Consider the following 72,089-nt stretch of genomic DNA (forward strand, 5'->3'; position numbering starts at 1 on the left):
TAATAAATTTGAAATGTTTGATGATTGATTGTGTTTGAGAGTTATTATGATTTTTTTAAAAAAAGTTATGTTGATTATTTTGATAATATAATTTTAAAATGATTATGCATGATTTTTTATGTGATATGTGATTAGTCATTTATGAATGGTTATGTATGGTTTTATATCTCTTGTGTGATTCTTGTATAATTTTTAAATATGACATGTGAATTACTTGCTTAAGGTTCATTCATAAAGTTTTTTTTCAAAATCCATTATGTTATATTTATTTATTTTTATATATAAGAATTTTCATATATAAAGTATCTTTTTGATTATGAAAAATGTATTATCAAGCATGAGCATGATAAAGATATTGAGCATGTAAGTTTTAGAGAAAATAATGATTACATGATTGATTGAGTTCTTTGAACTTTCTAAGTTTTTAAATTATCTTTAACAAATCTGAATGTTTGATAATGCCTGTGATCTATATCCTTTAATCCTTGTATGATTCTTGTTTGATATGTTTGAATTACTTGATTGATTGTTCAAAATATTTTTTATGCTTTTCAAAATTATTATATTGTATTTCAAATAAAATTATTTTGATATGATAGAACCTTCTATGTTAATAAAAACTCATCTTGGTAAGTGTTGGTAGTCAATTAGCACTTAGTCTTAAAAAAGTAACTGTATTTAAAAAAAAATTGTAGATACTAAAAATCAACTTGCAGACATCTTCACAAAACCACTAACCAAAGACTCTTTCTAACTTAGACAAATGATTTGTGTTTTGATGACTTATGACTTATTTGTTATTTATGCACATATGCTTCTATTATAATATGAGGATAATTTATTATCATGTTTGATTTCTATAAGCTTCTCTTTTCTTGTTTAATGATTATATTTTGTTTCTAATCCTTGTATTTGGGTATGTTTTTATGACATTTAAATACTTAGTATTTCTTTTATTATTTGATTAGTATGACTGAACATGATGATTATATTTACTTGCTCTTGGTTGTTTATGGTTATGAGTTTTAAACTCAATTATTTTGATGATATATGACTAGTGGTATGTACTTTTATTTGGTTATTATGAATGACTTTCTTGATTATATGACATTCTATGAAGTATTATATTTTTAGTGTGATGAATGGTTATGATATCTTGTTTGATTGTTTTCTATTCTCATGTATTTTGGCTATATTATGATGGTATTTGAACAATTTACTATTTCCTTATTTGCATGGTATGGTTGAACAAGTTTGTTATTTGACTATGTGGATTTCATAGTTAATCTATTTATGATTGTTGCTTCATAGTTCTTACTTCGTGATTTGATTGATGTTTTTTCATGAATGTTGTATGAATGTTTAGTTATATTTGCATACTTAAATTTTAATACGCACTTTGGCTTTTTGTTGATGCCAAAGGGGGAGAGAAATGGGATTAAATCAAGAACTCACATGAGTAATCAATTTAATTTTAAGATAAGCATAAATTCAAAAACAAAGGGGGAGAATTTATGTGAGTGATCGACTACAAAAAAGTGTGTGTGTTTCTTGATTTCAGAAGTTGTCATCATCAAAAAGGGGGAGATTGTAGAAGCAAAGCTTCATGGTGAATCAAAGGTGATTCAAAGGTGTTTTGATGATAACAATGATGATAACAAAAGATGATGACAAAGGTGATGACAAAAAGCTCAAAGATCAATCAAGAACAATTCAAGAGTTCAAGATAAGAATCAAGAAGAATTCAAGACTCAATAAGAAAGTCTAGAGACAAGAATCAAGATTCAAGGTTCAAGATCTCAAGAATCAAGAACAAGATTCAAGACTCAAGATTCAAGAATGAAGAGAAGACTCAATCAAGATAAGTATTAAAAAGTTTTTCAAAACTTTGAATAGCACATGAGTTTTTGACAAAAACTTTTACCAGAGTTTTTACTCTCTGGTAATCGATTACCATATAGTTGTAATCGATTACCAGTAGCAAAATGAATTTGAAAAAGTTTTCAAACTGAATTTACAACATTCCAATTATTTTCAAAAGGCTGTAATCGATTACAATGTTTTGGTAATCGATTACCAGTGCCCTTGAACGTTGAAATTCAAATTCAAATGTGAAGAGTCACATCCTTTCACTTAAAAGCCTTGTGTAATCGATTACACTAATTTGGTAATCGATTACCAGTGACTGTTTCTGATAAATCAAAAGATGTAACTCTTCAAAAAGGTTTTTGACTTTTTCAAATTGGTTTTAAGTTTCTCTAAAAGTTATAACTCTTCTAAATGATCTTCTTAACCAGACACGAAGAGTCTATAAAAGCAAGGTTTTGTTTTGCATTTTTCAATCAATTCATTAATTCTATCAATCAATCTTTTCCAATTCATTCTTTACACAAGCAAGTTTTCCACATTGATTTATGAGTCTCTTTGAACTTCTTCTTCTTCTTCCTTTTGCTAAAAGCTTTCCAAAGTTTTCTGGTTTTTCTAAACCTTGAAAACTTGTGCTATTCATCTTTTCATTCTCTTCTCCCTTTGCTAAAAAGAATTCACCAAGGACTAACCGCCTGAATTCTTTTTGTGTCTCTCTTCTCCCTTTTCCAAAAGAATGAAGGACTAACCGCCTGAATTCTTTTGTGTCTCCCTTCTCCCTTGTCAAAGAATTCAAAATGACACAGTCTGAGAATTCTTTTGATTCTTCCATTTCCCTAATACAAAAGTGTTCAAAGGACTAACCGCCTGAGAATTCTTTTGTATCCCCATTCACAAAGTATCAAAGGTTTAACAGCCTGAGATCTTTGTCTTAACACATTGAAGGGTACATCCTTTGTGGTACAAGTAAAGGGTACATCTACTTGGGTTTGACTGAGAACAAGAGAGGGTACATCTCCTGTGGATCAGTTCTAGTGGAGGGTACATCCACTAGGTTCAAAGAGAACAAGGGAGGGTATATCCCTTGTGGATCTTTGCTTGTAAATGGATTTTTACAAGGTTGAAAGAAATCTCAAGGACCGCAGGTCGCTTGGGGACTGGATGTAGGCACGGGTTGTTGCCGAACCAGTATAAAAACTCTTGTGTGTTTGTTTCCTTCTTCCCTACTCTTTTACTTTCTGTTGTGCATTTAATTTTCGCTTTTACTTTTTGTTAAGTTTCTCTTCTACTCCTCATTCTCTTAACAATTTATTAAAAGCCTTAAAAGAGTAATTTTTAATTAGTAAAGGTTTAGGAATAATTAATTCAACCCCCCTTCTTAATTATTCTGAGGCCACTCGATCCAACAGGAGTGACTAATTTCTCTTTTAAGTTTGGATTCGGGAATGGAACCTGCACACACATGTGATTGTTGAAAAAAATATACAAAAAGAAAGAAAAACCCTTGAGGTTTGCACTTGCACATTTGAGAAGAAAACTCATTTGACCAAGAGCTCGTGGAAGATGCCCAAACATCTGATGTTAGTCTCTTATGCAAACTCTTTGGGATTTCTTTTGAATCCAAGGGTAGCTTCGTTATATAATTTCTTTCATAATCAGCCCATGTCATCAAGTTTTAGTGGGATCAGCAGACCCATGGCATCACTCTATGACCTTAAATCAAGAAAGTTTCACTTGGTCACATACCAAAGTGTGACAATCCATTGTCATCCTTCAATGGGGTGCATAATTGATCCTGAAGCCTTACGCTCTCTTGTTGTGCAGAATAATCGATGTTTTTAAACAAAAAAAAGGGGACGAACCCTAAGATCAATATTTCAATTGATTGGTTAAATATCAAATGGCTCCATTGTCGTCACTCCAAAATTGTCAAGTGACTAAATCAAACAAAACATACACTCTGAGGGAGTTCCCGAAGAGATTTGCAAAAGATAGGATGAGGTTGCATGAGTTATCACATCTTTCAAAAAAGAGACAGTCAATTTGTGTTTTCCATAAAAGAAGCAAAAAAATCAAATCAAAATCAGAATAGGAAAGAAGGTCATGAGCATTACACAATTTTCATGGTTTAAAACCATTTTGCATTACTAGCATTTCAAGATGAAGGTTGCATGCATCTGCATCCCAAAAATCATGTTCATAAGTGCATAGACTTTTTTGTATATACCTATTTCCCAAATCTAATCTTAGGATGAGAGGCCCTCTCAAAGATTCAACCTCTTGCTTTCTCATAAGGTTAAGCCTTTTGGTACTAGTACCTATTGGCATGTTTTGTAGGACTCAAAATCTTCACTTTTGTCATTCATAGGACTCAAAGTCCTCTCCTCTATCTTTCATAGGACTCGAAGTCCTCATCTTTTATCTTTCAGGGGACTCAAAATCCTTACAATTATCTTTTCAAAGACTATCACAGTCTTCTTTGCCTCCGAGACTATCAAGTCCATTGGCTTGCAGAGACAATCAAGGTCATCTGCCTTTCTTTGAAGACTTCAATGTCTTTTGACCAAGACTATCAAAATCTTCTTTGCCTCCGAGACTATCAAGTTCATTGGCTTGCGGAGACAATCATGGTCATCTCCTTTCTTTACATTTTCAAGACTATCCAAGTCTGTCGTCATGCGAAGACAATCATGACCATCTACTTTCTTTACATTTTCAAGACTACCAAAGTTTGTCATCATACAGAGACAATCAGGGTCATCCGCCTTTACTTTTCAAAGACTATCATAGTCTTTTGTCATGCGGAGACAATCAGGGTCATCCGCCTTTACTTTTCAAAGACTATCATAGTCTTTTGTCTTGCAAAGACAATCAAGGTCATCTGCTCCTTTACATTTTGAAGATGACAATGTCTTCAAAAGGAGACAATGCCTTCATTTACATTCCGAAGATGACAATGTCTTCAGTCATTTATGCTTTCAAAAGGTGACAATGCCTTCATTTACATTTCGAGGACGACAATGTCTTCAGTCATTTATGCTTTTAAAAGGCGACAATGCCTTCATTTACATTTCGAATACGATAATATCTTCAGTCATTTATGCTTTCAAAAGGCAACAATGCCTTCATTTACATTTCGAAGACGACAATGTCTTCAGTCATTTGTGCTTTCAAAAGGCGACAATGTCTTCATTTAAGCTAGATAATTGAGCTTTTAGCTAATGCACTCACATTATAAATATTTTACTACAATAATACAAAGATATTTTAAATTATTAGTTTAGAATTTTCTTATTTATCAAGTGCTATGTATATTTTTTTGCAAGTATAGTGGTGAACTACGGATAACAAAACCTTCATTGGTGAACTTCTTTGGCCAAGGGTTATGATTATTCTTGTGTTTGGGTTAAGGTTGGTTGGTCGTGGGTTCTATTTGGTTAGTGTTTACGGGTTGGGCATAGGCTTTAGGTTGGATGGATGATGAGGGTTGGACAAAATAGTGGATTGGGTGATAGGTTGTGTGGAAATGACGAGAGGTTGGACAAGGGATCCTATTGTTAACTTTTGGATGTTGGAATTGTCCTCAAAATCAGGTTCCTTAGAAGCATTCTTTTTCTCAACAAGTACTTTTATTCTTATTAGATTCCTTGTAATTTGAGCGAAGAGAGCCTTAACTTCATCACCTTCAACAATGTCTTCGTCCAATCTACTCTTCTTAGGGGTTTCCTCCTAAGTCTCCTTGCTCTTAGAATCACTGTGCAATTTTAACTTTCTTCTTGGCATAGTAGGAAGCTTTGTTCCTTTCTTGGTACATTTAGATGAAAAGTTGTGGCATGGGGTGTTGACCACTTTATCAAGTACCTAAGGTTCATTGCGACATCCCTTTTTGACTTCATGGAGACACTAGAGTTCATGGAGTACTTTATAATGTGGATGCAGCCTATAGTGCCCTACTATTGCCTTTTCGTTCCTGTGGAGATCATGGAGATCTCCTCTTTGTCATCTTCATCTTCTTTTTCATCTTCTTTAGATGCATCGAACTACATGCTAGGGCCAACCTAATGTTGACGAGGATTCTGAGCATGAAGTGTCCACCCCGCTCACTCGAGCACTTATTGAGGAGGACGACAAGATCGTGGAGGACCGCTAGAGGTGGCAAATGAGCCTCTTGATCTTATTAGGGTGGATGACGCAACGGCTATCGGTGGGGAACTTCCCCAGAGAAGAGCAAGGTGGCTAGTGGAGCAAATAAGTGAGGAGGATCCCAATGAGGATAGGTGGGATGTTTCCTCTATGGAGTCCTGCTGTTAGGGACCTCTTAACTGTTGACTCTTAACTCACCATTTTTGCATACAATTTCTCTCTTAGGATTGGGTTAGTGATGACTACTATAGGAATGGGTTAGCGATGACTACTCTAGGATTGGGTGTGTTCCTTTGTTTTGCATATGTATGGGTAGACTTAGGTTCCAGATATTTTGTATGTATTTGCGGTCATTAGCTTTTATCTTATGTATTTTGGGACATATCCGCACTCTGATGTATCATCCATTTCAAACTTAGTAATTATTGTAATTAATCGCTCTTTATTATATGTTTCGACAACTTAAGTTTATAACATTTCTCTTTCTCTTCATTAAAAAAAAAAACATGTATGGTTTACATTCGAAATGCATTTGTTTGCACCGAATGATTTATATTTTCGTCACGATTTGATTGCATAAAGGACAAAAAATAAAAAATAAAAAATACTCACGTTTTCTTAAGGTAAAATGTTTTTGCAAGTAGATTGGTGAACATCATTACATTAAAAACGAGTTTATTTTAAATGCAAAATGCATCTTTATTCATAATAGATTTTAGGGTGTCATAGCCTTCAAGGGAAAAATGAAGAGCTTGGTAGAGGAAGAACCCAATTTGGCTAAGGGGCCTAACAACAAGGTAAGAGCTAAGAAAGCAAAAGAGATGTTTGAAAAATTGATCAACACCTACAAGCTCAAACCAAAAGTGAAAAAGAAGAGTCCAAGATACATTTGATCCAAGTGGAATAACAATGTGCCAACTATGGGCTTGCAATATGATTTATTTTTAATTTTATTTAAGCATTTTGAATTGTTAATTTTAATTTTAATAAATAGGTTGTTATGACACTAAAGTCCAATTTCAAACATTAGAATAAGTTTCTTTTGAATTTAGTTTAAGATGTAATTTGGGCCCTAAGCTTACTTAGGTCTTTGTTTTTGCTTCTTTAAAGTTAGGTTTAGCCATCAGCCTTATTAAGTGGGGGCACTAATTATTGCCTATAAATAGCCTTGTACTTTATTGCATTTGGGCATATTTGAATAAGATTAGAATTTCACTCCTTTTGTAAGTTTAAAAGTTGTGCCTCTTGTGGGTTCTTAGATGAAGCTTTCTTGGTTCTTATCAAAGGTTTCCATAGCTTTGTGCCAAATCTTCATTGGACTTATCACTCTCTTTAAAGTTTGGGGTCTCTGCCATTTTTTTTTCATTTTTTGTTCTTATTTCTTTACTTCCATATTTTCTAATTCTTGTGCCATTGCTATATAAAATCTTTATCTTTGAGCTAACTTCCATGTGCTTTTATTTCTTTCTTTAATTCCTTTAATATGATAACCAACTCAAAGATGACCCGTAAAAAAATTATAACTCCTATGTAGGATCATATCAAATAGGTCAAGCCAAGCTTTTTAAAAGGCTAGGTCAAGCCTAAAAAAACCTATGATAGATAATAGGCCACACTTAGGCCTTAGTTTTATAAATAGGCCAGACCTATTTATTCAAAGCCTAGCTTGACCTGGCCAATTCTCATCCCTAGTTAAAAGGGATACATTGCAACAAATCAAATAGGATGAATACGTGGATTGCAGTGATGTGATCCTTTGACCTAACCTTATGTAGAATCACCTTGTTTAGGATCTATTGGTACACCTTAGCCTCTTTGGTCAAGTTAACATAAGTTAACCCCAAATCAACTTTGTCTCCCAACAACACCTTATCTACTATGATATCCTCAGCACAGGGAACTTCTCAGTCTTTCTTCAAATAGTTTGAAATTCTATTATAGTCAGTTGTAGTAGCAATTGTTCCTATGTTGATTTTCACAGCCTTCCTAAGAACTTGTCAAGCAGTTTCTCCTTTGCTAGAGAATTTGGTGTTCCTCGAGAAAGTTCTTATCAACTCTGGTAAATCACTTTTATCATGTTAAAGTAGCTTAGGATTCCACGATCTGAGATGTTCTTCTTGATCTCCAACCTATGTATGTGAAGATAATCAATGTCGAAGATGCATTCCAAATTGATGGTTGCATTGTTAGCATTAATGGGGGTTCAAATATGGGATCGAACTGTTAGAACCTAACACATTAGACAATGCTAGGTCCTTCAAAATGTATGGTTTTTTATGATAACAAATGTTTAAATTTTATATGAACTAATGGATTTATCTTAATGTTACAGGAATATGTCCATCATATGAGTGGTAATCTCTTAAGCCTATACAATACATTCTCAAAGTGTCCACAAATGCAACTTGTTTTATCAATGTTAACATACATCGTCCAATATGTCGTGTAGAAACAAACGTCCAAATACATTGTGACAAGTACCAAAGTCTGAGAAGCTTTATGTGTCCAAAATGACATAACTAACTCACATAAATGCTTTATACTAAGTTAGTTAATGTCCATATGATTTCACAATACACATGGAAGCATTTTGAGGATGATTCATGTTCTAGAAACTCTTATCATTTGAATTTTCATCCGGTGATTGATTTCAAATTCACTAATATTTGAATTTCAAGTTTGTGTGCTCTTATAGATAGAAAGGAAGAACATTCCTACAAGAGCCCACAATCATACAAGTAGTGGAGCAGAGGATGCATTGCAACGAAAAACAATTGTACTATTTGTCCCCCTTCTCTCTTCCTTACACTACCACGCAACAAGCTTGAAAGCTTAGAGACAATGATCTTTTCAAGGAAGACTTAATCTCATAATAGATACTTTCACTGAAGTCTATAAAAGGAGTCTCAAGGCTCAGTAGAACACACGTCACAACACTCAATTTTTTGAAGTGTTGAAACTTTGTCAAAATGTGAACGATCCTATACTTGTACCTAGAGAGTTTATTCTTTGCATCGAAAAGCTATTTGTTTGTATTTGGCCTACATTGTATATACTTTCTTTAAAAGTTTTGAATCTTATACTTATTTCAAATCGTTGTTTGGAAATCTAGGAGTGACTTAGTGTTAAAAAACTTGGTTGTTTCTTAATCTCAGTGGGAGATTAAGGGTATGCCAAGAGTGGTCAAGTGAACTGATGCAAGCTCCATTGGAGCTTGTAGGCCTAGGATCTTCTTCATCAATGGATTCCTTTGCTTCTTGGAAGATAAATGGCAGCGGAATGGAGAAGGAAGAGAGAGAGGAGACGCCACTTCAAGGAGAAGATGAGTCTAGAAGAAGCTCACCACCATAGGAGGCCATGGATAAGAGCTTGGAGGAAGAAGGAGATGAATGAAGGGAGAGGGAGAGAAGAGCACGAAATTTTGTGCTCAAAAGGAGCTCTGAAATCTGAAGTTAATATTCAAATGATCAAAGTTGAAAAAAATACACTCACATGACCTCTATTTATAGCCTAAGTGTCACACAAAATTGGAGGGAAATTCAAATTTCACTTGAATTTGAAATTGAATTTGTGGAGCCAAACTTTGGAGCCAAAATTTCACTAATTATGATTAGTGAATTTTAGTTATGGTTCAGCCCACTAATCCAAGATCAATTACAAGATTCTCCACTAAGTGTGCTTAGGTGTCATGAGGCATGAAAAGCATGAAGGACATGCACAAAGTGTGACTATATGATGTGGCAATGGGGTGTAGTAAGCAAATGCTCACCTCCCCCTCTAAAATTTAATTGGATTGGGCTTCTACCAATTCAATTAAATTTATTTCCAACCACACACATCAAATATCCACTTAGTGCATGTGAAATTACAAAACTACCCCTAATACAAAAACTAGTCTAGGTGCCCAAAAAATACAAGGGCTGAAAAATCCTATATTTCTAGGGTACCCTACCTACAATATGGAGCCCTATATACAAGGACCAAATATAATGACATCCTAGTCTAATATGTACAAAGATAATTGGACCCAACCTTGGCCCATGGGCTCAGAAATCTACCCTAAGGTTCATGAGAACCCTAGGGCCTTCTTCAGCAGCTCTAGCCCAATCTTCTTGGAGCCTCTTGCTCATGGTTCTAGTGATTGGTCCCTTCCTAGGGAGGATTGCATCATCCCCTTCCCCTTGAAGAGGATTTGACCTCAAATCTGTTAGTTCCTCCTCCTCAATATCAGCTCCACCTGCAAAAGGAGTTAAATCAGAAATGTTAAAAGTGGTGCTGACTCCATACTCTTCTGGGAGGTCCAACCTATAGGCATTGTTATTGATCCTCTCCAAAACCTGAAAAGGTCCATCCCCTCTAGGGCTAAGCTTGGATTTCCTTTTAGTAGGGAATCTATCCTTCCTAAGATGGAGCCAAACCCAGTCACCCTCATTAAGAACTAGCTCTTTTCTTCCTCTATTGCCTTTAGTTGAATACACCTTTGCTTGGTTCTCTATTTGGTTCTTAACCCTCTCATGCATCTTCTTTACAAATTCTGACCTAGATTCCCCTTCTTTATGTATAAAAGAAGTGTCCAGTGGGAGGGGAATGAGGTCTAACGGTGTTAGGGGATTGAACCCATAGACAACCTCAAAAGGGGACTCCTTGGTGGTTCTATGAACCCCCCTGTTGTAGGCAAATTCTACATGAGGAAGATACTCATCCCAAGACTTATGGTTGCCTTTCAGAAGAGCCCTTAAAAGGGTGGATAAAGACCTATTCACTACCTCTGTTTGCCCATCAGTTTGTGGATGACAAGTGGTAGAGAAAAGAAGTTTAGTTCCTAACTTAGCCCATAAGGTTTTCCAGAAGTGGCTAAGGAACTTAGCATCTCTATCTGACACAATGGTCCTAGGCAAACCATGGAGTCTCACAACTTCCCTGAAAAAGAGTTTTGAGATGTGGTAAGCATCATCCACCTTGTGGCATGGTATAAAGTGTGCCATCTTGCTAAACCTATCCACCACCACAAAGATAGAGTCTACACCTCTTTGGGTTCTAGGAAGCCCAAGGACAAAGTCCATACTAATGTCTACCCAAGGTGCAGATGGGATAGGTAAGGGTGTGTATAGCCCATGAGGCATCACCCTAGACTTGGCTTGTAAACAAGCCACACACCTAGTGCAATGCTTATGGACATCTTTCTTCATATGGGGCCAATAAAACTTTTCTTTGAGTAAGACAAGGGTCTGGTCTATCCCAAAGTGGCCCATGAGCCCACCCTCATGGCTCTCTTTCACAAGTAATTTCCTAATGGATCCTTGGGGTATGCAAAGCTTTCCCTCTTTGAACAAATACCCCTCAGCCAAATAGAATCCATCTTGGGCCTTTTTCCCACAACTCTCGTAAATGGGAGAGAAATGTTCATCTAAAGCATACAAGTCCCTAATATTATCAAATCCTAAAATTTGAGCTCCTAGGGAGCAAAACAATGTGTGTCTCCTAGAGAGGGCATCAGCTACCACATTTGTTTTTCCCTTTTTGTATTTGATAACATATGGAAATTGCTCTAGGTACTCTACCCATTTTGCATGCCTCTTGTTTAACTTGCTTTGCCCTCTAATGTACTTAAGTGATTGATGATCACTATGAATGACAAATTCCTTGGAAACAAGGTAATGTTCCCAAGTTTGGAGGGCTCTTATTAAGGCATAAAGCTCTTTATCATAGGTGGGGTAGTTGAGGGTGGCACTATGAAGTTTTTCACTAAAATAAGCAATAGGGTGCCCACCTTGTAACAATACAGCTCCAACTCCCACTCCAGAGGCATCACATTCTAGCTCAAAAGTTTTAGAAAAGTCAGGAAGAGCTAGAACAGGTGCCTTAGTAAGCTTTTCTTTGAGCAAAGCAAAGGCTTGCTCTTGTTTTTCACCCCAGGTAAATGCCACATTCTTCTTCACCAGCTCATTGAGAGGTGATGCAATTGTAGAGAAATTAGGAACGAACCTTCTATAGAAGCTTGCTAACCCATGGAAGCTCCTAATATCTCCCACACTTTTTGGGGTGGGCCATTCTTGGATGGCCTTGATTTTCTCAGGGTCCACTTGGACCCCATTTCTACCAACTACAAAACCTAAGAAAACTATATTATCTACACAAAAGGTACACTTCTCTATATTTGCATAGAGGGTGTTTTTCCTAAGGACTGAAAGAACTTGTCTGAGATGTCCTAAGTGATCATCTAGGCTCCTACTATACACTAAAATATCATCAAAATAAACAACTACAATTCTACCTATGAAATCCCTTAAGACATGATGCATAAGCCTCATAAAGGTGCTTGGTGCATTAGTGAGCCCAAAAGGCATCACTAGCCATTCATACAAACCAAACTTGGTCTTGAAAGCAGTTTTCCACTCATCACCCTTTTTCATCCTGATTTGGTGATAACCACTTTTAAGATCAATTTTTGAAAAGATATTGGCACCATGCAACTCATCAAGCAGATCATCAAGTCTAGGAATGGGGTGCCTATACTTTACAGTGATGTTGTTGATGGCCCTGCAATCTGTACACATTCTCCACGTACCATCCTTTTTGGGCACCAACAACACTGGCACAGCACATGGGCTTAGGCTCTCTTGGACCCAGCCCTTCTCCAACAATTCTTTAACCTGAGACTCTATCTCCTTAGTCTCCTGAGGGTTAGTCCTATAGGCTGGCCTATTAGGAAGGCTTGCTCCTGGGACTAAATCTATTTGGTGTTCTATTCCCCTTAAAGGAGGTAGCCCAGGGGGTATCTCTTTGGGAAATATATCACCAAATTCATGTAAGAGTTCTTGGACCTTTGGGGGTAAGGTCTCAAATGTAGGAATTGTGGCAGTGCTAAGGGATGTTTCCCTTGATAGGAGAAGGTAGAAAGATTGTTTAAGAAGGAGTGCTCTTTTAATATCACCTTTTGTTGCAAAATGATTTTCCTTCTTAACAATCTTCTTGGAGGAATCCTTTCCCTCTTTTTCCTTCCCCCTGGCCTTTGAAGACAAGACCTTACTATCCTTCTTTTTCTTTTGTTTTTCTAATTTTTCTTCCTCATCCCTCTTATCTTTCATAGTTAGTTGATCTTTGGCCACCTGTGAAGGTGTTTGAGGATGCAACACAAATTTAGTGCCAAGATGGGTGAGGCTAATCTCATTAGTTAGGCCATTATAAATGATCTTCCTATCAAATTGCCACGGCCTTCCTAACAGAATATGTCCTGCCTCCATGGGAACTATATCACAATTAACTTCATCCTTATATGTCCCAATGGAGAAAGGTACCTTCACTTGTTGGTTAACTATCATTTCCCCTTGCTCATTGAGCCATTGAAGTTTATAAGGTTTTGGGTGGGGAATGATAGTGAGGTTCAACTTGGAAACTAATCTTGTGCTACAACAATTGCAACAAGATCCACTATCCACAATGAGAGAACAAGTTTTATCTAAAATTTTGCATCTTGTATGAAAGATGTTCTCTCTTTGGGATTGAGATAGATCACAAGATTGACCTCCAAGGAGCCTTCTAACCATTAAGAGGTCACCTTCTTCATGAGGGTAGACTTCCTCACTAGACTCTTCACCCCTTACTTCATCTTCACTTCCACTAGAGGAAGGGCAAGAAGTAGTCTCCTCTTGACTACTATAAATGTCTTGACCCCTCATGATCATGGTTTTCTTTGTGGGGCATTGAGAGGCAATGTGACCTCTCCCAAGACATTTGAAGCATTTAATGTTGCTAGTCCTTTCTTGGGAACTAGTCTTAGGGGTGTATTTCTCTATGGTCTTACCCTTATCTTCCTTGGGTTTTGAAGGTGCAGCCCCTAAAATTCCATGGGCTTGGTCCTTCCTTGGATAAGAGTGAGAGCCATAAGATTTTGAAGAAGGCTTTCTTTTAAGTTGTTGCTCCACTCTTATACAAAGTTGGACTAGCTCATCTAGGTCCCTATATGGAAGGAGTTCAACCTTGTCCCTCACTTCCATATTGAGCCCACTAAGGAACCTAGCTATGCTTGTTCTTTCCTCCTCCCTAAGTCCAGCTCTTAAAAGGAGTAGTTCCATTTGTTGTCTATATTCTTCAACACTCATACTCCCTTGTCTAAGCCTTTGGAGCTTGTCCATAAGCTCCCTTTCATAGTAGGAGGGAATGTGCCTCTTCCTAAGGGCACTCTTAAGATCATTCCAATACTCTACTGGAGGATCCTCATGAATCCTTCGTTCTTTAACAAGGGAAGTCCACCAATAGAGGGCATACCCTTGAAAGCTAAGGGTAGCCAATGGAACTTTTCTCTCTTCGCTAATATGATGGCAAGCAAAGAGTTGTTCAACCTTCATTTCCCAATCTAAGTAGGCCTCAACATTATCTTTTCCGTGGAAATGTGGGAGGCTAATGTTAACCTCTTGAGGCCTTCTATCCTTTTCTCTTCTTTGGGAGTGATGTTTAGTATGTGAACTATGACGCCCTCTATAATAGTCGCTAAGTTCTTCACTTAAACTCTTGCAAGAGTCATGACTACTATAGGAGGCATGTTTTTCTCTTTTCATTTCTTTCATTATTTTTCTTCTTTCTTCCTCTCTTATTTTCTCTCTTTCATCTTGACTTATTTCTTCCACTCTTTTTTTACCTTTTTCTTTTCTCTCTTGTTTTTCTTTCCACAACTTAAGGGATCTCAACTCATCTAATATCTTATACAAGGGGTCCTTAGGAGTAGAACCCTCACCATTAACACTAGATGAAGAATGAAGACTCATGTTGGTTCCTAAGTTATGGTTCTTTCTTGTTGGGGGTTTGAAAAAAAGGTAAAAGAAACTATGGTTGAAACTAGCCAAAATAAACACTAAAAAAGGTGTGAAAGATAAGGTAAAAACTAATTGGTAAAAGGAAAGCTATCTAGGCGGTTTGACAATGGAGGGTAAAGGAAATAAGCTATGAAAGTAAGCAAGAAATTAAAGTGCAAGAAATGCAAACTAGGCGGATCCTAAGAGTGTTTGGATGACCTCATTTAAGGTTCCCAACAAAACACTCACTATCCTAAGGGAAAATTGCCTAAAATTATTACACACAAATGGAAGTAGGGTGACCTAGCGGAGGCTCCCAACTTACTTCCAATGAAAGGCCTTTTTGTTACAAAATTTGAAAGCAAAGCAAATTGCCAATTACAAAATTACAAAGAAAAAAAGTCCTCAATTGTGGTGGCTATTCTCTCTTTAGTGTTTCACTCAATTTGGAGTGCTTCTTAGTCCAATAGCTCTTAAGGTGGTTGGCCCCTTGCTTCTTGACTCAAATTCTTCAAGATATGGCACCAATCCTCCTTTCCAATTCCCTATATGGCAACTCACAAGCAAGGAAACAAAGAGACAAGCAATAACCAAAGACAAAAAAATGAAATGAAAGCTAAACCAATAGAGTTTTAACAAGACAAATTTCCAAGGATTATTCAACAATTAAAGCAATGGAAAGCACAAAAAAGCAAGCTAGGACTCAAAGAGAAACCTAGAATGGCTCTAGAGTAGAGTAGAAAAACTAAAAAAAAAAAAACGACTCAAGAAACCTCTAGTTTTGGCACTTGTTTTCACAATAATTTTCAATTGAAATTTCAGAACTAGGATTGGTATAAAATAGGCACCAATTATAGAACAAATTTTGAGCCAAAACAACAAGCACACTTTCCTTTCACTTTTTTTTTTCCTGGACACTGATTTTTCTGCCAACTTGTGAGATTTTTCTTTATTTTTCCTTTAATCCAAATCGCTTGGTTCTTTTTTTATAATTTTGGTCCAGATGTCTAAAAAATTCAGTAAAAGTTTCAGCTCAAAAAACGTAGTGACCAATTCCCAGTAATTTATACACTTTTGTATGTTCAAGCTGCCTGCACCAGCGATTTCAACCTAGAAATCAAGAGTAGTGTTTATGTTGCTTAAGGCTTGGATAGTTACAATTTGTGTTTGCTTATGCTCAATTATCTTGAATAACACAATTCAAGAGAGCTTAAGACTTATTTGATTCACAAATCCAGCCACAACTCAACACCACATCTCAACTTCATCATAGGCATCATGTAGGAATCTTAGAAAACAAAAAAGAGTTCAACAACAAGACTACTTCTAGGAATTGATTTAGAACATGTTATGAACTAAATAACATGCATGAATTAGACTCAAAATTCAAAATATAGGCTAAGAATGACAAGAATACATGAAAAAAATGTATCTAGAATTCAAAAAACAAAATAAAAATTCAACACAAACTTAGAGCATAATGTGACAATTACTATGACTAAACATGACTCTAAGACAACATGGATTAAGTGATTTACACTTAGATTTTTGTGTTTTTTTTTTCTAATCAATATTTTGGAACAAAATTTAGATCTAAAGGTTCAGCACAAGAATATTATGAATGAAAATTGATAGAACCTAAAATCAACACAAAAACAAGATTCAAGAGTAGATCTACAAAATTTGAACCATAGAAATGCAAGAACAAGTGTAGATCTAAGATTTAATCGGTTTATTTTTTTTTTGAATCTACTCTAAACAGCACCAAACCACAAGACAATGGAGGATATACATGGAGAATAAGATGAAGAACAAGGAATTAAAGAGAATTCACCGAACAAAAAGATAGAGGAAGCAAAAGAACATCACCTAGATGAAGATGCTCTTGATACCACATGATGCAAGCTCCATTGGAGCTTGTAGGCCTAGGATCTTCTTCGTCAATGGATTCCTTTGCTTCTTGGAAGATAAATGGCAGCGGAATGGAGAAGGAAGAGAGAGAGGAGACGCCACTTCAAGGAGAAGATGAGTCTAGAAGAAGCTCACCACCATAGGAGGCCATGGATAAGAGCTTGGAGGAAGAAGGAGATGAATGAAGGGAGAGGGAGAGAAGAGCACGAAATTTTGTGCTCAAAAGGAGCTCTGAAATCTGAAGTTAATATTCAAATGATCAAAGTTGAAAAAAATACACTCACATGACCTCTATTTATAGCCTAAGTGTCACACAAAATTGGAGGGAAATTCAAATTTCACTTGAATTTGAAATTGAATTTGTGGAGCCAAACTTTGGAGCCAAAATTTCACTAATTATGATTAGTGAATTTTAGTTATGGTTCAGCCCACTAATCCAAGATCAATTACAAGATTCTCCACTAAGTGTGCTTAGGTGTCATGAGGCATGAAAAGCATGAAGGACATGCACAAAGTGTGACTATATGATGTGGCAATGGGGTGTAGTAAGCAAATGCTCACCTCCCCCTCTAAAATTTAATTGGATTGGGCTTCTACCAATTCAATTAAATTTATTTCCAACCACACACATCAAATATCCACTTAGTGCATGTGAAATTACAAAACTACCCCTAATACAAAAACTAGTCTAGGTGCCCAAAAAATACAAGGGCTGAAAAATCCTATATTTCTAGGGTACCCTACCTACAATATGGAGCCCTATATACAAGGACCAAATATAATGACATCCTAGTCTAATATGTACAAAGATAATTGGACCCAACCTTGGCCCATGGGCTCAGAAATCTACCCTAAGGTTCATGAGAACCCTAGGGCCTTCTTCAGCAGCTCTAGCCCAATCTTCTTGGAGCCTCTTGCTCATGGTTCTAGTGATTGGTCCCTTCCTAGGGAGGATTGCATCATGAACACTTGTTGTAGCCAGAAGTGGTAGAGTGTAATGCTTGTTTCTAATCAGTTTTGTGATTAGAGGAATCTTCAAGGATTTGAAAGAGAACTGCACATAGCTCACGAGTTTGAGTGAACCAATATAAACTCTATTTTTAACTCTAACTTTTGATATAACTTGTTTTTATCATAAGTTACTCCATTCCCGCCTTGAACACAAAAGCTTTGTGAAAACTTGTTATATTTGTTTGACGTTTTCTGCTAAAGTATCTTTTGAGAAACTCTATTTTAAGTTGTTGGACACTCTCTTGAAGAGCATCATATTTCAAACATTTACTGGATTTGCACTTATGAAAATATCCATTTTGTGAAAAAGGTTTTAAGTTTTTCTAATACACTATTCAACCCCCCTTCTAGTGTGTTCCTTGTATTTCACGAGCCATGCTAGCATACTTGTTGATGGAGGCTATTTCTTAGTTTGAGTTAGGGTTTGAGAAAAGAAGGGTTCTTGTTTTAGGGTTTAGGAGAGAGAAAAGAACAAAAACTTAGAACCCAGAGGCATAAATAGTGTGAGAATGAGGGATCTGAGTGTCTAGGTTTAGGTTAAGTGTTTGAGGAAGGAAAAACATTTTTGGTGATATTTTGAAAAAGGAAAGAGAGAAAAGGTTAACTACTTTGCTTTTGTTGCACCACGATGAGACGTTCAAAAGGCAGTTTGGGTAACTATGGTGACTCATTAGGGAGTTTGTCATTTCTTTCAAATCATTTTCAATTAATACACCAAAAATAAATGTCATTTTGCACACAAATGCATATAAGCACAAAACATATGAAACACCATGTGTTGGACACAATATACGGATGGATGCATAAACATGCATTGGACGCTACCATTTTAGACAATAAGTCTTGGACCCAAACATATTCAAATTAATTGTTCCTTTATATTCAAATTAATTAGCAAGTTGATTTTCAGTGGTTACAAATTGTAAAATCCATTATCCTTTATGAGCATGATCTCTTATATATAAAGTGATATTTAATTTTAATATGTTTGGCTCAAGAATGCAATATGGGATTCCTAGACAAGTTAAAAGTAGTAGTGTTATCACAAAGAATAGGAGTTTTACTCTCATAGATATTGTAATCCCCAAGTTGATGTTTAAATTGATAACAACAACTTGCAACTGACATGTACACTGCTTCAATTGTGGATAATGCTATTGTTCCTTGTCTTTTGCTTGCTAAGAGACCAAGTTCCCACCAAAGGAGAGTGAAATTAACAACATCACGAGAGAAATGTATTTAAATGAGAAGGGGCGTGAAGGAGAGTAAGGAGTAGAGCACACACACAAACATACTTGAAAGCCACATATGTTTGTCCCTAGCGTATTCACCCTTTTGTTTCCAACTTTGCTTGATAATATATATATATATATATATATATATATATATATATATATATGTTGTGTTGTTTGCTTTTACTTTGGGGGACATGCAAACTATTTGGTCTTAGTAGGGCCTCTGATGTAAGCTCCATTGGAGCTTGTAGGCCTAGGATCTTCTTCATCAATGGATTCCTTTGCTTCTTGGAAGATGAATGGCAGCAGAATGGAGAAGGAAGAGAGAGAGGAGATGCCACTTCAAGGAGAAGATGAGTCTAGAAGAAGCTCACCACCATAGGAGGCCATGGATAAGAGCTTGGAGGAAGAAGGAGATGAATGAAGGGAGAGGGAGAGAAGAGCATGAAATTTTGTGCTCTAAGAGAGCTCTGAACTTTGAAGTTTAATTTTCAAATGATCAAAGTTAAAAAAATGTACACACATGACCTCTATTTATAGTCTAAGTGTCACACAAAATTGGAGGGAAATTTGAATTTCAATTCAAATTTCACTTGAATTTGAAATTGAATTTGTGGAGCCAAACTTTGGAGCCAAAATTTCACTAATTATGATTACAGAATTTTAGTTATGGTTCAGCCCACTAATCCAAGATTCTCCACTAAGTGTGCTTAGGTGTCATGAAGCATGTAAAGCATGAAGGACATGCACAAAGTGTGACTATATGATGTGGCAATGGGGTGTGGTAAGCAAATGCTCACCTCCCCCTCTAAAATTTAATTGGATTGGGCTTCTACCAATTCAATTAAATTTATTTCCAACCACACACATCAAATATTCACTTATTACATGTGAAATTACAAAACTACCCCTAATACAAAAACTAGTCTAGGTGCCCTAAAATACAAGGGCTGAAAAATCCTATATTTCTAGGGTACCCTGCCTACATTATGGAGCCCTAAATACAAAGACCAAAATTAATGAAACCTTAATCTAATATGTACAAAGATAAGTGGGCTCATACTTAGCCCATGGGTCCGAAATCTACCCTAAGGCTCATGAGAACCCTAGGGCCTTCTCTTGCGTCTTTGGCCCAATCTTCTTGTAGTTTTCTATCCAATGCCTTTGGGGGGGTAAGATTGCATCAGCCTCTGTAAAAGGTACTTCGTTGAGTCACAACAAGGACATGTCAAGTAGCACATGGACGAAGAGACTCAAGATCGAACATTATTTGGCTATGCTTGTGTACTCAAAGATACACATAAATAAGGAAAGATAGAATATCTACTTCAACAAATACCCGTAGGAACTACTAAATGACACTCAGTGCAAGGTATTTGTTCTTATCAAAATCCGAAACTGTGACACATCAGGGTGGACGTGGTTGAGTGGTGTCCCGAACTTCGCACGTCAACTTGGAGAGGTTCCAATGACAAGAGGGGGGACCTGCAAAATAGAGGACTCCGACACTCAAGTAAGAATATGAGTGAGGAAAGTAAAGCAAGTATATGCTTAAACAAAGCTCGTATGAGCGAGAGAGAGAGAGGGGGGCACATGCTTGTTGTCGTGCGTTGAGTGTGTGAGCAAGTCATGTAGAGGGGTTCGATGGAACCTGTATTTATATTAGTTGAGTGAGGGTGTTGGTCCTTGTTTGTAGGGGTTGTTGTAGCCTTATAGATAATTCCTGGCTTGTAGATAATAGTCGAGAGCTTATAGATAATGTTAGAGATAAACATTTGCTTATAGATAAAAGGTAGAAGATAATCGTACCTTGTAGATAATGTGTGGTGTTATACATAATTAATTACCTGTCAATGGATATAATATTCAAATACATTTGAAAAATAGTTAGGTTAGACATGTTTTTGGTGTCAAGTGGAGGGCAGGCGTGGAGGGTTGATGCGTGTCTCTAAGTGTCAAGTAGGATTCCATGTGTATTTTATGGGTCTTGGACACTACATAAGCCCCCCAACCTTTGATCCATCTTGCGGCCGAAAGAGATTGTCTGGTGCTAAAGGAGATTATCTCGTGTTAAGGGAGTTTGTCTTGTGTTGAGGGAGTTTGTCTGATGTCCAAGAGAGGGTGTCCAGTTTGTCGAGCCCCTAAGTATGGACGAGTGTTGTCCGATGTCGAGAGTGGTAACCCCGACGAGTGTGCAAGTTGTAGGTTTGTGAGGCTTGTCAAGCCCCTGAGCCTAGACAGCTGTTGTCATGACTGCTCCTATCAAGTTGTCTGGGGTGGACATGTTTTTGGTTTTACAGGCGAGGTATGACATGTTAGTTGAGGAAATTTTGATGAACCTTTGAAAGATTGATCAGTGACGTGTCCGTCTTGGATTTTGGCGAGACTCACCAAAGGTGGACCCTAGGTTTTGCAAGCTGTTGAAGAAATGAGACTTACCAAGGGTGGGCCTTGGATTTGTCAAGTCTAGTGTATCACACATGTCGTGCTCTTGCATATGTGTCAATTTGTGGAGTGACATGTACTAAAGACGTGGTGCCATGCTCTTGTGTAGGTGTCACCCGTCGAGGGGCACGTATTAAAGATGTAATGTCATGCTCTTTCATACATGTCACGTGTGAAGTAACACATACTGGAGACGTAATGGAGCTCTTGTTGGATCAAGTGGCCTCGGAATAATTAAGAAGGGGGGGGGGTTGAATTAATTATTAATGAACCTTTACTAATTAAAAATCTATCCTTCTTAATGTTACTAAATTCAATTAGGCTTTTACTATAATGTTAAGAAAGTAAAGAACAAAAATAGAAACTTAACCAAAAGTAAAAGCGATAATTAAAGTGCACAGCGGAAATTAAAGAGTGTAGGGAAGAAGAAGACAAACACAAGAGTTTTATACTGGTTCGGCAACAACCCATGCCTACATCCAGTCCCCAAGCGACCTGCGGTCCTTGAGATTTCTTTTCAATCTTATAAAAACCTTTACAAGCAAAGATCCACAAGGGATGTACCCTCCCTTGTTCTCTTTGAACAACCAAGTGGATGTACCCTCCACTTGAACTGATCCACAAGAGATGTACCCTCTCTTGTTCTCAGTCACAACAACCCAAGTAGATGTACCCTCTACTTGTACCACAAAGGATGTACCCTCTAATGTGTTAAGACAAAGTTCTCAAACGGTTAGTCCTTTGAAACTTTGTGAAGGGGATACAAAAGATATCTCAGGCGGTTAGTCCTTTGAAATCTTTTGTATAAGGGAAAGGGAAGAATCAAAAGAATTCTCAGACTATGTCATTTTGAATTCTTTGAAAAGGGAGAAGGGAGACACAAAAGAATTCAGGCGGTTAGTCCTTCGTTCTTTTGGAAAAGGGAGAAGAGAGACACAAAAAGAATTCAGACGATAAGTCCTTGGCGAATTCTTTTTGGCAAAGGGAGAAGAGAATGAAAAGATATAACACACTTTTGTTTTCATGGTTTGGAAACCAGAAAACTTTAGAAAGCTTTTGACAAAGGAAGAAGAAGAAGAAATTCAAAAGGATGTTCAAAGGTTGTGTGTAAAAGATGTAAAAGAATATATGAAAAAGTTATTTGTAAAGGTTGTCAAAAGTTATTGAAATGCAAATCAAGGTCTTGCTTTTATAGACTCTTCATGTCTGGTCAAGAAAACCATTGGAAAAGTTATAACCTTTAGAAAAACCTGAAAACCATTGGAAGAGTTACATCTCTTGATTTTTATTCAAAACTTATCACTGGTAATCGATTACCAAAACCATGTAATCAATTACACAAAGCTTTTTATGAAAGGATGTGACTCTTCACAATTGAATTTGAATTTCAACTTTCAGATACACTGGTAATCGATTACCAATATATTGTAATCGATTACACCATTTTAAAATCAATTGAAACGTTGTAAATTCAGTTAAAAGCTTTTGAAATCAAACTTTGCCACTGGTAATCGATTACATGAAACTGGTAATCGATTACCAGAGAGTAAAAACTCTGGTAACTTAGAAAATTTTGAGAAAAACTCTTTTGAAAAACAAAACTATGCTATGTTTGTTTTTTGAAAAATCTTTTCAATATTTCCCTTGTGAAGTCTTCTTGATTTCTTCTCTTGAATTTTGAATTCATATTCTCTTTGAATCTTGAAATCAAACTTCTCTTGATTTTTGAATCTTCTTGATTGCTTCTCATGAAATCAATCTTGAAATCATTCTTTGGGCTTTTTGTCATCATCTTTGTCATTATCAAAACTACTTGAATCAACTTGATTCATCATCATGAAGCTTGCTTCTACAGCTCTTGCATACATGTCACTCGCTGTGGGTGCCACGTACTGGAGACCTAATGGTGTGTTCTTGCATACGTGTCACTTGCCGTGGGTGGCACGTACTAGAGACATAATGACATGGTCTTGGATACATATCATTCGTCGTGGATGACACGTACTGGAGCTATAGTGGTGTTGCTCAATCTCCGTAATGCGGTTTTGGAGTTATTGGGGAGTATCAGTTTTTGGCATGGGTGTTAGTTCCTGTGCTGCTCCTCTTAATGTCTTCCGGGTCTTGCTTATACTTGGTGATTGTCTGGTCTCTTAACAAACTGGGCTACGTAGCTAGCCTGTATAAGTTCTTCTATCTTATCCTTTAGGGCCCTGTAGTCTTTGATGTTATGACCAATACCACAGTGATATCTGCAGTATTTGGTTGTGTCTTCAATGTTATGTCTAGGGTAGCCGAATGGGTACCTCCAGGTTGAATGCTTCCTCAAGAATCATGGTGTGATTGGTCGTTAGGGGTGCGTAATGCTCGTACCTGAGTCCTTTGGGGAAAGGCTCGCGCTTGTTTGGCTTATGTCTCTTGTCCAACTTGTGCAAATTGGGCTTGGTGTGTGCTTCGCACTTGTCGCGCTTCTGTCCGACTTCATTCCAGAATTTGGACATTTCTTCCCTTTGGATGTGGTCCTTGGCTCGTTTGCATAGTTCATCTATGCTACTGGGTGATTTTTTGCACAACCTATCTACAAACTTGTCAGGGCATAAGACGAGGAGCATGGAATGCAATGCTACCTCAAGATTGAGGTTTTGGATCTAGACGGTCATGCACTCAAATCTGTCCATGAACTTTTTGAGGAACTCGTCGTCTGTTAGTCACAAACTGGCCAAGGCAGTCAAGGTCATGCGGTGAGACCTGCTAGTGGCATACTGGCACTAAATCGTTTGACGAGAGTTTCAAAATTGTCTATGGACCTAGGTAGGATTCAATCGTACTAGATCAATGCTACTCCCTTGAAGGATTTAGGGAAGACACGACATAGGATTGGGTCATCGTTGGTGTAGAGGTTGAGTGTTTTCCACCACAAGTGTATGTCTGCCTCCATAATGCGATCGACAAAAGGATGCCGACAAATAGTCTTCACTGGACGATGCACGCGGGAGAGACTCAAATCATCTACAGTGTTGCCTGTGCGTTGGGGGGTGTGGTTCCCCTTGGGTGCGTTCAGGCAAGGTGTGGGCGGATTGCTTGTCGCCGTGGGGACATCTGACACGAGCCTCTAGCTGGTTATGATCAGCCTTTAGCTTTGTCAATTCTTTCTAATAGCGTCACCCTATCTCCGTGATGCGGTTTTGGAGTTGTTGTAGAGTGTCTATGTCTATCATAGCTACCGGACGAGGATGAGAGTCTATGAGGGGGGGTCTCGCATTTGAGGCCAGATCGAGTGCTAACCATTTTTGTCAATTCTTTCTCGTGGCGTCACCCTATCTCCGTGATGTGGTTTTGAAGTTGCTGTAGAGTGTCTATGTCTGTCATAGCTGTCGAACGAGGATGAAAGTCTATGAGGGGGTCTCACATTTGAGGCCAAATCGAGTGCTAACCATGAATGAGTGTGAGAGGATTGACAAGAGGTCGCGAGATATGTTTTATCGTGGCCCCACAGTGGACATCAAATGTTCTTACCAAAATTCGTAATCGTACCAAAATCTAAAACCAGTACACTCCAGATTAATTATTGATTGGACTACGAAAGGTTTATAATTGAGGAAAATAGAAATGTAATTCCTAGCACAAATTCCTCCCTACGCAAGAATAACAACAATAATAAATGAAGGTTTTGCCAATTTTGATAAAAAAAAAAACATAAATAATTTTGATTAATAAATTTTATATATACATTCTGTTGACTCGAATGCATATTTTCTAAATTTGAGTAAAATCTAGAACAACTTTCAAATGCAAGGGCATGAGTTGAAATGGTCATGTAATAATGCATGGATATAGAGGGTTGAAGTTGCAATAAAACAATGTTGTCAACATTGACCAAGTAAGCAGGTGAGGTCAGGTGAGGCGAGGGAACCATTCAACTGGCAACTGCTCCCGGTCCCTTCAACCTCAAGCCACCACAGCAAAAAGGTTCCCTAAATCAAATCATAACAACTTTGTGTGCTTTCTTTCCGCACTGAACAGTGAAAATCACGCAAACAACATTAAACCCTCTTTCATGCTGGCCTCAGACTCCGGCTCTGTGCTCCGACCCAAACCCCCCGTACCCACTCTTGACCCGACCCGTTCACTGCTCCGCCCTTTCTGCTTCGATCCAGGATCCAGACCCGCCCGGCCCAGTCTCTCCCTCAAAATGGAACTGCTCCGCCGAATGAGCCGCGGCTGCTTCAAGACCGAGGTCGATTCCGCCGGCCAGGACTTCTTCGACGCCGCCGCCGCCGCGGCGCCCAACCCGGCTCCTCACCACCTTGTTATTATGGTTAACGGAATCATTGGGAGGTAACGTTTTGCATTTACCTCATCGCCTTGATATGGATTTTCATTCTCACAATAACATAACTTGTTTGCTTACATTTAAGGCTAAAAATGAAATGAGCTTCTGCATAAGCTTAAATTAACTTATGCATAAGCTAATTTGCAGAAGTTCTCTTATTTTTTTCCTGATATTTTTTTCTCTCTCTCATAGAAGTGCTTCTGGCTCAACTTCCCCATTATTACGGGAGTATTTTTCAAAATTCAAATGATGAAAGAAAAAAATAGTGAGAGTGACAACCCAAGTTATTACTTAAGTTATGTAATTGTAGACAAGGTTATCAAACTCGAGAGTTTATGCAGACTCAGTGAAAGTTCCATAGATTCAACCCGTAGACTCGTAAGAGTTTACTTCATATAAAAATAATAACAAAATATCTATAAATAATATACTAATTAAACATTTCAACAATATAATAAAACAAAATAGTAAATCATAAAGTTCAGAATATTTAAATAATTAAGTCTAGTAATAATACATCACCACTAGACAATAACTTGTTGAGGTTATAGTAGTGATAGATCATTCTCATCGAGAATTTGATGTTATTAGAGAAAAGGGTTTGATATTATTAAAGGTGAGAATTTTGTATTTGAGAATAACATGTTAAATGGAGGTATGTTGAATGCTAAACAGATAGAAAACAATAAAAAATGACTTACATATTGGTTTAATTTTTTTTAACTTGCTAACTCGTTGACTCGGTGATAAACTCGAGAGTCTACCGAATTTACTTAGAGTTTATAGAGTTTACCCATAGTCTACTAAAAAAGAGTTTATTCAAGAGTCAACTCGCAGAGGACAAGTGGACTCGTAAACTCGTAAACTCGTAAAAGTTAGCGAGTTAACTCGAGAGTTTGATAACCATGATTGCATGTATCTTCTAATATTTTCACTGGAATGAAAACAAAGTCAAACTTGAGGATGACTCAACCTAATCAACAGGGCTTAGGAAAATATTTTTAAAACTTGTAGCAAACATTTTCAAATTCACATTAGCAGGAATCACTTTTCAAAGCTTGAAATAGATACACCCTTATATTTTTGTTAGTTGAAAAACTGCATCTGTGTTCCAGCCGTTTCTTATATAATATCCAATATGCTAAGAAAATAAAAAAGGTATAGAAATGGAAGGGAAGTAGGTGTAATATCAAGAATGATGGAAGTGTAAGTAAAGCTAATAGGTCAATGTAATCATTTTAGGGCTTTGCTTTAGTCTCGTGCATTATTTTCTTTTTCTTTTTCTAAATATGAATCCATAATAATTGTTGTAATTTATTGTTATCTTTTTACCTTTATCATTTTCAAGATCTGAACATTTCTTTTAGTTTGGGAATTGATTTATCCAGCAGAATTCCATTTCTATCTACTCATTGTGAGTTATGGATGATTGGATTCTGTGCTATTGTTAATTAGATAATTCAGCTCTGTTATCTTTTGTTTCCTGAGCATGGAAGTTCATTAGGATTTTGGTAATAGATTGTGGGTAATATATACATTCTCTGTTGAGTGGCTACCTTTACAGTGAAATGTACTTTGATATTTCAGTGCTGCTGATTGGAGATATGCTGCAGAGCAGTTTGTGAAGAAGCTTCCAGATAAAGTGATTGTACACCGTAAGCATTCCCACCTCCTGTCAAAATTTAGCTGCTCCTTTTCCTCTGCATCTGAAAATTGAAAATTCTGGGGAATTTGAAATGCATTGTATCAACGGATTGTTAATTTTCTTATAAGTCACCAAGTTGTGGGATAATGAATGGATGGTTTCAAGGTTCTAGTTTTGTTGGTTGAATAAATTCTTTTGGTCTTTCCCTTAGATCTAGGTCATATAAAACATCTTCAACAAACACAAGATGTTTTGTTGAAGAAATTTGTCGACTAGTTTTTTCTTAATTTCTTAAATGTTAAATCATCCTGCTTTATTAATCTTCTGATTCTAGCCCTTACATTGCCAAGTCTACCAATCCTTCGCTCTTATTATTTTTTGCATTGTTTATAAAGAAAAACATTAATTGCATTTGCTTGATAATTTGTGGACAGGCAGTGAATGCAATTCTTCAAAATTGACGTTTGATGGTGTTGATACAATGGGCGAGAGGCTAGCTGAAGAGGTATTTTTGGTAATTATAGTATGATCATTTTTTTTTCTCTTTACAATCTTAATCTCTCTTAATTTTCATTTACAGTGTTGGCTTTGCAGCGACTCACTCAGTCACATATATATCTTCAGTTTTAATTCATATTTATGCAGGTATTATCTGTTGTTAAACGTTGGCCAGAGGTGCAGAAGATATCCTTTGTGGCGCATTCTCTAGGAGGCTTGGTGGCAAGATATGCTATTGGGAGACTTTATGATTATTCTTCAACATTGGCACTTGTTGGTACCAGTAGAGACTATTTCAATGAAGAGAAAACAGAATTTTCAAAGCAATTCCTTGAACAGAGTTATGAAGCCAAGATTGCTGGTTTAGAGCCCATGAACTTTATAACATTTGCAACACCACATCTCGGTTCAAGAGGAAATAAACAGGTAGCTGAAGTTTGCTATGAACAGTAGCTGTAATGTTCTTTGTGCCTGTTGTTTCACTTAACTACTTCAATTATCAGACATAAAATCTTTTGGCATTTTGATTTTCTTACAAGATAGGTGCACATGGATGGTATTTAAGTGCAAACTCTCTACAGTTAGTGAAATCATTAAATTTAGTTCCTTTTTATTTCCTGAAAGCCACTTAACTTAAACTCTGAAAGGAAAGTGGTTTGGTTCATATGATTTCAGTAGTTATGTCTTTTAGCATTTAGAATTTCTGATGGTCAGTTTATAACTGTGATATGTATGGCAAGAAAGATATTTTTCTACTGAATTTGTCTTGGTTGCAATTGTATATTTTTACAATTAGATATTGATAAGCACACAAGCACTTGGGGAACTCTCGCTTAAAAGCTAGCTGCTAAGGAGGGAAAACACAGCAGACCACTTAACTATTCCACTAAGCATTGCATACTACTTGACATGGGACTCAGGCACTCCATAATACCTTAGTCCCTATCATAGTACCATCCCTAGGAGCTGACATCCCGGTGGCTGCACTCTAGAAGGCTTCCCTCAACCTTTCTTGGCTGCCACTCCATAGACATGCCTTTCTAAGACACTACCAACTATCTTTGATACCAATTGATAAGCACCAAAGCACTATGGGAACCCTCCATTTAAAGCTAACTGTCAAGGGGGGAGAATCAAGCCACTTAAGTACTCCATTAAGCATCCGACATTACTCAATATGAAACTTAGGCACCCTATAATACCCATGTCCCTATTAGATATCTTCAAAGGTTGATATTGAATATGGATATTCAAAGACATGCTTGAAAGTTTGATAATACAAAATGGACTCAAGTAGTAGCCTATTATTTCTTTTCTTAATTGTTATACAATCTCATATAAAAAGGAAGTGTATTTATTTCTATTTATTTCCTTTTCCATAGTAGTGAATCAAGTTGCTACTTTTTATGAAAATTTACAAAGGGAAAAATATTCAATTAGTAGTGTAAGAGATAAAGGGTTTTCATATTTTTCTGTAACTCACTTGCCTTAGATTAATGGTCTTATTAATTGTTCTAAATATTTATGTTTGAACAAGCATAAAACATTGAGTTGCATTGAATCTTTTAATTTTCCATGGATTATAGCTGCAGGGAAACACTATTGTGCTTTGTTTGGCTTTGTTAGTTTGCTCATAGATTTTATGTTGGGCATGAAGTGCATATATTGGACTTGCAATATTGTCTCTTACTGCTTTTTATCTTTCGGTTCTTGTAGCTTCCATTTCTTTGCGGTCTTCCTTTCCTTGAGAGAAGAGCATCTGAAACTGCACATTTAGTTGCAGGGAGATCTGGGAAGCATCTCTTCCTCATGGACAATGATGATGGAAAGCGTCCTCTGCTCCTGCGAATGGTTAATGACTCTGACGATTTAAAGTTTATGTTAGTATTAAAGTATCAGTTAAGTTCATGAAATGCTAGTATTTGTTTCTGTATTATTAACAATCTAATTGTTTGTGACGGTGTAGGTCAGCTTTACGTGCATTTAAGCGTCGAGTGGCATATGCAAATGCAAATTATGATCGTATCCTCTTTTATATTTAGGTTTTAAATAATAATTCATCTTTGACCATATAAGCTTAAGCCTAATGAATCTAGTCAAACCACATATGTCAAAGTTAGCAGATGCAGTTTGTATGTTCTAATATAAAGAACTTGTAAATCATTACACTCCAATGTCTCCTTGGCTAGAAAATTAGTAATTTACCTGAAACCATAAATTGGCACAATGCTGCAGATCATTCGTTAAGATAAAGAAATGCTTTTCATATTTTGATATTTCTTGACTTATCTTTAAGATATGGTAGGATGGCGTACCTCATCAATTCGTCGTCAACATGAACTTCCAAAGGTATAGACAAACCTTTTGATAATAGTCTTCCTTAATTCTTTACATGGTTTCAGAGACTAAATTCTGTTCCTTCTCTTGTGCTAGTCCAATCTTCTTGTAATTGATGAGAGATACCCACACATTGTTTATGTTGAAGGAGAGACTACGGATGAAATTCGCAATAAAACATCTAATATTGGAGGCCAAATAATTGACTTAGAAGGTCATTTCTTTACTTTAAAAAGGCTTTCGTAATATAATGTTGATGTTGATTTCTGTTGACTATGTCTATTGCTCCTGCTCAATGTTGTAGTATTGTGTACTTAGGAAGATGATGACTTTTATCATAGATTTCATGTTTAGGATGGTATGTGTTGTTCTGATTGATAATTTGTCAGGAACCAAGAATTGAAATGACCAAGAAAAGACAGAATTTTATTGAATAGGATGAGAAGAACAGAAAATAAGAGAGATAACTCTCCTCCAAGGGTTTCCCCTTCACAAAAGATTTCTCCTTTCACAAAGAGTTAATGCTCAATCTACTAATGAACAATTCCCCCTCTCTCCTATCCTTCTTCCCCTATTTATATCTAATAGATCCCTCTAACTAACTAACTCATTAATAGTCTAAATATCTTAACTAACTCTCTCTTCTCCTTATATCCTATCAATACACCCCTCCTAAAAATAAACCTTGTCCTCAATTGGGGTCACTATCTAAGCAGCTCATTAGCAGTTGAGAGAAATTGTGAAAGGAATACCAGTTGATAAGAACCCTGGGAAAACTGCACTATAATTACTAGAATGCCATGACTCAAGTCTCATACCTTGCAATTGTTTCCTAACAGGTATCTATCCTGAATCAACAGAGAGAAGCATTGTGTGAAAATGAACAGCAGGAAATCTAGGAAGGGGAATCCCTAATTTCCTCTTGGAGGACAAGATGGAACTTCAAGGGGGGGAAACACAGATAGGATCCAAGAAGTTTTAGAACTAGTTACAGAGTAGGTTACGTTAGTTAGGTGGTTATAGTAGCAAGGGCAAAAACCTAGCTTATATAGTTGGAGAGAGTACATGGAGTTATTGTTCTGAATTGTTTGTTAGCTTTAAGGAATTGAGAAGTAGCTCTTTGTATAAAGGGAAAATCCCTTGGAAGGATAATTTTCTCCCTGTTCTATTCAGATTTCATTCATCAGTAATAGATTTATTCTTTTCCATTCTCCATCTCATCTACTCTTCAAATCATGTCTGTGGATTTGTAGTAGAAAGAAGGGGAAAGGGAGAACCATGGGACTATTGAGCATCCTAGATTGTGTAATTTGTCTCTGCGTTCATCTTTTTTGGGTTTCAGCATTTCCTTTCTTTACCTAATTTCTGGTTCAGTTCTATTAACATATCATTGTTCAACATGGTCACATTTTTTTAAGTAACTTTGCTTACGTACCATGATCAAACATAAGCATTGCATTCAATTTATTTAATATTTTTAATATTTTCATTCTACAGTTATCTCAGTGGTTACCCTCATCTTAGTTGCACCAACTATACAATAGTAATACAATATAATATATATTTATTAGTTCAAATACTTAAATATAAAAGGGGTCCTTTTTATTGTTTCGCCCTGAGCCCAGAAAATCTCAGGATTGGTCCTGCTCTTGTGCCTTAGCCTGCCCTGTAATTCCTAGTTTTCTGACTTTTTTTATACTTACCCTATGTAGAGGAGATGATAAGGGGGCTCACTCAGGTATCTTGGGAGCGTGTGGATGTTAGCTTTCAGAAAAGTAAACAACGATACGTTGCTCACAGTACAATTCAGGTAACACATTATTATTATTGAAAGAAGAAACATTAAATCCAAATATACATGCTTACTTAAACTTTTTGAAATTATCATGTCTTAAACATTTTTCTCATTTAAACAATAAACATATACAAAAATACAAAAAACTTAATAGCATAAAACTAAAGCAAAATATAGTATGAGTCTTTACTATTAGTTGAAAGTTACTGAGACTTACAAAATCAGGTCTCAATACCTATTTAATGAGTCTTGCGTATGATTTATGAGTTCCAATAAATTTCAACCAAAAATACAAAGTTAACAGCTTTTTCTCAAGCCCAAATATAAACCACGAGGCCATATGGACTAGGACTGCAAAAGGATCAGGTAAACCTGATGATCTTAAATAATTTTGGTTTGGTAAAGTCCATGGAATACCAAAATAGTACCTTGAAATTTGACCTTATGTTTTCATGATGTCATTGTTGTCCGTAGGAGAGGAATTTTGCACCTTTTGGACTGTTGTCTTACAATGTGGGTTATGGGTCTAACTTAACCCTACAAAACCGACTTGTAAGGTGGTAATTTCCCTCCACTTACATACTTTAATTTGGCCATATCACTAGTTGATGTGAGATTTTCATAGAATTATGGGTTTGAGCCTTGCTAAAACCCTACAAAATCGGCTAGTCTTGGAATTTTGTGTTTGGGTCCAATTTAACTCTAAAAAATCAGCTTGTAAGATGAGGGTTATTCTCTTCTTATATACACCTTTTTTGAGCATGTCATTGGTCAATGTGGGATCTCGAACGCACCCCTTCATGCTGAGGACTAGACATCTCAAGCATGAAGTTTGCAGGATTGGCTGATAGTGGATGGACCGATGGCCGATATGCCCAATGATAGTCTCAAGGATAAGCTCTAATATCATCTTAGGTTGTGGGTTATATGTCTAATTCAACCTTACAAAACCAGCTCGTAAGGCAGGCAAGGGTTGTCCTCCATTTACATATTTTAATTTGACCATGTCATTAGCTGATGTGGGATTTCCAACATGTTGCTTGTGCCACCTGTCAACATGCCAAGAGGCATGTGGAAGTGGAACTTATCGGTGACAAAAAATGATAACCCATTGATACATCTGACTCATGTTTTATATATTTAATATATGAGAGTCTTCATGTTTGTTTATATCATTTTCGATTTTGTTTCTTGATACAAATTAACCATTTTTGGCTTTGCACATTAGATTTTCTGTCCCAGATTTTTAATATACCCTTGCTCTTTATCTTCTCTCCCATATTTGTTTTGAGAATAATCAATTAAACCTACGAGTTCTTAATCATATGTAGATTGTTCTTGCAAAACATGCCAATCTTTTTTATGTTATTTGTGTCTTTTTCTAATTTTTTAATGTTTTGCCTTGGTCTCAGGTGAAAACATATTGGTTGAATTCTGATGGTGCTGATGTGGTTTACCATATGATAGATAACTTCCTTCTTTAGCCTTTTTGTTGAGTTTGATTTTATCTAGTCAATGTTGTGAGCAACAATAGTTGTAATCTAATCATATATCCCCTATATTATGTCTTACAACGTAATGGATGGAGATTTGTTGTACATTGTATTTTGGCATGGGAAGTCGATAGCTCCGTTTGACTGCACCATTATGTACATGAGGACTCTTATTTAGTAATACTTGTTCATATATTGATGTTATTGAGAATGTACGACCGAAGGATGCTATATTTTATTCTGTCTACAGTCTATATACTTTTTTGTTTGCTGTTTAATAAAAGCTGTTAAATTGCTGTCTCCTAGTTGCTTATTAATTCTGGGATGATATTTTAACTTTTACTCATTAAAGTTGTACGCATTAGTGTACCGCATGCAGATAAAGTATACTGAAACCACGCAAAAATTATTAATTAGTATAAAAATGTACACATACTGCTCCCGGGATTATGCCTTCTTGTTTGAAAAATCACATTTACCCCCCTTTTACTTTTTAATTTAGGAAAGGGTAATATTTCCTACAGGCGGTCTTGGGGAGAAATTTTTAATTTCCGAAGAATTTTAATTATATTAATTTTTCATGTTTGATATTTATTTTAAAAAATTAACATAATAGTTAACGTTATAACATTTTAAGTAGTGAAATAATTGTTGTTTGTGTCATATCCTTGAATGGATAAGTGCTATAGAATTTTAATTCTAGGCTTAAAGAAGATGTGTTTTAAGCCTAAAAGCCATTGGTCAACATTCAGTCAACTATAGTCAAAGAAAATTCAAAGTAAGAAAAATCTTCTCATAACATTTTTGTAATTATGCAATTTTTTAGACTAAAAATCATTTTGAGCCTTGATAAAATTAGTTTCACTATAATTAAGAATTTTCATTTTTTTGTTTAAGGAAATAATTTATTAAGCATTAATAATTAATTTATTGAACATAATTAGTGTTTTAATCATAAAAATTTTATTTTAAATTGGATTTGAGTGATTTTAAAGGCCTTTAACTCATAAATTATTTGTGACAATATGGTTTATTTATTGGATTCAAATTAATTAAAATATGATGTTTACATATGTCCAAAAATATTTTTAAAAAAAATCATATTTTGGAAATGACTAAAAAGCCCTTAGACCTAATTTTGAGGCCTCTACATAAACTAAGAGACCCCTCACCCTAAGGGTTGGTAGCTGAGTTTTAGCAGAGAGAAAGAAAGGCTTGGTGCTTGGTTTGTGAGAGGTAGGTTTCTCTCCCATTTCTATTGGGATTTCCAACTTCTCCTTCTTTCTCCTTCAAATCCTATCATTTACCCTTACATTTTTTTATGTGGTAGAGTTTTTCAAGAGCTACAAGTGGGTGGTCCATTTTTCCATTTTGAACATGTAGATCTTTGGAACCAAGGTAAGGGGTAGTTTTTCCAAATCCTTGGGTATATGTGTGGTTGCAATGGGTAGTAGAGCTTTAATTTTTTGTTATGAATTTTTCGTATTTGCCTTTGTCAATCCCAGTGGACTTCTGGGGTTTTCATTGATGTTTTCGATGCCAAAATTGGGTTCCTTGACCCCCAAAACCCAGGAAAGCATATAAAGTTTGTCGAATGTGGATTTGTATAGCAAAAGTTATGTAAAAATCAAGTTTTGAACCCTTTTAGGGTGATTTTGCATTATTTTGGGAAAAATGAAATTTGGACTCCAAAAATTGATTTAGAATGAATGAAAACTTAGAGAAAAATATAGAGTTTTCGAAAATTGGACTTCTATGGGAAAAGGTTCTTCTAAATTATGCTTTTATCATGTATGGTATGAATAATAAGAGGAAGTAGCTTATATGGAAGCAAGACAAAGATACCAAGAGATAATTTAGAGTCATTTAATATATATATATATGATGATTGTTGTGTTGTTTGATATAAAAAATTATGCACATAAGGTGTTTGTGAAAATTCATGCTGTGTCATGTCTCACGAAATCGAATTCTGAGAGTGATTGAGACTTTTAATGCTTAAAGAAAAATTATATTATGAAATTAGACATTTGGAGCATATGAATCCATATAAAATACGTTCAATTTGAGTGAGAAATGAATTTTCTATAATTTCTACAAAAATGACAGTTTTGTTGGATGTTTTGTTTTGACCTTTACTATTTGTTTTGTGAATTGGGAATGATCTAGGAATGATATGTCATTTTGATGAACTTCCCTGAAAACTAGACATGATAAGCTTTAAAATTTGAGGCCACTCATAATTTATTTCACTGTTTTGACTAATAATCTAATTAAAATGGCGAGGAGCATGTGAGGGGATTCTAATTGTTGTCCTATTCAAACATATGTTAGTAAAAGGGTTATTTCTATGTGCGTAGTGATCCTATTATGATATATGATACCATTTTCAAAACTAGACACACAAGGATTTCTATAGTGATAACTTTCATGAAATTACATTAAGAGATGATTGATATATTGATTTTATAAGATGATGGTACTGCAATGCAATAAAATAAGCATGTGCTACTTTTTTATTTATTATGAATTATGTGGATTTTTACTTGGACTTTGGGATACCATTTCATGAACTAGATTCCTTATGCTTATTGGATGATGTTACATGATAATTTATTATGTGATTGCTTCTATAATGAGATTGTTCTTATTATGAGATTGCTTTAATTATGAGATTGCTTCTATGATGAGATTGTTTCGATTATGAGATTGCTTCTTTGATGATATTACTTCTATTATATGATTTTGAGTTATAATTTGTACTTTGGTTTTGGATTTGGGATTTCTGACCCTCAACATTGTAGCAAATTTATGTTCATGAATTGATTATGTTTATGGTGATGATGGTGGTTGATTTTCTTGTATGAGGAAGATAGTTAATGGTGACCCTAGAGAAGAGAGTTAATTTCCTTCCTCTCTTGTTGCTTTGTATGTGTGCACGATGGAGAAGGATTTACGGTCAGAAGCTTCATGTGGATCGACATACATAATGAGGAAAAAAGAAAGGAATGGATGAACACAATAGCAAAAGTGTGTTAGAGTTAGAGATATGGTTATGTTGGGAGTTGGGGATATGACCCTATACTCAATGGGAAAACGTCCTCTAACTTCAATTCACGTGTATTGACACAACCATTATTTAGGGATTAATGCTTCTCATCATGAAATGAGTGAGGAATTGTTAGAAGAGAGATGAATGACATATAATAGGTACACTAGGGGACGGTTCAAATGGTTCAAAGAAACCTGGGGGAATGTTGAGTTGTGATAACCCGACTAAAGAAATATCCGATTAGTTTAGAAGACTCACAAGCCTCACTTGTCATTCCTGACTAGAGCAGAGTCGTATCCATGGTTGGTGAGAGTTCCATGTCATATATTGACATGAGACGTGTCCTCCTAATTGTCATCCATACGTTGCATAAGAGCATTAAGGCATGAGAGGCATAGTGGTAGTGTTTGTGTAAGACCATTAACGCCAGTGGGGCTTAATGGCAATGGAGGCCCAAGATATGATAATGCGTGAGATAGATTGTGGACTAGGATACCATGAGCATTCTTTGTTAGTGAACTACATGTGGTGGTTGTGTAGGTTGGTGTGTGATATTTCTTTGTTTATGGCTTTTAAGGGAGTGGAGGACTCACTCCTCACACCAACATTTTCAGGTTCGACTGATGAGCATTAGGATGGATCTTTGCTTGTGGGTTAGCATCTTTGAGTGTAGGAGGATCCCTTTGAGAGTTATTCATTGGGTTCTCATTGGCGGGTTCACTTTCATCTGGCATGTACTTTCTTGATGGTGCGGTTATTCTACAGAGCTTGGATATATGGATTATTCTGAGACTAGGTTTTTCACTTTGGTGTATTAATTTGAATAGACCAAGGTTTAAGGAACTTTTATGTGTATTCAGTCATCTTATTTACTTACTATTTACCTTTGATACTTATTAACTAATGTTTGGTGGCCATGGAGGCTTATCTCAAATCTTTATATATATATATATATATATATATATATATATATATATATATATACATGATGTTATTTCATATATGAAGGTTTCTACTTAAAGTTTAACTATTTATTATGTACATCAACTTGTGGCTTTAAATGAAACAACATTTTGTAAATATGTATGTTGTATACGATTCCAAAATTAAACCGCTTTGTTTTCAAGTTGATAGCTTTCATTGAAAAGAAAAGAAGTGGGGAGCCTTCATGAAAAGTTTAATTCCATTGAAAATTTACCTTATCTTTTCATTTTCTATTATGACATTTATGAAAAGGCTTTGAACTCACCTGTTTATAAAGATGAATGAAAGGTATTTAAAGTGTATTTGTAAACCCCAATTTTAGGTGTTACAATAATGGTATCAAAGCAACTCGTCCTATTAAGACTGGGGTGTGGACTTGTCCATGTTTGTCTTGTGTGCTCTTACATTTTTAGGGAGACAAAAAGTTTGAGATGATATTGTGTGACTTATTTGAGTTTTGAGTAAGGAATTGTTCGTGTGTGTTAATGTGTGTACACCTCAAATGGTGAATGATAGCAAGTTGCTTGTGACGGTATATACTTACTTTGGCTACTGTGGCAAGAATGTGGTATTAGTTAATCTATGTATGAATTTTATGCGACGATGTTAAAAGATATAATGACACCTCAGGGATGCATCAGTATAGGATTGCCAATAGTAGTGTCAAATTAACTAGATATTGTGAAGCTAATAGATAAAACCATCCCCTATAACGATACCTATTTCATGTAGTCTTTCTAACACCTAAAATCTATTATGAATAAACACACACTTTTCCCTTTTTGTAAATTGATTTTTTTTGTAAAGGTATTCATTAATACAATTGTGGAAACATTTTACTTTAACAAAACATGAGTAAACTTCTCTTTTCTTTTTATTCCTTAATACATGCAAGTCTTGATGAAAATATAAACCATCTTGTAAAAACATATGCGTTCCAATTATAAACCATATGTTTTTTGAATGAAGAGAAAGACAATTTCTATAAACTTAAATTGTTGATATATGAAGGTTGATTCATTACAACAAGTAACGAGCTTGAAATTGAAGATAAATCTAAGTGTGAATATGTCCTAAATTAAACATAATAAAGAAATGATAACTGCAAGTACCAACAAAATATCTTAAACCTAGGTCTACCCCTACATGTGCAAAAGAAAGGGAAACACTGTCTTTAGAGCAGTCATTACTAACCCATACCTAGGGAAGAAATTGTGTGCAAGAAGAGCAAAACAAAAGGTTGGTAGTTCAGAAGATCCCTAACAACAAGACTCTCGTGAGGAAGCATCCCACATATCTTCATCTGGATCCTCCTCAAAATCCTCCTTACTATTTTTCTGAATGAGCCACCCGACTCCTCCATGGGGAAGCTCCCTACCAATTACCACTGTTGCTACACCATCCTCCACAATCAAGCTCAAGAAGAAACTCTGGCTCCATCTAACCCCAAAAATAAAAATGTAAAGGTGAGTCTTTCTACTTCGTTAGCCAAGACACATAAAGACCTAAACACAAGTCAAAACACATAAGACTAGCAACCACTACGATGTGGTTATCTATCGGATCTCACACGCATCTTAAGGAGTCACTTTTTCACTAACTCAACATATACATCACATTGGCCAGCTACCATTGGAACTCCCAGAACTCAGTAGTCTTACAACATTTTAGTTTGGATGACTGTTGAGAGTACACCTGCACCATGTCATAATGGCAGGTTCTCACCTACCGACTATGCCTTGCATTTGTCGAGATTGCCAAGTCGGCTTAGTGGAAAACACGACCACAAACTCAGCCTCACATCCCCAAGAAATAGCAAGTTAGCGAGCATACCTTAGGTACCACTCTATTAGGCCATCCTAAACTTTGAGGACTCACTCTTCAACCACTCCTCCTGGAGGGTTTACTTTATCATCACCGTGGGGCTCGGCTGCACAGGTACAAAATAACGTTGAAGGCGAATTGAGTCCGAGAATCATCTAGACTTAAACAAAACAGGGATCACATCCACACCTCATGGTGGAGACCGCCAATCAACCATCATCTAGTGAGCTCTCACAACTTCTAGCACGTTTCCCCCACGTGAATCTCTTGAAGGAGTTCACTTGCACATCTCTCAAGCACATTACTCGCTCGGATAAAACATCCTAGTCACACGGGTACTTGTGTCTGAGTCCTTGTGAATTAATACAAAACATTGCATGTCATTTGACACACATAATGTCCACTAAAACAAGGCTCTAGTCCACATTGGGACTCGTGTCGAGCCCCTGCATCATGCACACAAAAGCACACGTCTTTGAGACATAGTGTGTCCACTAGAGCAGGGTTCTAGTCAACACCAGGACTCATGCCTAAGTCCCTGCAACTACCATGCACAAATCATTACCGTCCCTAGTTACTAACCAATCAGGTCACACCCAAAACGTCACATGCAACAGTGCCCGAGGTCACACCTCCTAGTCTCCAATTAAAACATGGCATTTCATAGTTATAACTCACATGGAAATCACCCAATCATCACACAACACTTAGACAAAAATTAATAAAGCAAATCATCAACACTTAGTCAAAATTCAAACAATTCAATACATTCAAGGAACATGCATTAAAAACCCTACCTTTCGGAAAATAGGCAGATTCAAAACTCTATAAAGCCTTGTAAATAATTTTATTGTTGAATTTTTTTTACACAGAATTAAAGTAAATTTTATTATCTTTCTAGCAAGGTAAATTAATTCATAAAAAAAAATAGTTCAAAGATTGGTTAATTTATACCTCTTCACAAAACCAAAAAGAATTCTACTTTTTACATTGTGAAGCTAACATAATTCTATTTTCATAAAGGTAAAAAGTACACAAGAATTTGTTCTATGTTGTTCCTTGTAAAAAAAAAATTTTACACTTTTCCCAAACCTAAAGACTGTCTTTCCTGCATGCAACAACTCTATTTCACTTGAACCTTTAGAAAATGAAGATGATATATATATATATATATATATATATATATATATATATATATATATATATATATATACATGGATATAAATAATTTTTTCTATAGTTTCATAAAACTAAACCTTTTGTTCAAATCATAACCACAAAAGCTAAAAAATCGAGCACTACCAAGCAGTCCTTACACAATAAGTCGATCACCTTGCATGTCACAGATAGGCCTTAGAATGACCTCATCTCTCAAGGGCTTCAACACAAAAGTTGTTGAAAATTGTGTCTAGAGAAAAGCAAAACAAGATTAGTCTAGTTATTGAGAATGAGGTACTAACACCTCCTCAAGTGTTCCCTTCCCTCAAAGATTGAAAAACAAGAGTCAGGATTGGCGGTTTGCTAGATTAGTCTAGTTATTTCAAATAGAGGAAAGTTGGCAGACTTTGCTATAGTTGGCCCCAACGAAGATTGCTCTGTTGTGGTTTTAAGAAAATTGTCACCAGAGAGCTTAAAGAACCAGGAAGTTTTTCAGTTCTTTGTACTATTGGTAAATTGAAAATTGATAGAACATTAAGTGATTTGTATGTAAGCATTAATCTGATGCCTTATTCTGTTTATAAGAAGTTAGGGTTACAAGAACCCCAACCCACTTACATTTCTCTTGTGCTTCCAAAGAAAACTCTTATTTATTCCCGAGGAATAGTGGAGAATTTGCTAGTTAAAGTTGGGAAATTCATTTTTCCAGATGACTTTGTGATTTTGGACATGGAGAAGGATGAAGAATTCCAATTATTTTTGGAAGACCCTTCCTCTATACAGGAAGGCCTTTGATTGATGTCTCACAAGGGAAACTAATTTGGAGGTTGGGTGATGAAGACAAAGAGTTCAAAGTGTTTGGTTCTTCAAATAATTCATCTTCCCCTACTTGTAATTTTGTGCAAGCTACTAATAAAATGAAAACAAATGTGGCTAAGCCTCGCCAAGTGCAGGGAAGGAAGACCCTTTGAAAAGGAATATCATTCTAAAGGACCACCATGGAGGGGGTATAAAAGATTAGAATATGAGAGATAACATCACCATTCAAGCTCTTGGCTATGGAGTGGATGATCATACTAGAGGATTATTTCAGGAAGGTATCATCACCCATTTTGAGGTCGGTTGATTTACTTCCCTTTTCACACGTCAGGCTTGAGACGTAAAACAAGCGCTTTCTAAGAGGCAACCTAGAGTAGCATCCTTTTATTTAGTTTTTAGTATTTTATTTTTAGTTTTATATTTCAATATTTTTGTTATTTCCCATTTAGTATTTGCTTCTTTTATGTTTTATTCTGAGTGCATTGAGGATACTGCATTATATAAGTGTGGGAAGGGGTATCGTTGTTGCTCCCCCTACTGGAGACTATATGACACGACTCTCTCATTGTTTTTATTCTTAAGATGTGTGATTCGTGAAAATTTCTTTGTGGTTGAATTATTGTGCTTTTATAGATACCTTATTTCTATTTAAAAAAATTAAGTTGCATTGGGGTAACATGAATTTTCTCAAGTGGAGGAATATTAGTAGAAAAGTTTGTAGACTTCTCTTTAAGCCTCCCTCCTATATGTGAGTTTTGAGCTATAATTCTCTTGGTGTGTGTGATTAATCATTTCAACAACATCCTTTTTATATTTTGTTTTGACATGCATATCCTTGAACGATGCTTGAACTTTTATGAAAAGATGAGGCATACATAGGCATTCATGGGAACCCATACTTTTGAGCAATTCCCCCTTAGTTTCCCAAGATGAGTCTGATTGAACATTTTCTTTGATACTTGATTTGTGTTGTATTGAATTGATCTTTGACATGGAAAAAAGGGATAGTGAATTGATTCTGACAATGCAGGTTCTACCAATTAAAATTAAAAAGAAAATTTCAGACTCCTTCTCTCATGAATCAAATAAAAGGATCAAAAGTCAATCAAATAAACATTAAAATGAAAAAAGAAAAAGAAATTGACCCAATTGCAATAAAAAAATAGAAAAGGAGGAGAAGGAGTGAAAATCAAAGTGAATAGGGTTGGTGGAAAAGAAGGTAAAAGTCCCCCTGAACTTTGAGTAACTATTGTTTATCTTGATTGGAGCCCTTTGTTGCCTATTTCTTTCGACATCCACCTTACATTACAAGTCTGATCCCATCACAACCTAAATTGCCTCGCTATTTGGAAATTTTTTTAGTGTTTGTCAGAGTTGAGTTGATTGATTAACAGAACTATGAACTTGTCTATTGAATTGTGATTTAAGTGTTTCTAGATATTCAACTTTACCAATGAGAAGGTGAGAAGAGTGAACATGTTTGCTCATTGAGATTATTTTGCAAGAAAAATTCAGCCTAATGGATTCCTTGAATTATTATGTGTGCCTTGATGTATGTGAATGATTGTATGAGATAGTGTAGGGAATCATGTTGAATGAGATTTAACTTGAGAAAATTTCTTTATTTTGAGATGAGAATGAAGGCAAGCAAAGATCAAGTTTATGGAGGTTGATGAATAGGATTTTTTTATTACCTTGTATGTGTAGTTATATGCCTATTGCATGCATTCATGATATATTTTGTTGGCAAAATTCACGATTTACTGTTAGTTATGTTACAAAATTACAAAATTCCTGCACTCCCATACTTGTATCCTACACTCCTCCCCCCCCTCCTTCATCAACCTTGAAATTACAAAATTACCCTTAATGAATAACACCTCCTTCAAAAATCATCTACCTTAACACCTTTTTTCTCGCGACGCAACTCGTACCAGTGATGGCAACTCCTATGACAGCGCGTTTCCCTCCCGTGAGGCTATTGTTCTTCCCGCAATGGTTCTCCTCCTTCTCTCACACCACCTCGTTCCGCCTGCAGCTTCCTCGTCAGGGCTCTTTGTGCACCCTCCTTCCTTTGTGCTTCACCATTCAAGGTAAGTAAGTTCTTTTCACCTCTTCTAGGTTCTGGTTTTGGTGGCGGGTTGGTGGGGGGTTGGGATTTGCTAGGAAAGCTTTGTAGGTCCAAAATAGGTGTTCTGAAACAGACATTATCCGGCTCATTAGAATTATCTCTCTCTCTCTCTCATGTGTATCATTCTTTCTCTCAGGTGTATCACTCTTCTTTTTCCTATCCCTCTGTGGTGCCTCACTATTTTCTTTCTCTTGTTCTCTCTTTTCTCTCATTCTGATTTGACCATCACACAATTCTCTAGGGAATAGAGGTTTAAGAATAATTTTTTGGTCATGGGCTAGAAAGAAATCTTGTTGGTGAAGCCATCATGCACTGCTTTGGTGTCCTCTTCAATGTTGGCCCTCACTAGTGTCATCTCCATCTCCTTGTAGTTCTCCTCCACAGTCAAACTTCCCTGGGACAACCTCTGGAGTATCTGCCGCATGGTTCTGCTGTAGCTGGTTGGAACATACCTCTTTTGCATAACCCTTTTCATCTCAGTCCATGTATCTAGCTTCCACCCTTCCTCTCTCTTCATCTCTCTTTGATTTTTCTTCCACCAAACAAGAGCATAGTCTAAGAATTTAGTTGCTGCTAACTTCACCTTCTACTCTTCAGGATAATCATTGCAAGAGAATGCATGTTGAATCTTCATCTCCCAGTCAAGGTAGGCATCTGGGTCACTCCTGCCTTTGAAAAGGGATACATTGAGTTTTACACCCTCAATTCTGTCATGCCCATCTATTCGGTTCGGTCCATCATTGACCCTTCTATTGACACCATAAGGTCTCCCAACATTTGGATTCATTTGGTGCTCTAGTCCTTCTATTCGTCTGTAGAGCTCTTCATTGTTACGATTCAATAAATGTTGCATTTATGTAGTCATCGCATCCAGTAATAAGTGTTGAGATCCGTCCAGTTGATGATATTCACCACCACTGTCACCAGCTCCTGCCATGATTAAGGAACAAACAATTATGCAGTAATTTAAACAAAGATTACAAGACCTCACCACACTCTACTCACGTGTTTTTCTCTTTGATGGTAGTTCACTCGTGCTTGATGCTCTCAATATAGGCTTTTGTATGATTTTTGTTTCACTCTTGCCTTTTACCACTCACTCCCTCTTAAGTTCCTCGATGAATCAAATTAGACACACAAGGTAATATAATAAGAAAGACAATTTAATTATCATAGACTAAGTAACATATTTGATTTGGATAACAGATTAGAGTTGATTTAGATTTAGATTTGATTTGGATAACAAATTAAACTTGCTTAGGATTGCAAATTAGATTTGATTTGGATAACCGATTAGATTTGGTTTGGATATCAAATTTGATTTGATTTTGGATAACACATTTGATTTGATTTGATTTGGATAACAAATAGAAAACAAAGAAGCTACTTAATCACAGAGAAGAAGAGAACAAAATTAACGAAGATCACAAGTAAACTTCAAATGGTCATAAGTTTTGTTACGATTGTCCGTTTGAGGCCCACTATATATCAAAACGCTCACAATTCAAAGGAGAATCCAAATAAGGGAATTCGGTCCAGGATTTTCTTGCAAAAAAATGCCTCTAACTGCCTCAATTTCGTGTTCAAAAATCAAACACCCACTTTCTTTCTTTTTTTTCAAATTTTTTTTACACGATGTCTAAAAGAAACAAGAACAAGAACAAGAACGTGACAAGAACAAGAACGAAAAAAACAAGAACACAACAAGAATGCAACAAGACACAAACAAGAATGCAAATAACAGAACAAGAACAAAACATGAACCTAGACACATAACAAAGGAAAAGAATTGGATGGGATAGAACATGTATCAAGAGCCAAAGCTCTGATAATAGATGATGTGATCCTGACTAGGCACAGATCGCTTGATACAGGTTATGGAGTTTTGGATGACGCCACTTCTAGAGATGGAAGATAAGTCAAGGTAGACGCCACAAGGATTCCTTGATAAGTCTGAGATTGGTTCAACAAGGATATCCATTGACCTTCATCCTTCTCCACTTGGGCCTTCATCGTTCTCCACTTGGGCCTTTGTCCTTCTCCACTTGGGCCTTGCTAAGTATGCCTACTACCATTTGTTGGAGGGTATCCATTGATTTTTTGGTCCTACTCTTGGTCATAGGTCCTTGTATTTAGGCAGTTTTAGGATTCTCATCACTAGCCTTAAGGGTTTGCTTTTCTATTGTCTTCCCCTTATCATTTTTGGGCTCAGAAGGTGTCACCCCTAAGATGCCTTGACCTTGGTCTTTCTTTGGATAAGAATGAGAGCCATAAGCTTTTGAAGTAGACTTCCTTTTAAGTTGTTTCCCTACCCTTATTTCCCAATCTAAGTAAGCCTCTACATTGTCCTTCCTGATGCAATCCTACCTCGCAAGGGCATTGGATAGAAGACTCCAAGTAGATTGGGCCAGAGATGCAAGAAAATGCCCTAGGGTTCTCGTGAGCCTTATAATAGATTTCAGACACATGGGCTAAGTATGAGTCCACTTATCTTTGTACATATTAGATTAGGATTTCATTATTTTTGTTCCTTGTATTTAGGGCTCCATAATGTAGGTAGGATACCCTAGATATGTAGGATTTTCCATCCCTTGTATTTTAGGGCACCTAGGCTAGTTTTTATATTAGTGGTAGTTTTATAATTTCACATGCATTAAGTGAATATTTGATGTGTGTGTTAGAAAATAAATTTAGTTGAATTGGGAAAATCCCAATCCAATTAAATTTTAGAGGGGGAGGTGAGCATTTGCTTGCTACACCCCATTGGCACATCATATAGTCACACTTCGTGCATGTCCTTCATGCTTTACATGCCTTATGACACCTAAGCACAATTAGTGGAGAATGTTGGACAAGTGGCCTCAAATATCTTAAGAAGGGGGGGTTGAATTAAGATATTACAAACTATTTCCCCAATTAAAATCCTACTTTGATTTCAATGGAAGTTCCAAGTTCCCTTAAAGATTAATTTCTAAATAATGATTCAAATTAAACAATCTGAATATAAATGTAAAGAAATAATAAAAAAAAGAGTTTAAGGGAAGAGAAAGTGCAAACTCAGATTTATACTGGTTCGGCCACACCCTTGTGCCTACGTCCAGTCCGCAAGCAGCCCGCTTGAGAGTTCCACTATCTTGTAAAATCCTTTTACAAGTTCTAAACCACACAAGGATAACCCTTCCTTTGTGTTCAAATTTCTTTACAACAAGAGACCCTTGGTCTCTTAATCCCTTTTTGAGAATTAGAGTGAAGAGAAGAAGAAATCTCTCTTGAAAGAGATAGATTGAACAATTTGAGCACTCAAATAATTCCTTATTGAATTGCAAGTGTATTGGCCAAGGAATTTTAAGAGGATAAGATGATTTTTCTTTTTGAGAGGATAAGATCTTTTTGTTCTGAAAAACTCTAAGCAAATTCGTGTTCCAAGTCACATATAAATAGACATTTGATGGCCATGTAAAAACCATTTGAACAGATTTGACTCTTGGAAATAATTTTCTGAAAATTCCCTCTAGTAATCGATTATAATACTAGTGTAATCGATTACAGGTTTTAAAATTTGAATCAAAACATTCAGTAACTGCTGGTAATCGATTACCATCCATGTGTAATCGATTACACAGTGTAAAATGTAAATTCAAATTTGTAATGGCTATTGTAAATCATTTTTGGCCACTGGTAATCGATTACATCCTCTAGTAATCGATTACCAGAGAGTAAATCTCTTGAAAAAGACTTTTTAACTTAAATTTCTTGGTCAAACCTTTTGCTATTTCAATTTGGAATTCCCTTCCTAAAATACTAGAGATCTTCTTGATGTTGTATCTTGTATTCTTGGATTGTTGTCTTGAATTAAACTTGAGAAGCGCATTTCCATAAGATATCAAACCATCATGATCATATGGCATCATCAAAACATCAAAGTCAAATTATTTGCTTCTACAGAAAATCTTGGACTTGATCTTGGATTAGTGGGCTGAAACCTAAATGAAATTCACTAATCATAATTAGTGAAATTTTGGCTCCATAAATTCAAGTGAATTTTGAATAGAAATTCAAATTTCCCTCCAATTTTGTGTGACACTTAGGCTATAAATAAAGGTCATGTGTGTGCATTTTTTGCAACTTTGATCATTTGAGAATTAAACTTCAAAGTTCAAACCTCTTTTGAGGCACAAAATTTCGTGCTCCTTCTCTCCCTCTCCCTCCACTCATCTTCTTCTTCCTCTAAGCTCTTATCCATGGCCTCTTATGGTAGTGAGCTTCTTCTTAACTCATCTTCTCCTTGAAGTGGCATCTCTAATCATCCCTCTCCTTCTCCATTCCGCTGCCATCAAACTTTAAGAAGCAAAGGACTTCATTGATGAAGAAAATCCAAGGCCTACAAGCTCCATGGAGCTACATCACTTCCCATGGAATTATGAGAGGTTAATGTTAGCCTCTTAAGGCTTTCTTTCCTTTTCTCTCCTATGGGAGTGAGGTTTAAGATGTGACCTATGCCTTACTTCATAATAGTCATGAAGTTCTTCACTTAGGCTCTTGCAAGAGTTATGACTACTATAGGAGGCATGTTTTTCTTTTCTTAACTCTTTTAGTATTTTCCTTCTTTCTTCTTCCCTTATTTGTTCCCTTTCATCTTGATTTATTTTTACCCTCTCTTTTCCTTTTTCTTTTCTTTCTAGTTTTTCTTTCCATAACTTGAGGGAACCTAACTCATCTAAGATTTTAGATAGAGCGTCCTTATGACTAGTACCCTCACCATTAACACTAGATGAATGATGACTAATGTTGGTTCCAAAGTTGTGGTTCTTTCTTGTTGGGGGTTTGCAAAAAGATAAAATCTAGGGTTCAAAAGAACTCAAGATAAGCGGATAATCAAGAAGAAAGTATTATGCAATAACAATATAAACTAGGGGTGACTAGTAAAGAAGATAAGCTATTAAAGTAAGCAAGAAATTAAAGTGCAAGAAATGCAAACTAGGCGATTCCTAAGAGTGTTTGGATGACCTCATTTAAGGTTCCCAACAAAACACTCACTATCCTAAGGGAAAATTGCCTAAAATTATTACACACAAATGTAAGTAGGGTGACCTATGGGAGGCTCTCAACTTACTTCCAATGAAAGACCTTTTTGTTACAAAATTTGAAAGCAAAGCAAATTGCCAATTACAAAATTACAAACAAAAAGTCCTCAATTTTGGTGGCTATTCTCTCTGTGGTGATTCACTCAATTTGGAGTGCTTCTTAGTCCAATAGCTCTTAAGGTGGTTGGCCCCCTTGCTTCTTGACTCAAATTCTTCAAGGGATGGCACCAATCCTCCTTTCCAATTCCCTATATGGTAACTCACAAACAAGGAAACAAAGAGACAAGCAATAACCAAAGACCAAAAAAATGAAATGAAAGCTAAACCAATATAGTTTTAACAAGCCAAATTCTCAAGGATTATTAAACAATTAAAGCAATGAAAAGCACATAAAAGCAAGCTAGGACTCAAAGAGAAACTTAGAATGACTCTAGAGTAGAGTAAAAAAACTATATAAAAAAGAGAATGAAGAAACCTCTAGTTTTGGCACTTATTTTCACACTAATTTTTAATTAAAATTTCAGAACTAAGATTGTTATAAAATAGGCACCAATTATAGAACAAATTTCAAGCCAAAACAACAAGCACACTTCCCTTTCACTTCTTTTTTTTTCTTGGACACTGATTTTTCTGCCAACTTGTGTGATTTTTCGTATTTTTTCCTTTTATCAAAATGGCTTGGTTCTTTTAAAATTTTGGCCCAGATGTATAGAAAATTCAGTAAAAATTTCATCTCAAAATTCGTAGTGACCAATTCCTAGTAATTTATACAAGTTCGTATGTTCAAGCTGCCAACACCAACAGTTTCAACCTAGAAATCAAGAGTAGTGTTTATGTTGCTTAAGGCTTGGATAGTTACAATTTGTGTTTCCTTATGCTCAATTATCTTGAATAAAACAATTCAAGAGAGAATAAGACTTATTTTGATTCACAAATGCAGCCACAACTCTGCACCACAACTCAACTTCATCATAGGCATCATGCAGGAAACTAAGAAAACAAAAAAAAGTTCAACAACAATACTACTTCTAGGAATTGATTTAAAACATGTTATGAACTAAATAACATGCATGAATTAGACTCAAAATTCAAAAGATATGCTAAGAATGACAAGAATACATGAACAAATGTATCTAGAATTCAATTAACAAAATAAAAATTCAACACAAACTTAGAACATCATGTGGCAATTATTATGACAAAACATGACTCTAAGACAACATGGATTAAGTGATTTACGCTTAGATTGTTTGTTTTTTTTTTCTAATCAATATTTTGGAAGAAAATTTAGATCTAAAGTTTCAGCACAAGAAGATTATGACTGAAAAATGATAGAACCTAAAATCAACACAAAAACATTATTCAAGAGTAGATCTATAAAATTTGAACCATAGAAATGCAAAAACAAGTGTAGATCTAAGATTTAATCGGTTTATTTTTTTAAATCTACTCTAAACAGAACCAACCACAAGACAATGGAGGATATACATGGAGAAGCAGATGAAGAACAAGGATTTAAAGTGAATTGACCGAACAAAAAGATAGAGGAAGCAAATGAACATCACTTAGATGAAGATGCTCTGATTCCACATAATGTAGCTCCATGTGGAGCTTGTAGGCCTTGGATCTTCTTCATCAATGGAGTCTTTTGCTTCTTGGAGATGAATGGAAGCGGAATGAAGATGGAAGAAAGATGATTGGAGATGCCACTTCAAGGAGAAGATGAGTCAAAAGAAGCTCACCACCATAGGAAGCCATAGATAAGAGTTTGAAGGTAGGAGAAGATGAGTGGAGGGAGAGAGAGAGAAGGGGCACGGAATTTTGTGCCTCAAATGAGGTATGAACTTTGAAGTGTAATTCTCAAATGACAAAAGTTGAAAAAATGTACACACATGGCCTCTATTTATAGCCTAAGTGTTACACAAAATTTGATGGAAATTTGATTTTCTATTCAAATTTCACTTGAATTTGAAATTGAATTTGTGGGGCCAAATTTTGGAGCCAAAATTTCACTAATTATGATTAGTGAATTTTAGCTATGGTTCAGCCCACTAATCCAAGATCAAGTCTAGGATTCTCCACTAAGTGTGCTTAGGTGTCATGAGGCATGTAAAGCATGAAGGACATGCATAAAGTGTGACTATATGATGTGGCAATGGGGTGTAGCAAGCAAATGCTCAGTAGCAAGCAAATGCTCACCTCCCCCTCTAAAATTTAATTGGATTGGGCTTGTTCCAATTCAATTAAATTTATTTCTTAACACACACATCAAATATTCACTTAATGCATGTGAAATTACAAAACTACCCTTAATACAAAAACTAGTCTAGGTGCCCTAAAATACAAGGGCTGAAAAATCCTACATTTCTAGGATACCCTACCTACATTATGGAGTCCTAAATACAATGCCCAAAAATAATGAAACCTTAATCTAATATGTACAAAGACAAGTGGGCTCATACTTAGCCCATGGGCCCGAAACGTATCCTAAGGCTTAGGAGAACCCTAGGGCCTTCTCTTGCATCTCTGGTCTAATCTTCTTGGAGTCTTCTATCCAATGCCCTTGGGAGGTAGGATTACATCAGGTAGATCTTACAATGCATCCATAACGAGATGTGTCTACACCAACAAACTTCACTCTTTTAAGCTCTTCTACAATATGATTCAATGCATACCTTGAAACACATTCATGCAGTCTCTTGTACATTAAATGTATGACCGACAACGTGAATGCTATGCTCAAATAAGGATCTAATTTCATTATGTTGTATAATAATCATATTGTTCACTGTATCCAACATTCACACAAGTCTCTCATGCTAGACTGGAGCAACCTTTTCAAGGCCCAATGTGAAAACTCAGCCCTACCAATAAATTGTCACAAACATCTTAGTAAAATTAAGATTGTAAACAAACACTACTTTAATAGATCATGAGTTATAAGTTAAAAACCTGTTGGTTGTTGTGTTCCCCAAGTGCATGACTTTATCTGTCCATTCCTTTACAAATCTTTCATTGTGAGGGATCAACCAAGTATCTTTCACATATGCAACAAACTCATGCCATGGTTGACAGATAACTTCAAACTTTGTCAAACAATCTTCATAGTCAAACTCTGCAGAACAATCCATAAAAGTACCCCATGCCTCCATCACTTGACCCCATGCTTCTTTGGGAGTTACATGTTTACACTTTGCTTTCACATTCTTATCAATATGTGTAACGACCCACCTCATCACTATGATATCACTACCCTAAACCGCGTAAAATTTTAATTTTTAAATGAACACTTCGTTAATTTGCTTATGAAAAATGAGAGTAAATTTTTCGCAATATACATTCACCCAACAACGCACAATCACTTCGATGAAATATATATATATTCATACATACATATATATTAACTCAATACACATCATTCACATAACGAAAAGTAAACTAGTTTATACATATAAATAAATATGTGATTTACATCGTTAATTCAAAAAGAATTATAGAACCAGTTACGAAGGAGTTAATTAACAAAACACAACTCTCTCCCAAAATAATCCCAATATCATCACATCGGCTTGGCGGCTCCATAAAAGAATCTCACTTCATGTACTCTACTGTTGTCCATTTGCTCCCACTAACAAAGGTTCACGATCATCACAGGTACCAACTACACAGTATAAAATTTGCAAAGGTGAGTTTATTATAAAAGAAATCAACACAAAAACATATGACCATGATTAGTAAGAAAACAGTAACAAATACCATAATCATACACAAAAATCCATTAGTCTAACATACACTCAACAAGTAGTCATCAACCTCCCAATATTCCAATCAATCATGCTCAGTATGATGCATGCATCTAACCTCAACTTTCAAATGCAATGCAATACCATTCATTGGGAAATAGCCTTAGTGTGTCCACATTATACTCTCACTTAGGAAAACTAGGTAACAAGTGTTGAGGTCAACTTGTCGTGCATAAGCAACTCCCCTCATGGTGATCAGCCTGAGTGTCAAGGGAGTTCCAAACTGAGTGATATGCCCCCAAGTTCAAGCATTCCCCCTCATGAGAAACTACAAGTACTTACTGATAAAGTTAATACTATTTACAACATCTCATTTTCAAGGGTTCTTCAAAGGAAGTGTAAAAACACCCTATTACGGTATCTAAAACACAAGAAACACTAAGAGAAGCTCAAACTAACTAGGAGAAAGACATAGAAGTCAACATTACCCCAGAGAAACTACGAAAGAAAGGATTCGGAGCTTGTTCTCCATCAAATCCTTGAGGTGGATTCTGAGGATTCCGCTTCGATTAAAACATTCATATCTATGTGGTGGTTCAATGGCAAGCAACGACGGCTTGTGGAGGTCACCGGTGATTGTGGGTGGTGGAGGAGAAGTTTCTATGGTGGTTTGGATGGAGTTTTGAGAGGGAAAGGTATGAAATCGTGTTTTTCAAGCTGAAAATGGTATCACATATCATCATAGGATCACTACACACAAAGAACTAATCCTTTTACTAACACATGTCCAAACAGGACAACAATTATAATCCCTTGCATATGCTCCTCCCCATTTTAATTAGCTTCTTAGTCATAATAGTGAACTAAATTATGAGTAATCCCAAATTTTAAAGCTTACCGTGTCTAGTTTTCAAGGACATTCATCAAAATGACATATCATTTCTAAATCATTCCTAGTTCACAAAACAAACAATAAAGGTTGAAACGTAACATCCAACAAAAAGGTCATTTTGTAGGAATTGTAGAAAATTCATTTCTCACTCAACTTGAACGTATTTTATATGGATTCATATACCCCAAATGTTTATTTTATAATATAATTTTTCTTTTAGCATGTGAATTCTCAGTCAGTTCTAACATTCAATTTCGTGAGACATGTCACAACAAGAATTTTCACAAACACTTTGTGTTCTAACATTCAATTTCGTGAGACATGTCACAACAAGAATTTTCACAAACACTTTGTGTTCATAATTTTTAATATCAAACACACACACACACACACACACACACACACACACACACACACACACACACACACACACACACACACACACACACACACACACACACACACACACACACACACACACACACACACACACACACACACACACACACACACACATTCAATGACTCTAAATCATCTCTTAGTATATTTGTATTGCTTCCATATAAATCACAATTCCTCTTGTTATTCATAACATTCATGATTGAAGTATTAAAATTCTACCATGCACTTTTAGTCTAGAAAATTACAATTTCATGATAGAAACATAATTTATAAACAACTTTTCCCATTGACATAAAAGTCCAAATTTTGAAAACTCTACATGTTTCTCTAAGTTTTCATGCATTCTAAATCCATTTTTGGATTCCAAAAGTTCCAATTCCAGCCCCAATTTCATTTTTCCCGAAATAGTGCAAAATCACCCTAAAAGGGTTCAACACTTGATTTTTACATCAGTGTTGCTACACAAATCCAAATTCAATAAACTCTATATGATTTCCTAGGTTTTGGGGGTCAAGGAACCAAATTTTGGCATCCAAAGCATAAAATAGCGAACAAAATAGTCCCAATGTCATTGACAAAGGTAAACACAAAAAATACACAACATAAAAATTAAAGCTCTACCCATTGCAACCACACATACACCCCAAGGATTTGGAAAAACTCCCCCTTACCTTGGTTCCAAAGATCTACATGCTCAAAGTAGAAAAATGGACCACCCACTTGTAACCCTTGGGAAACTCTACCACATATAAAAAAATGCAAGGAAAAATGAGAAGATTAGAAGGGGAAAGAGGAAAAGAGAAGTTGGAATTCCAAGAGAAATAGGAGAGAGAGGCCTACCTCTCACAATCCAAGCACTCTCCCTTTCTCTCTTCTAAAACTCAGCCAACAACTCTTAGGGTGAGGAGTCTCTATTAGTTTATATAGAGGTCCCAAAATTAAATCTAGGGGCTCTTTAGTCCTTCCCAATTTTTTTTAAAATAACGTTTTTGAACATATTTAACCATCCTACTTTAATTAATTTTACTCCAATAAATAAATCGTATTGTCACAAATAATTTTATGAGTTCAAGGTCTTTGGAATCACTCAAATACAGTTTAAAATGATTTTTTTATGATTAAAACACTAATTATACTCAGTATATTAATTATTAAGGCATATAATAAAATAAAATATTTCCTTGCACTAAAAACATGAAAATTCTTAATTATAATTTTATCAAGGCTCAAATTAATTTTTATCCTGAAAATTTGCATAATTACAAAAATGTCATTAATGAGAAGATTCTCTTTGATTTTTCTTTAATTAGTTTATTGGATGTTGACCAAGATTTTTTAGACTTAAAACTCATCTTCCTAAGCCTAGAATTAAATTTCTAGAGCAGTTATTCATTCAAGGATATCAAACACACACACAAAAAAAATTATTTCACTACTTAAAATGTTATAATATTAACTATCATTTAAATGTTACCAATTCTTACTAGAACTTTTTGAGGTATGAAAATCAGGTTAGTACAATTCACAATTATATATGCAAATGAAATTTGTGTGAAAATTTATTTAGAAATGGGAAAAAATTAATTTTATGGAAATGAATGCCATGACAAAAGGTAGTGACATAGAGGAAATAACTAGGAATGACAAATAAACATGTGCTTCTAGGTTGGGTAAACCTAAACACTCTTATCTTTGAGTAATACATGCTTCATATCTACATCATGGAATGACTTTGTTACTAATAGTCACTACTACATAAAAAGGGCTTTAACATCGGTTCTGGAGGAGTTTAAAGAATCGATGTTGAAATGGTTATCATTGAAAGTAAGCATTTTCAACATTGATTTTAAAATCGATGTTGAAAATCATTATCTACATTAGTTCTGGTTGAAACCAATCTAGAAATGTGACAAAAATTATATATTTTTTAGCGTTTTCTGCATCGGTTCTGAAAAAATCAATGTTAAAAGTCGTATACAATATCGGTTTTTGGCAAAACCGATGTGGAATGTATTTACTTGTCATACCCTAATTTCGTCCAGGGACTATCTGTTTGTTGGGATGCGACCCTCGTTTGACCACTTCGAGGTACTTGGCACCCATCGTTGCACAATCCGTGAAGTTTCGTGACATGCCGGAAGTCAAAAGGAAGCATTGTTGCACAATCCGTGAAGTTTCATGCCAGAAGTCAAAAGGAAGCATTGTTGCACAATCCGTGAAGTTCCGTAACATCCCGGAAGCCAAAGAAGGGATGATTACGTAATTCGTAAGGTTTCGTGACATTACGGAAAGAAAACAAGTATCGTTACGTAATTCATAAAGTTCCGTAACATTACAGAAAAAGAATCAACAAAAAAAGGCAGGGGGTGTATTTAGTAAATAAGGGTGTGCAAATAGCAATCAGAACCACTTGGGCCTTCTAGGAAGTTCCACCAGAAGGCGGTGCCTTCTAGAGGAAGCAACCTAGCTCGCCTGGGCGAGCTGGGTGGCAAGCTCCTCCCTCTTTTCCCCTATAAATAAGGGAAGGAGGGCACAAAAAAAATGTTCAACCCTCCTGGTATCTGAGAATCACTTAAAATTAGTGAGAAAAATTGTTTCCGTGAAGAAAATCCAAGCCAAGGCGCTTCCGTAATGCTTCTGAGACGTTTCCGTGGGCGATTTCGCAAAGGTTTTCCACCGTTCTTCATCGTTCTTCGTTCGTTCTTTGTCGTTCTTCGGTCTTCAACCGGTAAGTTCCCGAAATCGAACTTTTCAATTCAATCTATGTGCCCTTAGTGGTCCCCACTTGTTTCGCGTGCTTTTATTTTTATTTCATTTACTTTCCGTACCCCCTTTTGACATGCTTTAGTAATTTATTTAAGTCATTTTCTCGCCTAATCAAAAAATAAAATAAATTTCCACCGATCATTTGAATTGTAACATCTTTTAATTTCTGTTAAAATGAAATCCGACCGTTCGGTCATGCCGTAACCACGTTAAAAAACCAAAAAAGAGGCAAAATAATAATATAATAATCAAAAATATCTTTTAGTAAAAAATCAAAAAAATCAATCGGACGTTTTTTCTTTGGAATTTTTCTTTCTTAATCGAATTGACTAATAACCAAAGTGAAACTAAGGCTAAAATCAATTCATAAACCAAACTTTTGGTCATCGCCTAAAAAGCCATTTTTAAGGTCCAACACCTTGAAATGGTCTTTTCCGCTTTTATTTGGTTAAACGTGGATTTCTAAAGCCTAAAATCAACACGTAGCTTTGCCACCTCTTTCAAAAAATAATAAGAGATCATTAATGGTCCAATGCCTTAATATTTTCTCTCCTTTCAAAAAGAACCGAAAGATTGTTTAATGGTTCAACGCCTTAAATAAACTTTCATTCAATCAAAATATATCTTGCAAAAAGGATAAAAACAACTTAACCAACGCTTAGTTCTCAAAGAACTATGTAGGTCTGATTTCCTTATCACAATTGAGGAATACGTAGGAGCAAGGAAAACACCCTTGTCGACCACAAAAAGATAAAAAATATAAAAAGGCATAAAAAGACGTAAGAACGTAAAACAAAGGGAAGATAACATGAATTGAAGTCATATTTGCACACTTGATTAAAGGTTGCCGTCCTTTGTAACGAACGTGTGGGGTGCTAATACCTTCCCCGTGCGTAAATACAACTCCCAAACCTTTCACTTAAAGTTCGTAGACCACGTCTTTTCTGGTTTTTTCGACGTTTTCCTCAAATAAATGTTGGTGGTGACTTCACGTGTATTCCTTTCTTGGAACACGCACCCTTGAGTCTCGCGTCGCCCTCCCGCCAAAGGGTAGGTTGCGACAGTTGGCGACTCCACTGGGGACTGTTTTTAGAGAGTTAGGTGAATCAATCAGTGTGCATTCCTTACCATGACTTCTCCTTTGTTCCCTTTTCTTTTCCTTATGTTCTTGTATATATAACTCTTTGATGCTTTTAGTGTGTTTTAAAATGTATGCATGAGGTAAATATTTATTCATTTGATGCACACAAACACCAATACTATTTGTACACACGGTGAGTTGAAAAAAGGGCCCTATACCCGGGTTCGTGGGAACATAAGGAGTGAAGGTGAATCTGTGATCATGCTAGGTCTCCGACTTGCTTGATTACAGTGAACCCTCATCTACAGTGAACCCTTATCTGCAATATGTTCTTCGAAGGGGATGATACCTCTAGAGACCATCAAGAGAGATATGACCACCTTGGGAATTATCACTAAAAGCCTTGTTAGCTCCCTCCCATGTAGGTCCCTAAAATAGAGGCACGGAGCAAACACGTTGCGTGCCACTTTTCACACTTCCATGCATGTAGTCCTAAGTGTCATGTACCCCTTTGCTTATATTTGTTTGTGAATATTGTTGTACTATGTACATCCTCGTGTTGTGCCTTTCGCATATGCATCATGCACGGGTTCCGTCTTGATCCCCTCTCTTTGGCAAACCAATGGAAGGTCCGTGTCACCTTCTTAAATACATACGTCGGGCACCGTGTTACCCCAAGACGTTGTATCTAAGAAGGAGACAAATTCTCGGGCTCCCGTATTCATAAATTGCATCTGTGTCATATGCATTTTTTCATGCATTCATCCATTCCACCCATGATAGATGTCGGAGTTTTGATTCGCACTGGGTTTTTGTTTCACTTTAGTAAAACATGGGAACAAATCAAACTGGAAAAAGGTTTTATCAAGTCAAGATTAAGGGCCTAGATATCACCAGCATTAAGGAGTTGGGGCGGTTGATGGGAGCTCTCCAAATGCAACCCTTCCGCAAGGCGATGGAAAGATTTTAGATTTGACCATAGCAGAGATATCCACAGAAGTCATTGTATCACTCACCCAATACTATGACCAGCCTTTGAGATGCTTCACGTTTGGAGACTTCCAATTAGTACCGATTGTCGAAGAATTTGAGGAGATTCTAGGATGTCTTCTTGGGGGAAAGAAACCGTATCTTTTCTCCGGGTTTCTTCCCTCCTTGAGCAAGATTGCAGTTGTGGTCAGAGATTCGGCGAGAGGATTGGATCGTGTAAAGCAAACTCGAAACGGCGTAGTAGGCCTACCACGGAAGTACTTAGAAGGCAAGGCAAGGGATATGGCGAATCAAGAGGAGTGGGTCCCGTTTATGGACGTATTAGCATTGCTAATCTTTGGGGTTGTCCTCTTTCCAAACATGGATGGTTTGGTGGACCTAGCTGCAATTGATGCTTTCCTTGCATATCACCATAGCAAAGAGAGCCCGGTGGTAGCTATCTTGGCGGACTTATTTGATACATTTGACCGAAGGTGCGAGAAGAGTACCGCACGGATAGTCTACTGCTTACCCGCTCTTTGTGTATGGTTGGTTTCAAACCTATTCCAACAAGACATAAGGCACACATGTCCGCTCCGAAGCCATCGCTCATGTGTCGAAAAGAGAAGAGTAGATTGGGACCAACACTTGGTTGGGATAGGAGGTAGAACAATCAATTGATTTCCTCGATGGAAGGAAGGAAAGGAGGGAGTTCTCTTCTCATGTGGGGACTACCCAAACATCCCATTGATAGGAACAAGGGGTTGCATTAACTACAATCCCGCACTTGCTATAAGACAGTTAGGGTACCCCATGAGGGGAGCACCGGCGGAAGAAAGCCTGTCTCCTTTCCTTGTGAGAGATTTCGGCGCGCAAGGTTTCAAGGTTATACAAAGAGTCCATAAGGCGTGGGAAAGCCCGTTAAGGAAAGATAAAGAACTTAGGGGCATTCGTAATGGCATCATCGGTGGTTATCATGAATGGCTGAAAGTTCGTACACGAGGGTTAGGTTGGCTCTCCAAGTTAAAGATTATCAATGAAGAGAACTTCGAAGCTCCGGAAGAGGATGAAGAAGTCCGAGCTCTAAAAACAGAACTAGGAAAAGCAAGACTTGCCAAAGAAAAATTCAAGTTGGTCGCTACAGACGTCCGGAAAGAGTGTGCCGGGTTACGAGAAGAAAATGCAGCTACCGCAATAGCCCTTGAACAAGAAACCAAGAGGGCTCGCAAGGAAGAGCATGGTCGTGACAAATTCCGTGGAGCTTTGTGGGGCAGCAACAGTGAGCTCAAGCTTCGAAGGGAAGAGAGAGACCAATCACAAGCACATAGCATGGTCTTGAAAGAGGAGTTAGCTGCTTGCTTGAGGTCCAAAAGGAACTTGTCTCAGCGTTTATATGAGACAGAGACCAACATGCTAGCCATCGTCAGCAAGTACCAAGAAGAGCTCAATCTAGCCACGGCCCACAAGCATAAAGTGGCGGACGAGTATGCCCAAGTATACGCGGAAAAGGAGGCTAGAGGAAGGGTGATCGACTCGTTACATCGAGAGGCAACAATGTGGATGGATCAATTTGCTCTTACCTTGAACGGGAGTCAAGAACTTCCCCGATTGCTAGCCAAGGCCAAAGCGATGGCGGACACCTACTTCACCCCCGAGGAGATCCACAGACTTCTCGGCTATTGTCAGCATATGATAGATTTAATGGCCCATATAATTAGAAACCGCTAGGAAGCTTGTATTGTCACTCGGATCTTGACCAGTTATAACTTTCTAAATAAAATGAGTTTATCCCATGTTTATATTCCAAAGACCAGTGCGAATCAAGTCACTCCCGCATTTTACTTCTAGCATGCATTCATTTTTCTTTACCTACTCCTCATGTTTGGTTTTTTTTAGGAAAAACACCATAATTAAACGTGCCCCAAGGCATCCCTATCGCACCAGATCCAAATCTAGAACGATGGGTGATCAAGAGGAGACACAGGAACAGATGAAAGCCGACATGTCGGCTTTGAAAGAGCAAATGACTTCCATGATGGAGGCCATGTTAGGAATGAGACAACTCATGGAGAATAACGTGGCCACTGCTGCCGCTGTTAGTTCGGCTGTCGAAGCAAACCCAACTCTCCCAGCTACCGCGCACCATCCTCTCCCAAACACGGTAGGACAAGAAAGGAGCACACTGGGGCACATCAGCAACCCCCATTTGGGATACAACCGGGTGGCTTACCCTTATGGATTACCACCTAATTACACGCCACCAATCATGCGTGATGACGCGGGTCATGTCCCTTCCCCCATCCTTGAAGGGGAGCCTCCTCGACAGCCCGACGAGGTCCACGAGGATCATCGAGAGTATACCAAAGGGGATGTCGATTTCTACCCCCCGATCCCCGTCGAGGGGACGGCGCCCAACACATTGCCTCAGCCCAACCTTACAACACAGCCAATATTCTTGTCCACAGAAGGACCACCCCCAGCGGCGGAAGAAAGAAGGAAACTCGATCTCATCAAAGAGAGATTGAGAGCTGTTGAAGGCTTTGGCGACTACCCGTTCGCGGACATGGCAGATCTTTGCTTGGTACTGGATGTCGTCATCCCCCCAAAATTCAAGGTACCTGATTTCGAGAAGTACAAAGGGACGACTTGTCCTAAAAACAATCTCAAGATGTATTGTCGCAAGATGGGGGCGCATTCTAGGGATGAAAAGTTGTTAATGCACTTTTTACAAGATAGCTTGGCTGGAGCCGCAGTCATTTGGTACACTAATCTGGAAGCTTCCCGCGTCCGTACTTGGAAGGATCTGATTACTGCCTTCCTTAGGCAATATTAGTACAATTCCGATATGGCTCCCGATCGCACTCAGCTACAAAACATGGTTAAGAAGGAAAGTGAGACCTTTAAAGAGTACGCTCAGTGGTGGAGAGACCTGGCAGCACAAGTGGCCCCTCCTATGGTCGAAAGGGAGATGATTACCATCATGGTAGACATCTTGCCAGTGTTTTACTACGAGAAGTTGGTAGGCTATATGCCCTCCAGCTTCGCGGACTTGGTGTTTGTCGGGGAGAGAATCGAAGTAGGTTTGAAGAAAGGGAAGTTCGATTACGTCTCCTCCACCAGTACCAATGCTAGGAGGATCGGAGCAACTGGGGAAAAAAGGAAGGAAAGAGATACCCATGTCGTCACTTCGGCACCTGCATGGGTCAAGCCACCGCAAACCTCTCATGGTACCCATCAGTACGCGCAACATCACCCAAGCTTCTCAGCTCGTGCCGGGAACTCTTCGAATTCAGCACCCATACAGCCTAGAGCGCCCGCCTCCATCCAAAGGGAGGCCCCCCAAGCTCTGGCTCCAACCACGACTCGCCCGGCTGGCAATGCCCACTTTGGCACCGTTTCCAACGCGATGAGGAACTTTCCCCCGAGGCCAATTCCAGAATTCACCCCGATCCCAATGACGTACGAAGACCTCTTGTCGTCTCTCATCGCCAACCAGATGGTCGTGATATCTCCCGGGAAGATCTACCAACCTCCTTTCCCAAAGTGGTATGACCCTAACGCAACTTGCGCGTACCATGGGAAAACCCCGGGCCACTCCATCGAAAAATGCCTGGCCCTTAAATACAAGGTCCAACATTTGATGGACACCGGATGGCTGACATTTCAAGAGGATCGGCCAACGTGAAAACAAACCCACTCGCCAATCATGGAGGGGGAGCAGTTAATGTCGTCGAGTTGGGTAGGCTGCGCAGGTCTAAGCCTTTAAAGGACGTGACGACCCCCAGGAGGTTTATCTACGAGGCCCTACAAAAGGGGGGCGTAATTCCCCACCTTGGGCACGGAGAGGATTCCTGTTTGATGCATCCCAGCGAGCTGCATAACATGGAAACATGTTTAGCAGTGGAGGACCTGTTGCAACAGATGATAGATCAAGGCCGATTGGAAGTCAGTGATGAGGGGAGGGAAGAGCAGCATATATGTATGCAGTCTGTAGATGAGAGAAGTTTTGGAAGGCCTAAGCCTTTGGTGGTATATTTCATGAAAGACGCAGCTCCCCAAAAGCCCTGATACCCCTCGATAGTTAAACCTGTTCCGTTCCCATACCAAAACAGCCACGCGGTCCCGTGGAGGTATGCACCTTCAAGTGAAAGAAAGGAAGAGGCCACCGACATCGGCTCGTTGTCAGCCAAGGTAACCAATATCACGGGGTTGAGCGGCGTGACCCGCAGCGGTCGGGTGTTTGCACCCCTCGACTTGCCGACACAACCCGCAAATGTTAAAGGAAAGGCAAAGATGGTGGAAGAACAAAATGACAAAATGACCCTCACTCTGAACGAGGATATTCCAGTAAAAGGTCTTCCGGAGAAAAGGGATGGTTGTGGCAAGAAGGAAGTATCGCTAGAGGAGGCAGGCGAGTTCCTCCACATTATTCAGCAAAGCGAGTTCAAGGTCATTGAGCAGCTCAACAAAACCCCGGCTAGGGTCTCTCTTTTGGAATTACTTATGAGCTCTGAGCCTCATCGGGCTTTGCTAGTAAAGGTCTTGAACGAAGCTCATGTGGCCCAAGATATCTCTGTAGAAGGCTTTGGAGGACTCGTCAATAACATCACCGCCAACAACTATCTCGCCTTCGCCGAAGAAGAAATCCCTGCCGAGGGGAGAGGGCATAATAGGGCTTTGCATTTATCAGTCAAATGCATGGACCACGTCGTGGCCAAGGTGCTCATTGATAACGGTTCCAGTTTAAACGTAATGCCCAAAAGCATGTTGGAGAAATTTTCGTTTAATGTTTCCTATCTAAAGCCAAGTTCCATGGTGGTCCGTGCCTTCGACGGCACCCGCCGAGAGGTTAGGGGAGAGATCGACCTCCCTGTACAGATAGGCCCCCATACCTGTCAAGTTACCTTTCAAATAACGGATATTAACCCGGCTTACAGATGTCTTTTGGGACGCCCGTGGATCCACTCGGTGGGAGTCGTTCCCTCTACACTCCACCAAAAATTGAAATTCGTAGTAGAGGGGTATTTGGTTATTGTGTCGGGCGAGGAAGACACCTTGGTAAGTTGCCCGTCCTCTATGCCATATATGGAAGCCGCGGAGAAGTCATTAGAAATAGCCTTCCATTCTTTTGAGGTAGTAAGCATTGCCTCCGTAGATTCCTTCTTTGGGCAACCTTGCCTGTCCGATACGGCAGTAATGGTTGCCCGGGTGATGTTGGGGAATGGTTACGAGCCCGGAATGGGTTTAGGCAAGAACAACGGCGACAGAACCAGCCTGATAAGCACCAGAGGAAACCGTGGGAAGTTTGGGTTAGGCTATAAACCCACACAAGCGAACATAAGAAAAAGTGTTGCGGGAAGGAAGAGCGGAAGCCAAGGCTCGCAATTGAGACAAAAAGTCGAAGGGGGCCCGACCTACCACATTTGTAGGAGCTTTATAAGCGTGGGTCTAGGACACGAAGGACAAGTCGTTGCGATATGCAAAGATGACTCTCCGAGTGGGTCGGATTTGGTACGACCATGCCCTCCTGGTTTCCGACTAGGAAATTGGCGAGTGGAGGAGCGCCCGGACATTTACGCGACAAGCATAATGTAACCCTTTGTGGCTTTTAAACTCTATGGTTAGGCCTAGGCTTTAGAGTTTCCTTTTGTTAAGGCTTTATGTCTTTTGTTCCTGAATTTATAATATAAAGATCTTTCTTCATCTGTTCCTACGTCTCTACCCATTCTCATTCATTTGCATGTTTATTTCTTTACGTTTAGAATGCCAGATCCGATGACGAGTCCCTTGAAGGTACTAATACCCGAGACCCGACCATCGATTTCAAGCAAGAAATGGATCAGACGGAGAGTGAAGAGGACGAGGATGTGGGACTTCCCCCGGAGTTGGAGAAGATAGTCGCCCATGAGGACCAAGAGATGGGGCCTCATCAAGAAGAGACAACACTAGTGGACTTAGGAACCGACAGTGGGAAAAAAGAAGTAAAGATAGGCATGGGTATGACCGCACCCATCCATGAAGAATTGATAGCCCTGCTAAAAGACTACCAAGACATCTTTGCTTGGTCATACCAAGATATGCCCGATTTGAGTTCTGACATCGTACAACACAGATTACCGCTAAATCCTGAGTGTTCCCCGGTAAAACAAAAGTTGAGGAGGATGAAGCCCAAGACGTCCATGAAAATAAAAGAAAAGGTAAAGAAACAATTTGACGCTGGTTTTTTGGCTGTCGCTCGGTACCCAGAATGGGTTGCCAACATTGTACTAGTCCCTAAGAAGGATGGGAAGGTGCGAATGTGTGTGGATTATCGGGACCTGAATCGAGCCAGTCCCAAACACAATTTTCCTCTGCCGCACATCGATATCCTCGTGGATAATACGGCCAATTTCGTTTTGTTTTCCTTCATGGATGGGTTCTCCGGTTACAATCAGATAAAAATGGCACCGGAAGATATGGAAAAGACTACCTTCGTGACCCTGTGGGGGACGTTCTGTCATAAGGTGATGTCCTTTGGACTCAAGAACGCCGGGGCAACTTACCAATGGGCTATGGTGGCTTTGTTCCATGATATGATGCACTGAGAAATCAAGGTCTATGTGGATGACATAATTGCCAAGTCTAAAACCGAGGAGGAAATATCAATTGAGGTTAAACCCCGCTAAGTGCACCTTCGGGGTCAAATCAGGGAAATTGCTAGGTTTCATCGTGAGCCAGAAAGGGATAGAGGTGGACCCAGAAAAGGTGAAAGCCATCCTTGAGATGCCGGAACCCTGTACCGAGAGGCAGGTCCGAGGTTTCCTAGGACGTTTGAATTATATTGCCAGATTCATATCACAGCTCACCGCTATTTGTGAGCCGTTGTTCAAACTCTTATGCAAAAACCAATCCGTCCAATGGAATGGGGATTGTCAAGAGGCGTTTGGAAGGATCAAACAGTGTCTCATGAACCCTTCTGTGCTTATGCCGCCAGTACCCGGAAGGCCTCTCATATTGTATATGACAATTTTGGACGAGTCGATGGGATGTATGCTGGGGCAACATGACGAGTCCGGGAAGAGAGAGCGCGTTGTCTACTACTTGAGTAAGAAGTTCACGGCCTGTGAAATGAACTATTCCCTGCTCAAAAGAAAGTGTTGTGCTTTAGTTTGGGCGTCCCACCGGCTAAGATAATACATGTTGAGCCATACCACCTGGTTGATATCCAAGATGGACCCGGTGAAGTACATCTTTGAAAAGCCTGCTCTCACAGGGCGGATCGCCCGGTGGCAGGTGTTGCTATCCGAGTTTGACATAGTCTATGTCACCCAAAAGGCGATAAAAGGAAGCGCCTTGGCAGATTATTTGGCTCAGCAGCCTCTCAACGACTATCAACCCATGCATCCCGAATTCCCAGATGAGGACATCATGGCCTTGTTTGAGGAAAAACTAGACGAGGACCGGGACAAGTGGACCATGTGGTTTGATGGAGCGTCAAACGTTCTAGGCCATGGCATTGGAGCAGTATTGGTCTGATGCAATCCTCCCTAGGAAGGGACCAATCACTAGAACCATGAGCAAGAGGCTCCAAGAAGATTGGGCTAGAGCTGCTGAAGAAGGCCCTAGGGTTCTCATGAACCTTAGGGTAGATTTCTGAGCCCATGGGCCAAGGTTGGGTCCAATTATCTTTGTACATATTAGACTAGGATGTCATTATATTTGGTCCTTGTATATAGGGCTCCATATTGTAGGTAGGGTACCCTAGAAATATAGGATTTTTCAGCCCTTGTATTTTTTGGGCACCTAGACTAGTTTTTGTATTAGGGGTAGTTTTGTAATTTCACATGCACTAAGTGGATATTTGATGTGTGTGGTTGGAAATAAATTTAATTGAATTGGTAGAAGCCCAATCCAATTAAATTTTAGAGGGGGAGGTGAGCATTTGCTTACTACACCCCATTGCCACATCATATAGTCACACTTTGTGCATGTCCTTCATGCTTTTCATGCCTCATGACACCTAAGCACACTTAGTGGAGAATCTTGTAATTGATCTTGGATTAGTGGGCTGAACCATAACTAAAATTCACTAATCATAATTAGTGAAATTTTGGCTCCAAAGTTTGGCTCCACAAATTCAATTTCAAATTCAAGTGAAATTTGAATTTCCCTCCAATTTTGTGTGACACTTAGGCTATAAATAGAGGTCATGTGAGTGTATTTTTTTCAACTTTGATCATTTGAATATTAAACTTCAGATTTCAAAGCTCATTTGGAGCACAAAATTTCGTGCTCTTCTCTCCCCCTCCCTTCATTCATCTCCTTCTTCCTCCAAGCTCTTATCCATGGCCTCCTATGGTGGTGAGCTTCTTCTAGACTCATCTTCTCCTTGAAGTGGCGTCTCCTCTCTCTCTTCCTTCTCCATTCCGCTGCCATTCATCTTCCAAGAAGCAAAGGAATCCATTGATGAAGAAGATCCTAGGCCTACAAGCTCCAATGGAGCTTGCATCATGTGGTATCAAGAGCATCTTCATCTAGGTGATGTTCTTTTGCTTCCTCTATCTTTTTGTTCGGTGAATTCTCTTTAATTCCTTGTTCTTCATCTTATTCTCCATGTATATCCTCCATTGTCTTGTGGTTTGGTGCTGTTTAGAGTAGATTAAAAAAAAAATAAACCGATTAAATCTTAGATCTACACTTGTTCTTGCATTTCTATGGTTCAAATTTTGTAGATCTACTCTTGAATCTTGTTTTTGTGTTGATTTTAGGTTCTATCAATTTTCATTCATAATATTCTTGTGCTGAACCTTTAGATCTAAATTTTGTTCCAAAATATTGATTAGAAAAAAAAAACACAAAAATCTAAGTGTAAATCACTTAATCCATGTTGTCTTAGAGTCATGTTTAGTCATAGTAATTGTCACATTATGCTCTAAGTTTGTGTTGAATTTTTATTTTGTTTTTTGAATTCTAGATACATTTTTTTCATGTATTCTTGTCATTCTTAGCCTATCTTTTGAATTTTGAGTCTAATTCATGCATGTTATTTAGTTCATAACATGTTCTAAATCAATTCCTAGAAGTAGTCTTGTTGTTGAACTCTTTTTTGTTTTCTAAGATTCCTACATGATGCCTATGATGAAGTTGAGATGTGGTGTTGAGTTGTGGCTGGATTTGTGAATCAAATAAGTCTTAAGCTCTCTTGAATTGTGTTATTCAAGATAATTGAGCATAAGCAAACACAAATTGTAACTATCCAAGCCTTAAGCAACATAAACACTACTCTTGATTTCTAGGTTGAAATCGCTGGTGCAGGCAGCTTGAACATACAAAAGTGTATAAATTACTGGGAATTGGTCACTACGTTTTTTGAGCTGAAACTTTTACTGAATTTTTTAGACATCTGGACCAAAATTATAAAAAAAGAACCAAGCGATTTGGATTAAGGAAAAATAAAGAAAAATCTCACAAGTTGGCAGAAAAATCAGTGTCCAGGAAAAAAAAAAAGTGAAAGGAAAGTGTGCTTGTTGTTTTGGCTCAAAATTTGTTCTATAATTGGTGCCTATTTTATACCAATCCTAGTTCTGAAATTTCAAATGAAAATTATTGTGAAAACAAGTGCCAAAACTAGAGGTTTCTTGAGTCGTTTTTTTTTTTTTTTAGTTTTTCTACTCTACTCTAGAGCCATTCTAGGTTTCTCTTTGAGTCCTAGCTTGCTTTTTTGTGCTTTCCATTGCTTTAATTGTTGAATAATCCTTGGAAATTTGTCTTGTTAAAACTCTATTGGTTTAGCTTTCATTTCATTTTTTTGTCTTTAGTTATTGCTTGTCTCTTTGTTTCCTTGCTTGTGAGTTGCCATATAGGGAATTGGAAAGGAGGATTGGTGCCATATCTTGAAGAATTTGAGTCAAGAAGCAAGGGGCCAACCACCTTAAGAGCTATTGGACTAAGAAGCACTCCAAATTGAGTGAAACACTAAAGAGAGAATAGCCACCACAATTGAGGACTTTTTTTCTTTGTAATTTTGTAATTGGCAATTTGCTTTGCTTTCAAATTTTGTAACAAAAAGGCCTTTCATTGGAAGTAAGTTGGGAGCCTCCGCTAGGTCACCCTACTTCCATTTGTGTGTAATAATTTTAGGCAATTTTCCCTTAGGATAGTGAGTGTTTTGTTGGGAACCTTAAATGAGGTCATCCAAACACTCTTAGGATCCGCCTAGTTTGCATTTCTTGCACTTTAATTTCTTGCTTACTTTCATAGCTTATTTCCTTTACCCTCCATTGTCAAACCGCCTAGATAGCTTTCCTTTTACCAATTAGTTTTTACCTTATCTTTCACACCTTTTTTAGTGTTTATTTTGGCTAGTTTCAACCATAGTTTCTTTTACCTTTTTTTCAAACCCCCAACAAGAAAGAACCATAACTTAGGAACCAACATGAGTCTTCATTCTTCATCTAGTGTTAATGGTGAGGGTTCTACTCCTAAGGACCCCTTGTATAAGATATTAGATGAGTTGAGATCCCTTAAGTTGTGGAAAGAAAAACAAGAGAGAAAAGAAAAAGGTAAAAAAAGAGTGGAAGAAATAAGTCAAGATGAAAGAGAGAAAATAAGAGAGGAAGAAAGAAGAAAAATAATGAAAGAAATGAAAAGAGAAAAACATGCCTCCTATAGTAGTCATGACTCTTGCAAGAGTTTAAGTGAAGAACTTAGCGACTATTATAGAGGGCGTCATAGTTCACATACTAAACATCACTCCCAAAGAAGAGAAAAGGATAGAAGGCCTCAAGAGGTTAACATTAGCCTCCCACATTTCCACGGAAAAGATAATGTTGAGGCCTACTTAGATTGGGAAATGAAGGTTGAACAACTCTTTGCTTGCCATCATATTAGCGAAGAGAGAAAAGTTCCATTGGCTACCCTTAGCTTTCAAGGGTATGCCCTCTATTGGTGGACTTCCCTTGTTAAAGAACGAAGGATTCATGAGGATCCTCCAGTAGAGTATTGGAATGATCTTAAGAGTGCCCTTAGGAAGAGGCACATTCCCTCCTACTATGAAAGGGAGCTTATGGACAAGCTCCAAAGGCTTAGACAAGGGAGTATGAGTGTTGAAGAATATAGACAACAAATGGAACTACTCCTTTTAAGAGCTGGACTTAGGGAGGAGGAAAGAACAAGCATAGCTAGGTTCCTTAGTGGGCTCAATATGGAAGTGAGGGACAAGGTTGAACTCCTTCCATATAGGGACCTAGATGAGCTAGTCCAACTTTGTATAAGAGTGGAGCAACAACTTAAAAGAAAGCCTTCTTCAAAATCTTATGGCTCTCACTCTTATCCAAGGAAGGACCAAGCCCATGGAATTTTAGGGGCTGCACCTTCAAAACCCAAGGAAGATAAGGGTAAGACCATAGAGAAATACACCCCTAAGACTAGTTCCCAAGAAAGGACTAGCAACATTAAATGCTTCAAATGTCTTGGGAGAGGTCACATTGCCTCTCAATGCCCCACAAAGAAAACCATGATCATGAGGGGTCAAGACATTTATAGTAGTCAAGAGGAGACTACTTCTTGCCCTTCCTCTAGTGGAAGTGAAGATGAAGTAAGGGGTGAAGAGTCTAGTGAGGAAGTCTACCCTCATGAAGAAGGTGACCTCTTAATGGTTAGAAGGCTCCTTGGAGGTCAATCTTGTGATCTATCTCAATCCCAAAGAGAGAACATCTTTCATACAAGATGCAAAATTTTAGATAAAACTTGTTCTCTCATTGTGGATAGTGGATCTTGTTGCAATTGTTGTAGCACAAGATTAGTTTCCAAGTTGAACCTCACTATCATTCCCCACCCAAAACCTTATAAACTTCAATGGCTCAATGAGCAAGGGGAAATGATAGTTAACCAACAAGTGAAGGTACCTTTCTCCATTGGGACATATAAGGATGAAGTTAATTGTGATATAGTTCCCATGGAGGCAGGACATATTCTGTTAGGAAGGCCGTGGCAATTTGATAGGAAGATCATTTATAATGGCCTAACTAATGAGATTAGCCTCACCCATCTTGGCACTAAATTTGTGTTGCATCCTCAAACACCTTCACAGGTGGCCAAAGATCAACTAACTATGAAAGATAAGAGGGATGAGGAAGAAAAATTAGAAAAACAAAAGAAAAAGAAGGATAGTAAGGTCTTGTCTTCAAAGGCCAGGGGGAAGGAAAAAGAGGGAAAGGATTCCTCCAAGAAGATTGTTAAGAAGGAAAATCATTTTGCAACAAAAGGTGATATTAAAAGAGCACTCCTTCTTAAACAATCTTTCTACCTTCTCCTATCAAGGGAAACATCCCTTAGCACTGCCACAATTCCTACATTTGAGACCTTACCCCCAAAGGTCCAAGAACTCTTACATGAATTTGGTGATATATTTCCCAAAGAGATACCCCCTGGGCTACCTCCTTTAAGGGGAATAGAACACCAAATAGATTTAGTCCCAGGAGCAAGCCTTCCTAATAGGCCAGCCTATAGGACTAACCCTCAGGAGACTAAGGAGATAGAGTCTCAGGTTAAAGAATTGTTGGAGAAGGGCTGGGTCCAAGAGAGCCTAAGCCCATGTGCTGTGCCAGTGTTGTTGGTGCCCAAAAAGGATGGTACGTGGAGAATGTGTACAGATTGCAGGGCCATCAACAACATCACTGTAAAGTATAGGCACCCCATTCCTAGACTTGATGATCTGCTTGATGAGTTGCATGGTGCCAATATCTTTTCAAAAATTGATCTTAAAAGTGGTTATCACCAAATCAGGATGAAAAAGGGTGATGAGTGGAAAACTGCTTTCAAGACCAAGTTTGGTTTGTATGAATGGCTAGTGATGCCTTTTGGGCTCACTAATGCACCAAGCACCTTTATGAGGCTTATGCATCATGTCTTAAGGGATTTCATAGGTAGAATTGTAGTTGTTTATTTTGATGATATTTTAGTGTATAGTAGGAGCCTAGATGATCACTTAGGACATCTCAGACAAGTTCTTTCAGTCCTTAGGAAAAACACCCTCTATGCAAATATAGAGAAGTGTACCTTTTGTGTAGATAATATAGTTTTCTTAGGTTTTGTAGTTGGTAGAAATGGGGTCCAAGTGGACCCTGAGAAAATCAAGGCCATCCAAGAATGGCCCACCCCAAAAAGTGTGGGAGATATTAGGAGCTTCCATGGGTTAGCAAGCTTCTATAGAAGGTTCGTTCCTAATTTCTCTACAATTGCATCACCTCTCAATGAGCTGGTGAAGAAGAATGTGGCATTTACCTGGGGTGAAAAACAAGAGCAAGCCTTTGCTTTGCTCAAAGAAAAGCTTACTAAGGCACCTGTTCTAGCTCTTCCTGACTTTTCTAAAACTTTTGAGCTAGAATGTGATGCCTCTGGAGTGGGAGTTGGAGCTGTATTGTTACAAGGTGGGCACCCTATTGCTTATTTTAGTGAAAAACTTCATAGTGCCACCCTCAACTACCCCACCTATGATAAAGAGCTTTATGCCTTAATAAGAGCCCTCCAAACTTGGGAACATTACCTTGTTTCCAAGGAATTTGTCATTCATAGTGATCATCAATCACTTAAGTACATTAGAGGGCAAAGCAAGTTAAACAAGAGGCATGCAAAATGGGTAGAGTACCTAGAGCAATTTCCATATGTTATCAAATACAAAAAGGGAAAAACAAATGTGGTAGC

At 37.5% G+C, this 72,089-nt stretch overlaps 1 protein-coding gene and 1 long non-coding RNA gene across 2 annotated transcripts; both read left to right on the forward strand.

Annotated features, from left to right (window-relative positions):
- The first annotated feature begins 25,245 nt into the window (after positions 1-25,245).
- Positions 25,246-33,802, forward strand: LOC114409564. The gene is made up of 10 exons (XM_028373065.1): positions 25,246-25,738; positions 27,321-27,388; positions 27,813-27,883; positions 28,024-28,302; positions 29,593-29,756; positions 29,843-29,898; positions 30,173-30,225; positions 30,310-30,427; positions 31,926-32,023; positions 33,421-33,802. Exons 1-10 carry the CDS (start codon positions 25,458-25,460, stop codon positions 33,490-33,492), a joined length of 1,260 nt encoding a protein of 419 aa, XP_028228866.1. The 5' UTR covers positions 25,246-25,457; the 3' UTR covers positions 33,493-33,802.
- An 867-nt stretch (positions 33,803-34,669) lies between these two features.
- LOC114408154 lies at positions 34,670-37,479 on the forward strand. The gene is made up of 3 exons (XR_003665834.1): positions 34,670-34,737; positions 34,832-34,899; positions 37,168-37,479. It is a non-coding gene; the product is annotated as an uncharacterized LOC114408154 (long non-coding RNA).
- Positions 37,480-72,089: the final 34,610 nt, after the last annotated feature.

This window comes from Glycine soja, chromosome 4 (assembly GCF_004193775.1).
Source record: "Glycine soja cultivar W05 chromosome 4, ASM419377v2, whole genome shotgun sequence".
Classification (NCBI taxonomy): domain Eukaryota; kingdom Viridiplantae; phylum Streptophyta; class Magnoliopsida; order Fabales; family Fabaceae; genus Glycine; species Glycine soja.

Bases quoted from the DNA above. Each gene is read 5' to 3' on its own strand.
- LOC114409564 (XM_028373065.1), top strand. From the start codon at position 25,458: ATGCTGGCCTCAGACTCCGGCTCTGTGCTCCGACCCAAACCCCCCGTA. The intron at 27,884-28,023 runs GTATTTTTGGTA...ATATTTATGCAG, and splicing joins GCGAGAGGCTAGCTGAAGAG to GTATTATCTGTTGTTAAACG. The intron at 30,428-31,925 runs GTCATTTCTTTA...TACCCTATGTAG, and splicing joins CCAAATAATTGACTTAGAAG to AGGAGATGATAAGGGGGCTC.